This window comes from Cervus elaphus, chromosome 23 (genome assembly GCF_910594005.1).
Source record: "Cervus elaphus chromosome 23, mCerEla1.1, whole genome shotgun sequence".
Taxonomy (NCBI): domain Eukaryota; kingdom Metazoa; phylum Chordata; class Mammalia; order Artiodactyla; family Cervidae; genus Cervus; species Cervus elaphus.
Genome location: NC_057837.1, coordinates 54,281,725 through 54,349,410, shown reverse-complemented (window position 1 = coordinate 54,349,410; position 67,686 = coordinate 54,281,725). Strand labels below are relative to the sequence as shown.

The 67,686-nt window shown below is 54.0% G+C and overlaps 4 protein-coding genes across 13 annotated transcripts; 3 read left to right on the top strand and 1 right to left on the bottom strand.

The window, feature by feature from the left end:
* The first annotated feature begins 10,917 nt into the window (after positions 1-10,917).
* Positions 10,918-15,895, top strand: LOC122681976 (MRG domain binding protein). Of its 3 annotated transcripts, none has more exons than XM_043884612.1 (5): positions 10,918-11,603; positions 12,093-12,328; positions 13,917-13,998; positions 14,254-14,328; positions 14,714-14,853. In XM_043884612.1, exons 1-5 carry the CDS (start codon positions 11,456-11,458, stop codon positions 14,719-14,721), a joined length of 549 nt encoding a protein of 182 aa, XP_043740547.1. In that variant the 5' UTR covers positions 10,918-11,455; the 3' UTR covers positions 14,722-14,853. The 3 variants fall into 3 exon arrangements, with proteins under 3 accessions (XP_043740547.1, XP_043740545.1, XP_043740546.1); XM_043884610.1 differs by having other exon boundaries at positions 10,924-11,603; positions 14,735-15,895; XM_043884611.1 differs by having other exon boundaries at positions 10,928-11,603; positions 12,093-12,214; positions 14,735-15,895.
* Positions 15,896-18,118: 2,223 nt separating this feature from the next.
* On the top strand, positions 18,119-25,529 carry OGFR (opioid growth factor receptor). 2 transcript variants are annotated; one of them, XM_043884462.1, is made up of 7 exons: positions 18,119-18,423; positions 20,235-20,303; positions 20,863-20,941; positions 21,846-21,924; positions 22,651-22,717; positions 23,324-23,472; positions 24,190-25,529. In XM_043884462.1, exons 1-7 carry the CDS (start codon positions 18,169-18,171, stop codon positions 25,205-25,207), a joined length of 1,716 nt encoding a protein of 571 aa, XP_043740397.1. In that variant the 5' UTR covers positions 18,119-18,168; the 3' UTR covers positions 25,208-25,529. The 2 variants fall into 2 exon arrangements, with proteins under 2 accessions (XP_043740397.1, XP_043740398.1); XM_043884463.1 differs by having other exon boundaries at positions 18,120-18,315.
* Positions 25,530-28,259: 2,730 nt separating this feature from the next.
* COL9A3 (collagen type IX alpha 3 chain) lies at positions 28,260-47,107 on the top strand. The gene is made up of 32 exons (XM_043883479.1): positions 28,260-28,484; positions 29,067-29,135; positions 30,313-30,348; positions 30,961-31,032; positions 31,701-31,754; positions 32,889-32,924; positions 33,136-33,159; positions 33,401-33,454; positions 33,759-33,812; positions 34,222-34,263; positions 35,346-35,402; positions 35,784-35,837; positions 36,454-36,507; positions 36,716-36,769; positions 37,164-37,217; positions 37,590-37,643; positions 38,240-38,293; positions 38,871-38,924; positions 39,016-39,069; positions 39,215-39,259; positions 39,385-39,438; positions 39,517-39,570; positions 40,026-40,079; positions 40,186-40,257; positions 40,575-40,610; positions 41,076-41,120; positions 42,393-42,425; positions 42,591-42,737; positions 42,899-42,953; positions 43,380-43,562; positions 45,588-45,665; positions 46,453-47,107. The coding sequence occupies exons 1-32, from the start codon at positions 28,275-28,277 to the stop codon at positions 46,641-46,643; spliced, it is 2,187 nt and encodes a 728-aa protein (XP_043739414.1). The 5' UTR covers positions 28,260-28,274; the 3' UTR covers positions 46,644-47,107.
* A 157-nt stretch (positions 47,108-47,264) lies between these two features.
* Positions 47,265-63,567, bottom strand: TCFL5 (transcription factor like 5). Of its 7 annotated transcripts, none has more exons than XM_043883480.1 (6): positions 62,850-63,567; positions 61,725-61,911; positions 61,284-61,446; positions 59,306-59,552; positions 57,259-57,400; positions 47,265-48,052 (listed from the first exon to the last, which is right to left on the bottom strand). In XM_043883480.1, the coding sequence occupies exons 1-6, from the start codon at positions 63,506-63,508 to the stop codon at positions 47,930-47,932; spliced, it is 1,521 nt and encodes a 506-aa protein (XP_043739415.1). In that variant the 5' UTR covers positions 63,509-63,567; the 3' UTR covers positions 47,265-47,929. The 7 variants fall into 7 exon arrangements, with proteins under 7 accessions (XP_043739415.1, XP_043739416.1, XP_043739418.1 ...); XM_043883481.1 differs by having other exon boundaries at positions 59,306-59,549; XM_043883483.1 differs by lacking the exon at positions 47,265-48,052 and adding an exon at positions 53,235-53,676.
* Between the last annotated feature and the right edge of the window lie 4,119 nt (positions 63,568-67,686).

The following is a 67,686-nucleotide window of genomic DNA, read 5'->3' as shown; positions in this document are numbered from 1 at the left end:
GGCTAAGACCCCCACCCTCCCACAATGGAAGCGAGACTACATTATTTCCCATTGGGGGGGGCGGTACAACTAGAGAAAAGAACCCACTCCACGGAAGGCTATGTGTAGCTAGCCTCCTTGGGTGACGGGCAAAGGAGGACACTGACGCCGGTGTCATTCCCATCCCTACTCGATCACTCTTTCCTGGGCCCCCCTCTTCCGCACCCACTCCCCGGCAGCTCTCATTCATCCCGAGGCGAGCGTGCAGCTGGTCCAGAGCAGGGCAAAGGGAGTTCTCCAACTCGAGACAGGAGGAAAGGCCAGGAACCACAAAAAACATACCTAGTTGTGTGTATAAAAAGGAAGCCCCCTCTAAAGCGGCTCCAGGGCGCTCCCGACACTGCCGGGTCACCTTTGAACTTTCAAGAGCACAGTGGAGCCTGGAGACCTTCTGCCCACCCCTGCCACTAGTCACCACATCCCGTCACATATTTGATCCAGGATTTTTGCCTTCTGCTCCATGACACAGTCAAGACTTCCTCTTTGGTCAACAGAGATTCTAACCAGGTAATGCTGATCCACAGCACCTAAAGGTTATGATGATGGAGACATTATTTTCCGAGAAGCCTGGTGTTGTGTTGGGCCTGGGACAGGGATGCAAGTCCATTGCTACCCCCCACCAAGCACCTGCGCCTGCTCTCACCTCAGGGGTCACATCTGGCTTGTGCACCCCACATGGCCTCCTTCCAGAAGCTGTTGTGCCCAGGGAGGCCCTGAGCTGGCAGCACCTGGTCCCCAAGCTTGAAGAACACACAGGCTGGCTGGCTCCAGTTTAGCATCAGTATCCTTGTGAACATCAATGGTCAGAGGTGGCCATCACTCTGGCTCTGAGTCTCTAGGGGCCTATGCCTCTTCTTAAACTCCTATCTTTTGTCCTTGTCCCTGGGTCCCAAGATGTCACCAGGAGAGGCCTTTTGCATCAGTCCTGCCGGGTATCCATGAACCCAGTGGTCACCTCTTTGTTGCCCTGCACTGTGTCCATATTTGAGCTGCAGTTCATACCCACCCAGGGCCCATGCTCATGACCTGACCCTCAAAGTCCATGTCCTCCCTTCTCAAAGTGGACAGAAACCAGGCTGAGACCCAGATGTTGTGGAACCCAGGTCCATAAAAAGTGTGGAGCAGAAGGGATCTTAATGCAGAGTGACTTCTTGCTGTTGAAGAATCACTCCTTTACAAAGACAACATTAGCCATTCTCCACGTTGACTCAAAGAATCACTTTCTTCTGTTTGTGCACAAGGAAGCAGAGCTGGCCTCTGGAAACTGAATTAATGGGGAAAGATGCCATCTTTCTAAATATATTCTGGCCTGGCCAGTGCCACTGAAACTGACTTGAGAGCCGAAATGACTGATCACCCCAGCGCAGCCTCCACAGCATCTTGCGATCATCACATCACCATCCCGCGGTGAGTCTGAAGTCATAATTGTACCTGGGCTCCAGCAGATCCAAGCAGATGAGAAAAACTGTGGAAAATGATGCTTGACTCACCATCAGCCATGGGAAACCCTCATTTAAAAGAACAGAACAGAGTGTGAGGGGATTGGGAGGGCCTCTGGGGGGGTAGACGCAGTGCTGAAGTGGCTCTGAGTCATCTTGGGGACAGGGGTCTTCATAGCTGACTTCAGTGAAATGCCAGCCTCTAGAGATCAAGGAGGTCTGCTCCTTGCCCACCCTCCCGGGGTAGGACTACATAACAGGAAAAGCTAAGAATGAAGCCTGTTGTCAGCAGTCACACCCAGCTGTTTTCCCTTCTGCACCTGGCAGGCCCCCTCCCCGCACCTCGAACCCCGCAACCCTCAGCCATGATCCCCTCCCCAGAAGACACTCCTGCAAAGGGGTCCCTGGGACCACAGGAGGAAGGGGGAGGGGAAGGGAAAATGAGTGCTGTCCCAGGGGCTGCACCCTTAGAGAGGTAAGAGGTGGGGGTGGGTGCTCTCCTGTCACAGAAATAGAGCACACCGCCTGGCCCCTTACCTGGAATACCCAGCCCGTCTCGTTTCCCCATAGCAAAGGGATGGGGACAGCCACTGCCCGGGAAACCCTCCCTCCACTTCCTGTCTGCTTAGTCCCTGCTGTCATAGGTGAGGCGACCAGTTCTCACAGCCGTGACACATCCGCTGGACAAAGACCATTCCAGCAGGGCCGGGCTCTGATGACAGCCGGCTGTGACCCCGGGCTGTGACGGGCACACATCCCACAACAGGCAGGAGGTGTGCGGTCGCTTCTCCCAAGAGACCAGAAAACAGAGATGGTAAGAAGCAGCTCAGTTCATTCTCCACTTCGCTGGAAGGAGCGATGGAGGCAGTCAGGTGGCATCTCCCACCAAGGTCCCCTCCGAGACCTCTGGAGGGGGAGCTGTGTGTACGTGCATGTGTGTGCGTGCGCACGTGTGTGCACACGTGTGTGCATGCATATGCACGTGGAGGCAGAGCCTGCACTGCTGACAAGTCCCAGGTGAGGCCAAGGCTGCTGGCGAGAGGCCGATTGAGCAGCCCAGGTCCATCAGAACTTGCACACCCTCCCACAGGCCCAGGGACTCGAGGAGCACATGTGGACAGGCTTCCAGGTGACTTTTCCTGGCACAAACAAGCTGAGAATCCATCCCTCGAGAAGGATGGCTTGCACTCTTCCTGGGGCCCTGGGCCCCTACAGTAAAAGGGCCCGGCAGCCAGGGCCTGGCTCCCCGTGGCTTTCCTTAGTCCCTTTACACATCCTAATGAGCCCCCCATGGTGCCAGGGCCACCCTGTCCCTCACTCTACAGTCACTTCAGTGGGAGGCCAATGGAGCACCATGGACCTGGCAGCTGCAGACTGGAAGATGACTCAGTCAAAGGCAGCCGGATCATCAGATAAAATATGGGATGCCTGGTTAAGCTTGAACTTTACACAAACAGTGGATAATTTGGGGTATAAGTCTATCCTGTGCAATGTTTGGGGCATTTGTATACTGCAAAGTTATCCATTGTTTATCTGAAATTCAGATTTGACTGAGCATCCTCTGTTCTTACAAGTTGAATCTGGCAACGCCCCCAAATGAAGCCAACCTCCCAGTCAGGAGTGACCAGCAACTGAGCCTTGGGCCCCGTGGGTGGCCTGGTGGGGACTGTACGAGGGAAGGGTGCTGACCATGGAAGCTGGCCCAGAGGGCAGGACAGCCATCCCCAGGGTCATCACAGTGATTCCTTGTGTCCCCGGTCTGAGGAATTGGACTTCCTTTTCAAAGCACCCTAACTGGCACCCGTGGGTGGGCCAGTTCCCAGAGAACAGGAAACACCTTCATTGGGTCCCTGCCTGCAGGAGCCCAGGTTTGGGTCTAAACAGTGGGTGGGAAGCACCCCCTAGAGGCATAATGTGGGGATGCAGGAGCCTGCCCTTGCAGGCTCCTCAGCCCAGGGACCAGGGTGACAACTGTCCTCCAGGTCCAGATTTCAGGATGAGGCCGGAGGACTGCTGTGGTTGAGCAGATTGATGTGGGCAAGCAGGAACCCCAGCAACCCCCCAGATCCTCCTCCCAAGTCTTGGCCTGGGGACCAGAGGGAGGCCCCTGGGGTGGCAACCTGGGACCTGAGAGTTGAAGTCCGGGCAGGAGACAGACAGGCAAAGGTGGGGGGCATTTGTGGCCCCTGGGGCTGAAGGGGAGGGGAGGGCACAGGAGGAGCAGAACAGGCCTGCCTGGTGAGCTAGGAGGAAGGGGTCACAGGAGGGTGGCTTCTGGAGCTCAGATCCTATCCTTGACTAGGGAACTGTGGCAAGGTTGCTGATGATGGATAGATGGAAAGGTAGGTAGATTGTAGCTTTATTTCTCTTCAAAGTTTGCTTTTAATACAAAGTGCCTTTTGCTCTTTATCCATTCTCTGTGGGTTCTATTCCTTTTTCTTGGGGCTTATTTCCACAAGGCCTCCTCCTCACCACACACTCACTCACAACCCCACCACCCACTTCGTGTCAGCTTCCCCTCTCCCCACAAGCCTCTCCCAGAGCTTCCTCCCTCAGCCCATCTGCAGCCCCCAAGGGTGTGCCCACATACCTCCCACCTTACACAGGAAGGCAGGGAAGCCACATAGCTCCTCACACACACAGGGTGCAACGACTTTGTCACATCTGTCACATGACTCTACTTGCTCTCTCACTGTCAAATGGGGAGGAAGCTCAACGTCATTTTCCTTTAATTAATTTTTACTGAAGTATAGTTGATGTACAATATTATATGTTATAGGTGTACAATATGTGTTTAATCACTCAGTCATGTCTGACTCTTTGTGACCCCATGAACAGTTGCCCACCAGGCTCCTCTGTTCATGGAATTCTCCAGGCAAGAATACTGGAGTGGTTTGCCATTTCCTTCTTCAAGGTGTACAATATAGTTGTTTATAATTTTTTAAGTTTATGCTCCATTTATAGTTTTTATAAAATATTGGCTATATTCCCTGTGTTGAATAATATGTTTGTGTAACTTATTTTATACTTAGTGGTTGGTCCCTCTGCCCCTGTAGTGCCTCTCCCCACTTCCTTCTCCCCATTGGTAACTGCTAGTTTATTCTCTATATCTGGATCTGCTTCTTTTTTGTTACATTCACTAGTTTGTTTCATTTTTTAGATTCCACATATAAGTGATAACATACAGTGTATCCTTCTCTGTCAGACTTAGTTTCTTTCACTTGGCGTAATATCCTCCAGGTCCATCCATGTGGCTGCAAATGGCAAAATTTCATTATTTTTTATGGCTAAGTAGTATACCATTATATATATATATATACAAGTGCAGTCTGTTCAGTTCAGTCACTCAGTCATGTCTGACTCTTTGCGACCCCACGGACTGCAGCACGCCAGGCTTCCCTGTCCATCACCAACTCCCAAAGCTTGCTCAAACTCATGTCCATCAAGTTGCTGATGCCATCCAACCACCTTATCCTTTTATCTTATCCCCTTCTTCTCCTGCCTCCAATCTTTCCCAGGATCGGGGTCTTTTCCAATGAGTCAGTTTTTTGCATCAGGCGGCCAAAGTATGGGAGTTTCAGCTTCAGCATCAGTCCTTCCAATGAATATTCAGGATTTCCTTTAGGATGGACCGGCTGGATCTCCTTGCAGTTCAAGGGACTCTCAAGAGTCTTCTCCAACACCACAGTTCAAAAGCATCAATTCTTTGGTGCTCAGCTTTCTTTATAGTCCAACTCTCACATCCATACATGACTACCGGAAAAACCATAGCTTTGACTAGATGAACCTTTGTTGGCAAAGTAATGTTTCTGCTTTTTAATATGCTGTCTAGGTTGGTCATAACTTTTCTTCCAAGGAGCAAGTGCTTTTTAATTTCATGGATGCAGTCACCATCTGCAGTGATTTTGGAGCCCCCTACAAATAAAGTCTGTCACCGTTTCCATTGTTTCCCCATCTATATGCCATGAAGTGATGGGACCAGATGCCATGATCTTAGTTTTCTGAATGTTGAGTTTTAAGCCAAATTTTTCATTCTCTTATTTCACTTTCATCAAGAAGCTCTTTAGTTCTTCTTCACTTTCTGCCATAAGGGTGGTGTCATCTGCATATCTGAGGTTATTGATATTTCTCCCGGCAATCTTGATTCCAGTTTGTGCTTCATCCAGCCCAGCGTTTCTCATGATGTACTCTGCATATAAGTTAAATAAGCAGGGTGACAATATACAGCCTTAACATATTCCTTTCCCTATTTGGAGCCAGTCTGTTGTTCCATGTCCAGTTCTAACTGTTGCTTCCTGACCTGCATACAAATTTCTCAAGAGGCAAGTCAGGTGGTCTGGTATTCCCATCTCTTTCAGAATTTTCCAGTTTGCTGTGATTCACACAGTCAAAAACTTTGGAGTAGCCAATAAAGCAGAAGTAGATGTTTTTCTGGAACTCTCTTGCTTTTTCGATGATCCAGTGGATGTTGGCAATTTGATCTCTGGTTTTTCTGCCATCTGGAAGTTCATGGTTCACATACTGTTGAAGCCTTGCTTGAAGAATTTTGAGCATTACTTTGCTAGCGTGTGAGATGGGTGCAATTGTGTGGTAATTTGAGCATTTTTTGGCATTGCCTTTCTTTGAGATTGGAATGAAAACTGACCTTTTCCTGTCCTGTGGACACTGCTGAGTTTTCCAAATTTGCTGGCATATTGAGTGCAGCACTTTCACAGCATCATCTTTTAGGATTTGAAATAGCTCAGCTGGCATTCCATCACCTCCACTAGCTCTGTTCGTAGTGATGCTTTCTAAGGCCCACTTGACTTCACATTCCAGGATGTCTGGCTCTAGGTGAGTGATCACACCATCGTGATTATCTGGGTCATGAAGATCTTTTTTCTATAGTTCTGCTGTGTATTCTTGCCACCTCTTCTTAATATCTTCTGCTTCTGTTAGGTCCATACCATTTCTGTCCTTTACTGTTGCCCATCTTTGCATGAAATGTTCCCTTGGTATCTCTAATTTTCTTGAAGAGATCTCTAGTCTTTCCCATTCTATTGTTTTCCTGTTTCTTTGCATTGTTCACTGAGGAAGGCTTTCTTATCTCTTCTTGCTATTCTTTGGAACTCTGCATTCAAATGGGTATATTTTTCCTTTTCTCCTTTGCCTTTTGCTTCTCTTCTTTTCACAGCTATTTGTAAGGCCTCCTCAGACAACTACTTTGCCTTTTTGTATTTCTTTTCTTGGGGACGGTCTTGATTCCTGCCTCCTATACAATGTCATGAACCTCTGTCCATAGATCCTCAGGCATTCTATCAGATCTAATCCCTTGAATCTATTTCTCACTTACACTGTATAATCATATGGAATTTGATTTAGGTCATACCTGAATGGTCTAGTGGTTTTCCCTATTTTCTTCAATTTAAGTCTGAATTTGGCATAAGGAGTTCATGACCTGAGCCACAGTCAGCTCAGTCTTGTTTTTGCTGGCTGTATAGAGTTTCTCCATCTTTGGCTGCAAAGACTGTAATCAATCTGATTTTGTTATTGACCATTTGGTGATATCCATGTGTAGAGTCTTGTGTTGTTGGAAGAGGGTATTTGCTATGACCAGTGCGTTCTCTTGGCAAAACTCTATTAGCCTTTGCCTTGCTTCATTCTGTACTCCAAGGCCAAATTTGCCTGTTACTCCAGGTATTTCTTAACTTCCTACTTTTGCATTCCAGTCCCCTATAAGGAAAAGGATATCTTTTGGGGGTGTTAGTTCTAGAAGGTCTTGTAGGGCTTTATAGAACCATTCCGCTTCATCAGCATTACTGGTCAGGGCATAGACTTCGATTACTGTGATACTGAATGGTTTGCCTTGGAAATGAACAGAGATCATTCTGTTGTTATTTGTGTTTTTTTCAATGACAGCCATTCTGACAGGTGTGGGTAATATCATGTTTTGACTTGCATTTCCCTGATGGTCGGCAAACGTGAGCATCTTTCCATGTGTCTGTTGGCTATCTGCATTTTTTCTTTAGAAAAATGTCTATTCAGTTTTTCTTGCCTTTTTAAAATCAGGTTGTTTGTTTCTGATGCTAAATTGTGTGAGCTGTTTTTGTATGTTGGATATTAACTCCTTATCAGTCATGTCATTTACAAATACTTTCTCCCATTCAGTAGATTGTCTTTTTGTTTGGTCAATGGTTCCCTTTGCTGTGCAAAAGCTGTTAAGTTTAATTAAGTCTGACTTGTTTATTTTTGCCTTTATTTCCTTTTCTTTAGGAGACTGATTCCCCCCTCCCCCCCAAAAAATCACTATGATTTATGCCAAATAGACTTCTTCTTATGTTTTCCTCTAGGATTTTTATGATTTCTGGTCTTATATTTAGGTCTTCAACCCATTTTGAGTTTATTTTTTTATGTGGTGTGAGAAAATTTTATAAACACATTCTATTTACCCATAGCTGTCCATTTTCATAGCACCACTTATTGAAGAGACCTATCTTTTCTCCATTGTATATTCTTGCCTCTATTGTTATAAATTGATCATAATTGTGCGGGTTTATGTCTTCACCTTCTAGCCAGTTCTGTTGATCCATGTGTCTGTTTTGTGGCAATAACCTATTGCTTTGATGACTGTAGCTTCATAGTATAGTCTAATGTCAGGACACATGATTCCTCCAGATCCATTCTTCTTTCTCAAGATTATTTTGGCTATTCGGGGTCTTCATGTTTCAGTACAAATTTTTAAATTATTCTAGTTCTGTGAAAAGTAACAGTTGGTATTTTGATCCAATGTCTTCTTTACTGGGGGAAGAGCTGCCCATCTTCCACCCCTCCCAGGGCTCTGGAGGTCTAGGTGCCCAGAACTTTTGGTGCAAGCCCTTGGTCTTAGCTGATCCCTGCAGTACATGTCCAGAGTGGGTCCAAGAGTGGTATCTGAGCCATGTCAGGATCAGGGACCTTTGTGCACTGAGATCAGGAGTGAGGGGCTCACAGTCAGGCTCCCATTGCACCTGTGGCCTCTTTCTGAAGTCCTGCCACCCAGGGCTGTCCTCATCCCCAGAGAAGCTCCCTTCTCTTCCTCTCCTTCACATAACATCTTACATCTTCTTCAGTGTGATCCTCCAACTGTGGGCTCCCAGCAGACAGGGCCCCCACCCAGGCCCTCCCCACACCCCTGTGCCAAGCACTCAGGAGGCAGTTATTGATCAGTGATCACCTGGTGACCGCCTCCTTCCCCAAAAGCTGTTTCATCCCTAACAACACCTGCCCCTTGCCTTTGTAACCAGGTGGGAAGAAACTGACCATAACAGAGTTTTCACAGCAGCTCTCTACTCACAGATTAAAGGGGCTTCCTTCAGCTCAGATTCTCATGATCATCCCAGAAGGATACACAGGGGGCCCACACACATCTCTCTACCCAGTTGCACTTCACTTTTGAACACTTTTTCTTCTGTATGTTATTTTGAGGAGGCTTACCCTAAATAGGGCTTCCCAGGTGGCACTAGTGGTAAATAACCCACCTGTCAATGCAGGAGACATAAGAGACACAGGCTCAATCCCTGGGTTGGGCAGATCCCCTGGAGGAGGGCATGGCAACCCACTCCAGTATTTTTGCCTAGAGAATTCCTTGGACGAGGAACCTGGTGGGCTAAAGTCCATGGGTTGCAAAGAGTCAGGCACGATGGAAGCAACTAAGCATGCACCCACATCCTAAATATGGGGAAGGCAACGGCAACCCACCCCAGTACTCTTGCCTGGAAAATCCCATGGACAGAGGAGCCTGGTAGGCTGCAGTCCATGGGGTTGCTAATGGTCGGACACAACTGAGAGACTTCGCTTTCACTTTTCACTTTCATGCATTTGAGGAGGAAATGGCAACCCACTCCAGTGTTCTTGCCTGGAGAATCCCAGGAAAGGGGGAGCTTGGTGGGCTGCCGTCTATGGGGTTGCACAGAGTCAGACATGACTAAAGCAATTTAGCAGCAACAGCACATCCTAAATAAGTCCCAGGTGGCCCAGTGGCCCACACTGGATCACCAATGCAGTGATCTGAAGCCCGACTTCTGATTCACCACAATGCAGAGGCTGAAGGTGCAGGCACAATGTTCAGATTCCTGAATCCTGCCTCAGTCTGGCTCCAGTTGTGCTCACGTCTGTGGGACACAAAGAAATGAGCCAAATCACTGGGATTAAGCAAAGTCCTGGCAGCTGAGTGTGGCATTTAGCTCCACCCTGACACTGGGCACAGAGGTAGGCTCGATACTCATGGGTAGAGACGGTCCCACACAAACCTGGTGAAGCAGACAAATGGGTAGTACCCAGGAGGCTTCATGTAAGAAGGATGTGGAGAAGGCAGTTTCCTTTCGCCCAAATCATCCAACCTGTCTTTCTGCATCGAGTCTGATTGCAGATACACATTCCAGGATCTGCCTGGAATGAAAGGAACCAGGTGTCTGTGGACCACAGCCACTGGTTGAGCACAGCTCAGCTATTGCGGCCACCAGAGAGGACCAAAACACAGCCCAGCACCCAGGTGACCCCAGGCAGGAGGAAGAGATTGCATGAGAGGCACAGATAGGCTGAGGCTGTCTTGTGGGCATCGGGGGTAGCTTCCTAGAGGAGGAAGCTCTCCAGATTGAAGAAGGCAGGAATTGGGTGGGGATAGAATGAGCAGAGGGTGGACCTGGTGGAGGAGCAGGGACCCCGAAGTGTCCGGCAAGTGCAGGGAGATTAATGATGAGGGCCACTGTCTGTTAGCACTTTCTGTGTGACAGAGCCCGTGTGAAGTGGCTTTGGGCTGTGCTTCATTCCACCTCACAGCAAACTCTGAGGGGAGCCCCACTTGTGGGTCAGAGAGAGGAAAGGAGGAAAGGAAAGAGGAAAGGAGTCACAATGTCCCTCCACATCGTGGCTCCAGGACAGCCGGTGGCACTGGGTCACTGTGAAATCCCCTCTGGGCCACGTGTCCCCACGCTGTTGGGGACTGGCATCACCAGCAGCGCTCTTCACATGAGGGAGGCCAAGACTCTGAGTCCCCGCTGTTCCGAGAGTGAGGCTGGCCAGAGCAGTTCCGAATGCCCGCTAAGAAGCGCGAGCGTGTGCCCAGGGCACGCCGGGATAAGGCGCCGTCGTTAGTTGCACTTCACTGAGGACACTGAGGCCTGGAGAGGCTCAGCGTCTTGCCTGGCTCACACGGCTGGCAAGCCGCAGAGCCGGAAAGGGACCCGGAAGGCCGACCCGGCGTCTACACCCGGGGGAGAGACGAAGAGCAAGAGCGCTCCCCGACTTGGGTATTCTCCCCGGGCACCGCGTGGGCGCGGCCTGACGGAGAAGGGGCGGGGAGAAGCCCTCGGGGGCGCGGGTGGGGCGGGGCGGGGCGGAGCCGGCGGTCTTGATTGGGCGCAGCTTTGAGCTTGTCACCTGACTGCCCAGGCGGGCCGCCCCAATTGGCCCCGCCCCTCCCGGCCAGGGTTAACCCGCAAGGCCCAATGCTGGTCACCCTGGAGGCCTGGGGCGGGAAGGCTGTACCCTGACGTCCCTGCCCCGGTGTGCAGGAGCCTCTCTGTGCAGCGCTCAGGCCAAGGGTCAGCTAGAGGCAGTGGAAGCCCTTGGAGCCCCCACTCGCAGGAACTGTAGGTTGCCTGTTCTTTTTCTTCTTTGCTTCTTACTGAGGTGCAGCTTGCAATCCCGCCATCGTAAGCGCAGAGTTCAGCGGGGTTTACCCCGAGCTGTGCAGCCACCGGCACAATCTAATTTAGGGCATTTCCCTCTGTCTACGCAAACCCACTCCTTCGCCTGATCCGCCGGCTCTGCCCGCGCTGCGCCGCGGGACCGGGCCGCCTGGGGGCGCGGCGACCCAGCGCTCAGCTGCGCCTGCGCCTGCGCCGCGCGAGAGCCCGAGAGCGAGCCCGTCGAGCGCGCGCCCACGCCGCGAGTGCGCCTGCGCGGAGCTCGTGGCCGCGCCCGCTCCCGCCCGGGGCTCCTCGCTGGCCGGCGGGGCCATGGGGGAGGCCGAGGTGGGCGGCGGCGGTGCGGCTGGCGACAAGGGGCCGGGGGAGGCTGCCACCAGCCCGGCCGAGGAGACGGTGGTGTGGAGCCCCGAGGTGGAGGTGTGCCTCTTCCACGCCATGCTGGGCCACAAGCCCGTCGGTGAGCAAAGCGCCGCGCCGGGGCGGCCCACCCGCGTGGGGGCGGGGCGGCCGGCAACGGTCGGGGACGCGCGCTGGGCGCGCGGGGCGGGGCCTCCTGCGCCTGCACCCCCGCCGACCCTGCCCCCACCTGCGCACCCTACCCATGCTTCCTCCAGCAGTCCCCCACTCCTGCCCTCGCTGTCCCCTTCTATACCCTACCCCCACCCGACTCCCCTCTTCCTGTGCCCAGCCACCCATCCCGGCTGACTTCAGCCCTCACGTGCACCCCCACCCCTGTCCCCTCGTTACACCTCCGCTGCAGACCCCTGCTTTTTCCTCTCCCACCTCTCCCCCCCCCCCCGCACCTCCTACCTCCTGCACCCTCCACCTTTGCCTCCCTACACCCTTGCAATCACTGCCCGCTCTCTCCCCCTTGCCCCCTACCTCTCTTCTCCACCCTACCAGCTGGCCTACCCCTCCCCCACAAGCCGACCCCTTCCTTCTGCAGGTGTGAATCGGCACTTCCACATGATCTGCATCCGAGACAAGTTCAGCCAAAACATCGGTCGGCAGGTCCCATCCAAGGTCATCTGGGACCACCTGAGCACCATGTATGACATGCAAGCACTGGTGAGCTGGACCCCCGCAGCCAGAGCCACTGGCAGAGAGCCCCCTCCACACCGCCTCCCCCCGCCCCCACCAGGTCCTGGCCTCAGGGACCTTGACATCCAGGATGTCCCACAGGTGACCAGTTGTTAAACGAGATAGCTCTGGGTAGTTTTATGAAAACACAAGCCTGGTGACAGTAGCTAGTTATTGCACTGAACCTACCTTAGATTTGGGGGGGGAGAGGAGGTCCAGTTAAGATCTTTCCAGGAGATAACTAGGGAGCTGAGGCCTGTGTGGGAGGGGGCTCTTAGGTTGTCAGTCCTGTGGAAAACTCCCGAGTGCTATAGGTAGGAAGGTGACTAGGTCTGAGTCACATTGAGATGAACATGGTGGCTTCTGTGAGAACCAGGGCGACCAGAAGGCCTCCCTCAGGGAACCCCCAGATGCCAGGTCTGAGGGAGAGCAGGTCAACTCAGTAACCAGGACAGCAGAAAAGACAGGTGGGTGTTCCCTGCAGAGGAACAGCAGGAGTCAGGGCCCTGTGGCAGCAGGCAGCAGGACTCGGGGCTGTACCGCCACCGAACCCTCCTCCCACTGAGACCTGTTGCTTGTCATGAGGCAGACAGTGAAGCTCAGACCCGCTTGTGTCCCTAACCCTCACCGCCACAAGTTCCCTGTTGGGCTTGCGCAAGTCGTTTGCACCTCCTTGTCACAAGGCAGAGACGGGAGAGAAATGACAGCACCTCTCTGACCCCCAGCCCTCACTTAGCACCCGGAAACTCGCGGTCAAGCTGCTGAACTGAAGCAGGCCCCCCAAAGGGCTGTGCCCACCAGTTGGGGCCCCACTTCCCCAGAATTCCCGGGTCCTGTGAGGACCCCCATGCTTGTCATGTTGGGGTGTCACCTGGCCCCCAGACACTTCCTGCATCTCCACTCCAGACTGGGGCCCAGAGCTGGACACAGAGACAAGTACGGCAGGGCCCGTGTTCTGGGGGGCCTTTGGTGCGGTAGACAGGACAGATGGCTCTCAAGTGCAGATGCTGGCTCAGAGGGTGCTGAGGCCATGATGCCCAGCACAGGGTCCCCGTGATACTCAGCTGTGGGGGCCTCCAAGGGGGCTCTCAGTCCAGGACAGGTGGCCCTTCCTTCCTCAGTTCCTTGGACCCCAGTACCGCTATGGAGCTGATGCCATGGTCACCTGGGACCTTGTAAATATGGGTCTGTGGATCCCACCCCACGGGATGACCATGGGCCCGGGAGCTCTCAGGGTTTGTGAAGCTCCCAGCTGGCGGTTGGCACACTTACTCGCTGACCACCTAGCTTGTCAGCTCAGCTCCCAAGTTGGGGACTAGAAGCCCTGTCTCCTGAATCCCCTCCCAACCCAGAGACCCTTCCCGCCAGCTCACCTTTCCCTTTGTCTGGTGGTGGTGTTTCTGGCTCTCTGTCCCTCTGGGCCTATGTGATCTGGGGAACAAGTGGAGCCTGATGAGCATTCCTGGTGCCTCCTCCATTTTGCTTTGTTTGCCTGGTTTCCACGAGAGAGAACAAAGGCCTCAGGCCCCATGCCTGCCCACTGCAGCCCCCTAGGACAGTCATCTGTGCTCATTGGTCACTCCTGAGTTGGCTCTTACATCTCTGGTCACCTTTTCTTTAAAATGTGATAATTTAAAATCATATTTTTTTCTTTGCTTCTAAAAAAAAAAAAACCCTTATTTGTCATTAGCACGAGTCTGAGATTCTTCCGTTCCCAAATCCAGAGAGGAATTTTGTCCTTCCAGAAGAAATCATTCAAGAAGTCCGAGAAGGTATGACTTGGGCAAGGGCAGATTTGGGAATGGGAAAAGGTGGCGATGTCAGGGTGAAGGTCACGAGCCTCAGAGAGTGAGGGTCACTGTCTGGGTGGTATTCACCCTCCAGGATGGGGCGGTCTGGGGGCCTCCAGAACAGGGGAAGACACCTCCCAAGTCGGGAGCAGCCCCTGGCCTGAGCCACCGTGGTCAGGCGGGGCCACGGCGCTCACCACTGCAGGCTCCAGGTCATCATCGGCCATCTCCCCACAGGAAAAGTGATCATCGAGGAGGAAATGAAAGAGGAAATGAAGGAAGATGTGGACCCCCACAACGGGGCTGATGATGGTAAGTGTGGAGCTTGCCCTCCCACCCTAGGGCCCCAGGGGCATGGACCCCAGCCTGACAAGGCCTCCCCATCATGGGCAGTGGAGTCATTCATCTGTCTGAGCAGCTAAGGCAGCTTCTGTCTGCTCGGGGAGAGCCTCCCACACAGGGGAGTCACTCTCGGGGCCAACCTAGGGGGGTGGGGGTGCCAGAGGGTGCCCGACTGAAGTAAAATGGGTGGCGGCCTTCTCAGTGCAGGGTGAACCCCGAGAAGCAAAGATGGGCACAGCCATGCAGGCACCCCCAGCTAGGGAGGAGCCTTTTGGGGTCGATGTCCTGTACATAGGTATAGATTTTTGTAACTGAACAGGAAGATGAAATAAAATTTTGGATATTCTGTTTTCAGCCAAATGATTTTGTCTCCCAGTTTTTTCATCTTCAGGAAGCTTGGGGAAAGCAACAGAAAAGTCCAGCAAAGACAAAGAAAAGAACAACTCGGACTTGGGGTCCAAAGAGGGGTCAGACAAGCGGAAGCGCAGCCGGGTCACTGACAAAGTCCTGACCGCCAACAGCAACCCCTCCAGCCCCAGTGCAGCCAAGCGGCGCCGGACGTAGACACTTGCAGCAGGCGGGTGCTGTGGTCTCCAGGCAGTCGGCGGGTCAAATGCCACCAGCCCTGCTGCCTGCCCTCGGGTGCCAGAGGCTCCTGAGGTGTCACTCAGACCATCTGGGCTCGGATGGCCCCCAACGCCCAGGACGGGTCCCGCTCAGATGCTGAGACCCAGGATGTGTGAGCCCAGGCCGCGTCCTCTCTGGACACTCGTGGGTCCCATCGCATTGGCTCAGCTGCACCTGGGGCCAAGCGTTGGCATGGGCCTGAGGACCAGGCTGCGTGGGCAGAGAGCGGGCACAGCAAGCAATAAAACATGGACTGCCTCTCTGCTCTGAGGGGCTCGGGTCTTCCCGTTTGTCCGTCTGTCCACCAGTCAAAGGCTCGCTCTCAACTGACTGCAGCCTCAGGGAAGCGTCAGGCCGCAGGCGCCGGCCCTTCCACCACCAGGGAGACTGAGAACTGGGTACTTTGCCTCATTCACCTGTACTGTAATGATGTATATAATTTGGTTGGTATTTCACTATTTAATTTTTAAGAAGCCTATTTTACTAGGGTTTTATATGAAAAAAGTACTGCAGAAGTTGAACCTGTGTTGTATTTTTTCCTGAGATGTTTTGTTTTAAGGTAACAGACTACTGAGATACTTTTCACTCAGTTTTTATATGCCAGATACAAAGAATTTGTAGCGGTTATTTTTGTATTCTCGAGTCACTGCACTGGCAAACAGACCAAATGAATGAGCAGAGGGAGGCAGGCTGAGGGAGGATGCAGCCTGGGCACCAGGCTGACCCAGACACACTTACTTTTGACTGAGGGACATTAAAGCACAAAAAAGCAACTGGAGTTGTGTGATTGTGATACCAAAGTTAACTTTTCTTATAGTAGGAGGTTGTCTTTTTCAAGATTTATAACTGAAGCTAGGCTTTGATGTACTTGGATCACTTGATACAATGAATATACAAACTAGTAACAGGTCTAGAGTGGCTACTTTGTTGCATGTGAGCATCCCTTCAAATAAAAAACGGTCAAGAGAGGCACCCAGTCGGAGTGGTGCCTGGTGGGAGTAGTGCTTACTTCCCACCAGCATGCGAACTGGGGCGGAGCTCAGACCTCCCAAGTGAGAGAGGAGGTGCTCACCCTCATCCTGACAAACCAGGAGGACATTGGTGCCATCCATCCCCCCAATATCAGCCACAGGTGGTTGGAAATCCCTGAGCCCATGGGGCTCCGTGGGCTGAGAGGTGGCCCGGTGGGGGTTGGAGGCCGGCACCTGCTGCCCCAATAGGGCCCACAGTGCCTGGCATGGAGTGTCTCGTGTCAGGTCTACTGACCCTGAGCAGCCCTGGCCTTCTGTCCTGACTGCCCCGTGCAGGAAGCTGAAGCAGAAGCTTACACCCCACAGTCAGACCTGGTGCCTAAGGGCCCCGTGACGTGAGATTCCAGGAGAAGATCACACTTTCAGAGGGGCCTCCTACCACAGGGAAGGGCATCTAGACAGCACCCTGGTGCAGTCGAGTGTGGCTGGCACTTGTAAAGCAGAAGCTGGGCCCCATCTGAGAACAAGTCATGTGTGTGGCAGGAGGCGGTGTGGGAGGCTGTGCTCTGAGTACCGCAGCCTGTAGCTACGGCCCTGTGTCCTCCAGTCCATGCTTATCTGTTTTCTGGTAGAGGTGGGGGAGCCTGCCCACCCACCCAAGTGCTCTCAGAGCGCCCAGCACCCAGCAGTGCCTCATCAGAGGGCCCCATCCCTCCAGAAGTCACAGCCAGGGTCTAGTCACAGCCAACTGCAAGTCAGCTAAGGAGAAGTCCAGGCCTGTGGCTACAGTCTGCAATAGGCCAACTCCGAACAATGCCTGACAGCCTGCCTCTCTGTTGCCTGCTCCTTGGGACACCTACCCTGGCCATCAGTGGCAGAAGCTTTGCAGAAATGCCCAGAACTCCACACTTTTGGGGGAGTCACCACTGTCCTAGAAGGTTGTCCAGGCGAGATGGTACCCAGAGAGGTAATGGAGGTTGGTAAGCCTGCAAGGAGTTGGCACCAGTATGAAGAAGGGTCTTCAGCCGTGCCCATGGCCAAGACTGGCAGGTTCTGTCCAGCTCCGAGCTGTCCCCAGATGCACAGCTCAAGGACTGTCACATCCTTGGGCATACCAACCTGAGGCCTGGCAGCCTGCAGGACTGAGCAGGGCCTCAGTCTCTGTTGACCAGCCCTGAGGGTGACCCTGGGTCATTCCTGCCTCCAGGTGTCTGGGTCTTTACCTGGTGCCTCCAAGTCAGTGATGGCAGCACCTGTGCTGTCTTACAACCATTACCTGCAGCAAAGGGGACAGCAGGTTAGGCCCACGAGGACACTGCACTATGGGACTGTCAGGACTGGAGAGAGACCCTCCTAGTGGCCTTGAAAAGGCAGACCACCTGGGTGTGAACCTTTGGAGGGGACATGGGGATCTCCATTCCTACTGTCCAGCAAGAGGAGTTCTGCTGTTCACCTGAAGCATCCTGAAAGCAAGTCACTCCTCAGAGGACATCTGATGAAAGTGCTGCCCCAGCCCACACCTGGGGGACACCCGGGGGTCTCCTAAGGGAGGCGTCCTGGGGGAACACCTGGGGGACAACTTGGGGGTATTCTCCTAGGGGCACACTTGTGGAGGGACATCTGCTACAGACAAGCTCCAGGGGGGCCACCCTTCAAGGGGACATCCTCCCTTAGGTCATCCTTAGGGGGATCATGGTGGAGAGAGGTGCCCTGCAGGGGAGGGTGTTCGGAGGGGAAGGGACGTTCTAGGGGTGCTCTGGGGGACCTCCTCAGGGGGCGGGCTTCCTGTCTACATTTTTCTGAGGAGAACATGGGGGCGGGGCAGTGGTTCTGGTCCTCCAGGGTGGAGGAGGCCATTCTCCAGGGGAAAGGGGACCTGGAAGGATTCTGAGAGGGTACCCTGGGGAGCACTCCCCAAGGGTCCTCTCCAGGGAGAAATCCATACCTAGGTGGGCATGGAGGGGTGCAACCTCGGGGGTGAGGGGAGCGTCCTCCGGAGAGGCTTTCTCGGTGTGGGGGGGACAGGCCTCCTCCAGAGGGACATCCTTGGAGGGTACATCCTGGAGACGGTCCTCCTCAGGACTGGGCGGGCCGAGACGACAGCCCCGGGCCCGCCTCCGACCCGCCCCCCGGCCCGCCTCCGGCCCGCCCCCGCGCTTCCTCCCTGTTTCATTTTCGCTTCCGCCGGAGCCGGTCCCGCCGCCACCTGAGCATGGAGGACCCGGACTGCGACTCGACCTGGGACGAGGATGAGGAGGAGGACGGCGAGGGCCCGCGGGCGGAGGCCGGCGAGGATGGCGAGACCGGCGCTCCGGGGAACGCGGAGGCCGAGGAGGACGCGCGGCCCAGCGCGCTCCAGGTGCCGCCCCCGCGCCCTGGGAACCCGGCGCCCCTGGGGAGGCCGCGGCGGCAAAGAGGGCAAAGTCCTGCTGCTGGCAAGCCGTTCCCCGCCCCGCCGCGGGGCCAGGTGTGCGGGCACCTCCCAGAGACCCGGCTTGGGGCCCGGCTCCCCATCTCCAGCGGTTGCCCCTTTCCCGCCCTGTCCTGGTCCCCAGGACACGCTGAGGTCCTCCCCAACCCTCTCCCCCGCGCGCTCCCCTACCAGGGCACCTTGCAGGGAATCCAGGGCCACCCTCAGACCCTGGTCCCCAGGGCCAGATCCGAGCGGTGACACTTCCTCCAGAGGATCGCCCCAGCACATCCTTGACTCCCCTGTCACATCGCAGCCTTAGGCCCTTGGCTCTGTCCTCTAGACAGACCCAGTCCTCAGCTCTGGCCTTCTTCACCGCCTCTCCTGGAGCTGCTGCCTCCACCCTTCCCCAGGCCCCAGAGCCCCCAGCCTGCCCCACCCGGTTGACCCTCACTAGGTGCAGCACCTACCCGCTCTGACCGGGGTTCACCTCATGTCGTCTGGAGGTGGCCTTGGAGGCTACATGTGTGTGGCTTGCCTGAGCCAGAGCAGCTGGTGTGCCCACCAGCTCCTCGTTGTCACCACTGGTTACTTGTCATAACCATGGTTATTCAACATTACGGGCAGTTACTTGCTGGTACTCACCGGGTGTCACAATCCCTGAGTGGATGCCATTGCTCCAGCTGGGGTTCCAGGTGAGAGGGAGGGCTCCAAGTGATAGTAGTCACCACGTGTCCCCCTCCCTCTGGGACCAGGGTATCTTGGCACCGTGTCTGGGGAAGCTTGAGTTTCAGGCTTAGTGGTCTCAGTGATGGATTATCAGTACTGCAGATGAGCACTCTGGTGTTCAAGTTTCTCTCTGGGTCTTGGAGTGGTCAGTCAGCAAGAGGAACCCCAAGGGGCTCTTGGGCCTGCCGAGAAGGCCGGCGACCTTGGCACATTTCCAGTGTTTCAGGCGGGCACGAGTTCCTAGGGTAGGTAGTCTGGGCAGTGGTCAGGGTCACAGGGCAGGAATCCACCTCTTCCCCCAAGCAGATGCCCCTAAGCTGGACGTGGTGCAGCTTAGATAGGAAGACGCCATCCTCACTGTAGCTCCGTGGGCCACACTCCTAAAGCAGTGCTTCGGCACGTGGACCTTCCTGTGAGATGCCCATGGTCCTGTGACCTCTTCCCTGTCCCTCTGCTATGGCTTCTCTCCTTCTACAGAGTCCCAATCTCCTCTCCAGTCCCCCATGGGTCCTTCCTGGCCGCCCCACACTGGGTCCCGGTGTGGCTTTTTGGTGCTTCCTCCTGGACGCTCATTTGTGCACCTATGGCACTGGCCCTGCTCTGAGCTGTGCACGTGACCAGCATTGGTCAGGACCTGCCCTCTGGACCAACCCAGGGAGGCTGAGAAATGGATGCTGATGGGGGGCGGGGCAGTTTCTGCTGAGTTTCATTTCCACGCACTGTCCATTGACCTAACTGGCATCTGGCTAAGAAACCCCTTTCAGAAGCATCTGGGGCTCTTGGTGGCAAGGCCATTGCCCTTGGGTATACAGCCCCTTAGGTGTCAGTTTAGAGCACAGGGCAAGGAGGAAGTGTTGGGGGAGTCGGGGTTCCCAGAGGAGGTCCTGGACTGTGATGCCAGCAAACATGGGAGGAGAAAATGATGCTGGAGTCACGGGGCACCCCAAGAATGTACATTGGCCTGGAGTCTGGAGGGCTCACTCCAGCTGCTCTGGCCCCTCTGACATTGCTGGCAGCTAGGCCCAGTCCTTGCTGCCCTCACCAGGGTGGGGCCTCCCTGGAATGGGTCCTGCTTGCTGGCTGCCTTGAGGAATGGGGAGGGTCTCCCCACTGGGATCTGATCCATTCTCTCTCCGCAGCTCAAGGTGACAGGGTCCCGAAACTGGCGAGCTGCACGGGACACACGCCGGTACCGGCACCACTACCCGGTAGGTATCTGTGCACAGACCCGCCCCCCATACCCACCCCTGCAGCCCACCAGGACTGAATCCTTCCTATAATCACGGGGTGAGAGCACCACGCCCTAATTCCCACCACAGCACCCTCACCTTTCACACCGTGACAGCACCAGCTGCCAGCTCATCCACAGGAGGCCCCACCAGCCCATCTCATGGCTTCTGTTGTCCTCAGTCCCTGCCCTCTGCACCTGAGTCTCAGGGAACTGGTGGACTGTCTCTGGGGTGCAGATGAAGGGGACCTCCCAGCCCTGGCCCACGTTGTTGAGAGGGGGATGGTTATCACTGGTGGTCAGAGTGGTCGTCACTGGTGGTGGCTGCTATCTCCTAAGTATGAAGGCTGGTCCTCCCCTGTGGGGTGGGGGACCCAGGCTTGGCACTTGGGGTCTTCACCAACCCTCAGGATGTCTGGAGGTTCATGGGCCAAGAGCCAACACCTCCCTCCCACCCGCCTCAGAAATGCTTCAGTATGAGGGGTCCTTGGAGGCAGCCTGTTTGGATGACATCTTATCACCTTTATCTGACGCCGTAGGATCTGGTAGAAGGAGATGACAATGGCGACATGCTCAACCTGAGTTTCTACAAAAATGAGATTCGGTTCCTGCCTAATGGTGTGTATCTGCCCAGCTGCCGGCAGCTCCATTCTGGGGGTGTTCCTCTCTGCCTGTCTGGTCTGCTGTGACATGGTTTGAACCTGTGGCTTTCAGATATAGCCCCACAGTGCACCCCCACCCCCACCCCAAAGCTGCTGAGGGACTCCCAGGGCCCCAGCCCTTGGCCTGGACACAGTGGCCACCATGGTCCAAAGGGTCAGGTGATGAATGCTGGTGGCTTTGCAGGCCCACAGTCTCTGTCATGACTGCTCGCCTACCTCCATAGTGAGGAAGCTGCATGCATAAACTAATAGGAAGGAATGGTTTTTACCTTTTAAACAGTTGGGAAAGTTTTATGGTACAATAACATTTATGACATGCGAAAATCATATGAGATTCAAATTCCAGTGTCCAGGGTGAGGTTTTATCAGAACCCATCCGCATACTTGTTGTCCATGGCTCCTTTGCTGCACACATCAGGGGCCACACAGCCTCAAATATTTCCCTCCAGGCTCTTTGCAGAAAGTGGCGGTTGCCCTGCAGAGACCAAGCTGCAGCATGGGGCTTGGTGGCAGGCTCTGTGTGAGGGCAGAACTCTAGCTAGCAGCCTGTGGTTTGTGGGGTGCAGCAAGGTCCCCCTTCTGCAAAGACAGGTGCAGGTGTGGGACCACTCGCTCTTCCCCATTGGGGCCTCCTGGGTCCTCTGGCCCACAGTGCCCAGCATGGCCTGCCCGCTCCGGTCTGCCCTCTATCAGCCATAAGGGTTCACCTTCCAGATTGCAGAGTGGTGGTCGGCCTAAATTGGGTTAACATCACAGGCGGTGTGCACAACCTGAAGCTGCCAAGCCCCAAGGTCCTCATGAAAGGGGTGGGGGGAGGGGCTTTCGGCAGTCCCCCTGACTTGTCTCTGTGGGGCTCCCAGGCTGTTTCATTGAGGACATTCTTCAGAACTGGAAGGAAGACTATGAACTCCTGGAGGACAATCACTCCTACATCCAGTGGTGAGTGGGCGGGGCTTCTGAGAAGGGGCTTGAGACCCTGCCCAGACTGGATCCTGGCTCCGCCTCTTCCAGGCTCCGCGCTTACTGAGCAGGCGCACTGCCCTCCGTGCCAGGTGCCTGGCTCTGCAGGCGAGGGCCAGCTAAGGGGAGACCGCGTCTGGGTTCTCCAGCTAGGAACAGCCTCTGCTGCTGGGGTTTGACGCTGGCTTTGGGGAACAACAAGAGCAGTCAACCAGCTGGCTCGCTGGAGGCCCCCTGAGGCTGTCCTGAATCTGTCCGCAGAGCCCCTCTGCCGCAAGGGTGGGTTCTAATGGTGCCTAGGTGCCCCCCGGAGGCTGGCCTGCAAATGCAATGTCCTTTAAGGACGGCTTGCAGGAGACCGACTCAGAGCACAGGATATCCCTGAGAATAATTCTGCAGCATTAATGGTGGGCGGCAAAGAAGAACATGAGAATGAAAGGGAATGGTAGGGAGGGGGGTCGCTGTCTGGCAGGTGCCCTGCTGATGTGCAGGCAGGCGGGACTCCTGTGGCTGGGCTGTCCTGGGCCCTTATCCTGGGCACTCCCCCTGGAGCTCTCCCATCCTCACCCTTTTGACTTTATTGACTGGGGAGAGACCACAGCATGTGTAGCAGGTGAGGTCCAGCCAACCCTGCCGGAGTTGAGCAGAGAGCCCCGGGGGCCATGTATGCCGCTTACCGGGCCTGTGCCATCCCTTCCCTCACAGGCTGTTTCCACTGAGGGAGCCGGGGGTGAACTGGCATGCCAAGCCCCTCACACTCCGGGAGATCGAGGTGAGCTCTGGAGGTCGAGGTATGGGTCACGGCTAGCCGCAGGTGTTCACGGGTCCATTGGGGAACAGGAACTGTAGGACTCCTCTGCCCACAGTTTTATCTTCCCTCATAAGTGGTCCTTGCTTCTGGCCCTCAGTGCTCCTTGCAGGCTTCCAGAGAAATCTGACTGCGAGGGTTGCTCATGTCCAGGGGTCTAGGGAAGGGGCCACGAGCAGTCAGAGTGACCAGGCTTTGCCTTAGTCAGCCCTGGTTTGGGCTGGATCAATGATGCCTGGAGAGTGGGGAGGGGGTTCCAGGAGCCGGGGAGGCCGAGCAGGTGTGCCCAAGAGAGGATGGGCGCTTGCAGTCCCATGTCCAGCCCTGGGGTCCCTGAGGTCTTTCCGCAGGTCAGGGAGTTCCTCTCAAGGCTACAGCACATGCCTCAGGCTGGGGAGATCTGGTGCCAGTTCAGAGTCAAGTGAGCAGCCCTGGGCTCCTGTGCCCTGGCCCTTCACCCTGAGGGTCTGAGCCAAGGCTGCAGGTGAATTTGGGCCTGAGGAAGGTATCCAGCTCTTGGCTGTGTTGCACTGACACTGAGCTCTCTGCCACCCTTGGGGGCTTTTCCAGGCATTTAAGAAGTCCGAGGAGGTCAGGGAGCGGCTGGTCCAGGCCTATGAGCTCATGCTGGGCTTCTTTGGGATCCAGCTAGAGGACCGAGATACCGGCCGGGTGTGCCGAGCACACAACTACCAGAAACGCTTCCAGAACCTCAACTGGTGAGCAGGCCGGGAGCTTAGGGGTCTGCACAGCTGGTCTCTGATTGCAGAGGAACATCTCTGAGGAGGGGGCCTGCAAGGTGGGGCCTGAGACTCCCAGCATCCTCTGAGCTTGTGGAGGTGGGGCAATGGCGGGGTGGGGGCAAGAACAAGGGGTGAGGATGGGACCAGGTGGGGCAGGACTGGGGAGGGAGCAGGGGGAGTGGGGTGAGTGCCACCTGATTCAGCTGTGGGCTTCTTGACTGTGGCCTGCCACCCATGTAGGCATGGGTTGGGTTGCCAGGGGCTCCGTCACTTTCACTACATCCCTGATTACCCCACCTGGGGGGTGTGGGAGACATCCTCCCCTCGCTCCCCTGGGAGGCACTGGGTGGAGGGGAGGGGCAGCTCAGGGCACGTGGGTAACACCCCTGCCTCTAGAGGGTCCCCATCTGGTTCATCTCCAGCTGTGCTGGGGGTGGGTGTTCCATGGGACCAAGGGGACAGTCACCCTTCTAGGGAATGCATCACAGTCCTTCACCAAACATGATCCAGGTCCACAGGCCATCTTCTCAGGGACCTGAGGACAGGGTGGGAATGGGGGCTGACCTGTGGGCCGGAGTGTCTACTGGTGGACACCAGCCTCTTGGGGGAGTGGGGGCGGGGTGGAGAAGGGCAGTCTTTGGCTGAGCACTGCCCACCATGTGCAGCCCCACCAGCACCTCCTGTCCCCACCAGGCACAGCCACAACAACCTCCGCATCACCCGCATCCTCAAGTCTCTGGGGGAGCTGGGGCTGGCGCACTACCAGGCACCCCTGGCCCACTTCTTCCTGGAGGAGACGCTGGTGCGGAGGCAGCTGCCGGGCTTGCGGCACAGTGCCCTGGACTACTTCGTGTTCACTGTGCGCTGCCGGCACCAGCGCCGCGAGCTGCTGCACTTCGCCTGGGAGCACTTCCGGCCCCGCTGCAGGTTCGTCTGGGGGCCCGAGGACAAATTGCAGAAGTTCAAGCCATGCTCGCCACCCTGCTCACCACGGCTGGCCTGCCCCAGAGAGGCGAAGGAGGAGGAGACCCCTGGGGAACCCACCCTTGAAGTCGGCACCCAGAGGCACATCTGTGGGCTTGGGAAGGATGAGGAGGCAGGCCCACTGGCTGAGGGTCCCCAGCTGCCTGGCACAGAGTCTCAGGAGGTCAGAGCCCTGGAGAGGGACCAGGGAGATGAGACCAGTGAGGAGCAGGGACCAGAGTCACCAAACCCCAAGGAGAGCAAGAAGAGGAAGCTGGAGGCAAATCTGCGGGAGCGGGCCCTGGGGGAGCCAGGAGCCAGCGCCTCTGAGGTGGAGAAGATAGCCCTGAACCTGGAGGGCTGCGCCCTCAGCCAGGGCAGCCTCAGGGCAGAGACCCAGGAAGTGGTCAGCCAGGCCCCAGAGGAGGCCAAGCAGCTCTGCCCCCAGCCTCCGGGGGCCAAGGTGGCCGATGAGGTGAGGAAGCGAAGGAAGATGGACCAAGGTGCCAGTGATCACCCAGAGGCAGCAGCCAATGGTGGCACCCTGACACTGGCCACCACTAAGCCCCCTGAGCCATCCGAGCGCTCAGAGGCTGAAGAGGGCACAAATGGGGTCAAAGAGGAAGCAGAAGGCCAGGCAGGGCTGGAGCAGAGTGCCCCTGGGAGCCCAGCCACTGCAGGACCGGAGGTGGAGGAGAGGGCAGAGCCCGCAGAGGAGGGACCTCGTGTCCATCCCGGAGAGCCTTAGGGAAGGGGACACCCGTGGGCCTCCTGGCCCTGCCCTGCCACAGGCCTGGGAGCCACGTTGTCAGCTGTTCTCAGCATCCAGCTCTGTTGGCCTGTCCCTGGTGGTCACTCCAGCTGCGAGGAGGCCAGGCCCGGCCCTCCGGGAGGCTGAGGCTTCACCCGCCTTCCTTCCACCTCACTTCCCACCTCCTCCCTCCTCTGTGCCGCCATCCCCCTCCCCACCTTTGTAACTTGGCCTTTTAGGGTCTGGAGGAGTGGGAGGGGGTGCTCATTTTCTTACTCTGGTGCAGAGGCCTTTTCTGAATAAACTCATTTGACTTTGAGTGTTTCCGGTATGGATGGCAGCTCGTGGATGGCCAGGGCAGGGGAGGGGCTGGTTTCATGAGTAACTCTGGCTGGACTCGTGGTTGCATGTGGCCCAGCTGTGTCACCACTTTGCTGTGGAAGTGCCTGGCGTGCGACCCTGGTGCGGCCCTCCTGAGCATGTGTGCCCCCCAGCATACACCCCCCAAAATGCACCCTGATCGCACGGCCACCCAGAGCCTCTGGGGCTGGGCATTGGGTCCCTAGGCTGCCTTTTGTCACCGATTAAAGGATGTGGAGCAGTGTCGGGTGTGCCCTGACTGGGGTTCTGTGATGCACCTCGGAGCACAAGCTCTGTGGTGGTTCCCTGGCTCTGTCCCCTCTGCCCCTGCCCTAGCAGCCATAGCCGCCTCTCAGCCCATGGGTCCTCCACACAGGGACCCTGGGCCCTCCAACCTGGCATGGGAACAGAGTGCCTCCTTCCTTCAGCAGCCCCCAACCCACAGGGCATGCTGCCCTCAGCCTGGCTTTGTCCCGTGGCCGGGGCTGACCTCTCCCCTCCCGACAGGTGGAAGTGATGGAGCTCACACCTGGGGGTGGGGGCATGGGGAGGGAGCCTAGTTCATTCTGTGGGTTGGGAGCTGGGACCTGCTTCCCGCTAACATGCTCCCCCGACAGCTCCCGTCCTGTGTGTGGGGGCGGGGGGAGATAGACAAACTTAAAGTCACTTGTTGGGGCTAGTGTGGGCCATACAGTGACCCCAGGGGTCAGGGTCCTTATCCAGACCATTATCAGGCTCAGGTTCAGATGGAAAAGCTTGAAGCCTGGAGGGAGAAGACCCCTTTAGAGCAACCCTGGGGGAGGGGAGTATCTGTGCCCAGCAGCGGGACCTGGGGATAGGCTGGCAGGCCGCTCAGACCCACTTGACCTGCAAGCTTCAGGGAGAGTGATGGCCCAAGACAGGTGGGCAGTGACCCCGGACACTGGCTGGTAGGTGTGAAGCCGGCCCCCTGGCCTCTCCCCAGGCCACTGTGGCTATTGGGGCTTCAAGACAGGGGCTGCTCTCCAAGGGAGGGTGTTTCCTGGCAGCAGGTGGGACAGTCTGCATAGGGCTAGGATGGGGGAATGGGATTCCGGGCACTCGGTCTCTCCTTGACTTCACAGCAAGGCTTCCCCAAGTCTGGTCCAGCAGGAGCCCTCTGGCGCCCCTGCCATGTCAGGCATGGAAGTACAGGAGGAAGGGGGGGTTGGGCGAAAGGCCGTGTCAGTGGGGGTGGGATGGAGTGGCTTGCCCCGCCTCCAGCCCCACAGCCCCACCCTGCATCTGTGAGGATGTCCTAGGATGACTCCTGAAAGTGAAGTCGCTCAGTCGTGTCTGACTCTCTGCGACCTCATGGACTGTAACATACCAGACTCTTCTGTCCATAGGATTTTCCAGGCAAGAATACTGGAGTAGGTTGCCATTTCCTTCTCCAGGAGATATTCTCAACCCAGGGATTGAACTTGGGTCTCCCACATTGCAGGCAGATGCTTTATCATCTGAGCCACTCTAGAAGGCAGGAATTTTGTAGATTCTCTTGTCCCTTCCTGATATAATTCTCCCTCCCTTTAGAGGCAAAAAGAGAAGGGGGAGGCAGAGGATGAGATGGTTAGATAGCATCACCAACTCAATGGACATGAATTGGAGCAAACTCCAGGAGATAGTGGAGGACAGAGGAGCCTGGTTGGCTACAGTCCATGGGTCACAAAGGGTTGCACATAACTTAGCGACTGAACAAAGATTGGAGGGTGTGGCCAAGCCTGATGAGCGGCTCACAGCTGAACCCAGTGAGGAAGGGAAGAGAGGTTCTTAACTGCGAGGTCTGCCTCCACGCACCTCCTCCATCGACTCAGAAGCTCTGAGTTGCCTTCTGCAGAAATTCTGAAGCCTCATTTCCTAGGGAATTCTAAAGACTCTGATGCCAGGTGGCGGGGAGCTGGGGATTCTGAGCAATCTGGGCTCTGTAGGTGACCTGGATGTTTGAGTGTCCCCCTGGGGGACATTGAGTGCCCCTGGCCTCAGGTGCTGCCCCTCACCCTTCTGTCCCCATGTGTTTCCAGGTGAAGCACAGCTCGCCCAGCTTGTGAGAAAGGAGCAGCCAGCCCCTGTCCACTGTGTTTCTCTCAAGCCCGGGATCACTGGGGCACTTCCTTTCTCTGTGGGGCCCCCACTTTCCTCTTGGGGTGGCAGTGCTGGGTGACAGTCCGGCCTTTGCCAGTGCTGGTTCAGGTGCATGGACCACTCAGTATAGTTAAAGTTTGGGGTGAGGGCCCCGGTGAGGGGGGGGGGTCCCAGCCTGGCAGGCATGGCCCTGGACTTCTGCTCACGGCAGGGACCGGGGTCCTTGGTGGGCCCTGTCTGGTCCCTGGCACAGATGTGTTCACTCTCTCTGAAGGACTTCCTGGGCCTTGGGCAGCGGGGTCCCTCTCAGGACCCCAGGGAGGAGAATGTGACTTGGTCAGCCCCTTGACAGGACCACGACTGCCCCTTCTTCAAAGGAGCCTTCAGCGTGGGGCTCTCCCTCCACACCCTGGTCCAGGACCAAGTGAGAAAAGAGCCTCTTTCTCTTTTGCTGAAAGGTGTGTGTGTGTAACTCACCGGTCCCAGGATAATTTTAACTCAGAGGCTGGCCCCAAAAATGCCACTGGGTTTCTTTTTTCCCTGGCTGGCTCAGCAGGGAGTGGGGCGATGCAGAAGCCCCCGCCCACCCAGGTGGGCTGGCTGAATGGGGGGCTTGTGCGAGGGCCGGCGGGGCGGGAACTGGCGTCTGGCCGGCCCACCACCAGCCCCGCCCGCCGAGCACAGCTCGAGGCCCCTGCCTCCGCCCGCCAGCTCCTCTCAGAGTGCGAGTGCAGCCATGGCCGGAGCCCCCACCCTGGCCCTGCTGCTGCTGGGGCAGCTGCTGGCCGCCACTGTAACCTTGACCGAGGCACAGGTGAGCGTGGGACCCGGGGCGCGTAGGGCTCACCGTTGAATGCAGCTAGGGTGGGGGTCCGTGGCTCTGCCGTCACCTGTTGAGCAGCGCAGCCAGAGAATAAGCTCCCCACTTGCCCCCTGTAGCCAGTCTCTCTGAGTCAGTGAGGGAGCCAGGAATTCCGGGGCACTTGGGGATGGTGGGCACAGTCTTGTCACTGCAAAGTTTCTGTACCACCTGGGCACAGGCTCGCCCTCGCCCAGCTGAGCCCCCAAGGAAACCCTGGGGATGAGTTCAGGGACTGCCCTGTCCTCACCCAGTGGGGGTGGTGCCAGAGCTGCATCTCCACCAGAGGCACACAATGTGGCCTTTGTTCCTCGTGGGCCTCGGACGTGGTCCCTCTTGGCCCAGTGAGGTGGCAGGGGACGCTGGAGGTCTGAAGGGGAGTGGGGAGGGGGGTGGTGCAGGCCCCTGCACAGGCCCGAGCTCTTCTCTGGACTGAGAGGAGGGTGTACTCTGTCAGGCTAACCCCAGGGCCAACTAGGGGGGCCCGCAGTGGGAGAGCATGGGGTGCTGCCACCTGATGATGTTTCTGCATTTCAGAAAGTGGGACCTCGAGGCCCGCCCGGTCCCCAAGGGCCACCTGGGAAGCCAGGCAAGGATGGCATTGATGTGAGTTTGGGGGGATGATAGGGAAGTCTCTGTGGGGTTCTCATTCTGGCCCCAAACTCCCTGAGCCCCAGGCCTGATGGAGAGAAAACGAAGTCCACCTCCCAGAGCTGGGGTGATGTTGGGGGTGATGAGCACCCCTGTGGGATGTGAAATGGGACAAATGATCCTTGCTCCTTCTGGGAGTGGACCCCTCAGGGATTGTCTCCCAAGAACAGGTGGGGGTGGCTGTGAAGTGCTCTTTGGGTTGGAAGTGTGGGCCCTGAGGCGTGTGTCTCTGGGTCCCTGGAGGGCCCACACTCCTCTTTTCTGTAGGTAAAGGCCCAGGCATGGGGCCTGTCCCCCTAGCAGGGTCTCCGTGGCTACTAGAGGTTGGAGCCAGCCTTGAAGGGGCTGGGGGGCTGTCATCTTCAAGGTGCCCCAGCCTAAGTGTGGCCCTGGCCATGTGGAAGCAGATGAGACCCCACAGCCTGCTCCCAGATCCAGGTGGGGTGAGAGCTCTGGACCCAGAGAGGCCCAGCCAGGCCATGAAAGTTAGGGCCCTCCGGGCTTCTCCTCACCAGTGCTGGTTCCCGGTGGAGCCACCCTTGACCAGTCCTCAGCTCTTTGAGTCCCAGGGGCCTGCCCGGCTCTTGACGGCCCGAGTCTCCCTCCTCCCACCCCCTCTGAAGGGCCATTGCCGAGTGCAGCCATGTTGGGCCCTGGACCCAGGCAGCCTCCCCTCCTGGTGGGGCTGGGCCCCTTGCACCCCAAGGCTCCGCAGCCAATAGAAGCCAGGCCCCATTGTTCCCTCTAGGGACGTTTCCATGTAATACCTGGCCTGGAAGCTTTGGGTGGTCATCAGAGGGGAGGGTGCTGGGGTGCCTTCCTCTGTAAGTGGGGGCTGCCACCTCTGACTAGGTTTCAGGCAGGTGGAGGGGTGGGCTTCATGATACCTCCCATCATTTCTGGGGTGTTCCTGTGCCCTCAAAGTGGGCTCAAAAGCCCCAATCTGTCCAGCTAACCCCTCTCCCCACCACCTGCCCTCTCCCCACCACCCACTGCTGTGCCTGCCCCTGGAAGGGAGAGGCCCACCGGTGTGGACGACAGGATGAGAGGCTCCATCTTGTCTTCTGGAGCCTCCTCTGGCCCAGCTCTGCTCCCTGGGGATGCTTGGTCACATGACATGTCCTCTCTGCAGGGAGAAGTTGGTCCTCCTGGTCTGCCTGGGCCCGCGGTGAGTGTCCTGGCTGCGGTGTGAGCTGTGTGTGTGTGTGTGTGTGGCTGGGGGGGATGGCCTCCTTCTATTCTGGAGGGGAGGGATGGGCCTATAACAGAGGGGTCATTGACATCCCTTCCCATCACCCTGGGCCCTGGGTCACCAAAGGGGAGGCCTGGGAGGAGGGGCAGAGCAGAAAGGGGTGGGAGGGGAGTAGGTGGGACTTGACTCCTCTCAGGGCAGGGTCTGGCTTTTGAAGCTTGTTAAGGCCAGGGGAGGGATCAACACAACCCTGCACATCCAGCTCATCAGAGGTCCCACAAGTGACCCTCCTGGAGCTGTTCAGGCCAGGAATTAAGGGCTCTAGGCTCACAGAGGGTACCCTGGCCCTTCACTGGGAAGGTTGAAGCATCCAGGTGAGTATCATACAAATGTGGTCAAAGAAGGGTAGGGGACTGCTGGAGGAGGCGCCAGCAAAGGTGGGCAGCTGGGCCAGGGTCTGTGGGCAGCACGGAGGTGGGGCTCTGGTGGAGAGACCCTCCTCGGGCCCTACTGGAGGACATCTGTCTTCTTGGTGAAGGCCATTCTCTGGCTCAGCTTCTGTCACGCCTCTGCCCTTTCCCCCCACAGGGACCAAAAGGGGCCCCAGGGAAGCCGGGGAAACCAGGAGAGACTGGGCTGCCTGGACTGCCTGGAGTGGATGTGAGTGTGCCCGCTCCTCCCCTCCCTTCCCTCTCCCCTCCTCTCCTCATGCGAGCCCCCACCCCCTCCTGCCTGGAGGGGCTCCATCCCAGCACCCAGGAGTCAGGTTTAATTGCTGTTCTCCAGCTGGGCCAGCTCAAACAGGAGAGCCTGGCCCAAGAGGATCTCCAGAGGTCCCCCAGCGGGGTCCCTTGGCCTCCGTCCCAGACCCGTCAGTGTCTGGCCCTGTCCGCCAGACGACAGCGCCAGCACACAGGAGGGGCGAAAGTCCCGCCAGCTCTCGCTTCTCTGGGAACAAAGGCCCATTATCCAGGCCCCTCCGAGCCCCTGGCGGCTGCATCAGGGGTCCTCAGGAGCTTAAGGCGGGGCCCCAGGACGGGGGCTTTGTGAGCACTGGAGGGGGTCCAAGTGGGGAACTCTCCTGCTCCCTGGGCTTGTCCACTCCAGCAGGGGCTCCAGCTACTGGCTTCCCACCGGCTGCCCCCTCCCCCCAGCACAGCACACCAGGTGGATGGTGGGTGGGGCCAGTGGGGGGAGGTACCAGTCCAGTCTTTGTGACCTCTCTGGACTGGCTTTAGTCAGAGAAGGGCCCATGGCTGGCTCTTTCCCCCAGAGGGGCACATCCTTCCTGTGCGACCCCTCCAGTCCTCCTTCCATCTGCTCCCCAGGGTCTGAATGGGCAGGATGGACCTCCTGGACCCAAGGGCGCTCCTGGAGAACGGGTAAGGCAGGCACCAGGTCCAGTGGCTTCAGCTTGGGGTTGAGGTCCTGGCCAGGGGCAGTCTGGCTGAGCACCACCTGTCCACAGGGTGGGGGTCCTGAGGGCAGCTGCCGTGACTGGACTGGCTGGGCCCCGCCCCTGATGTGGGGTGGAGGGGGCAGGAGGGCAGGTGGACCCAGGGTGGCACGTTCCCTGTTCCCACCCCATCTGGGCAGAGCTGCCCCAGCCCTCAGACTGGTGGCTGACATGGTGGGGGGCATGGCTGGCCCTCCTCCTCCCGTGGTGAACCAGTGCCTCTCTCTCTGTGCCCACCCGAGGGGCCATGGTCACCCAGCCTGTCCCCTGAGTCTGACCAGTGTCCACCAAAGCCTCTTTCTGGTTGACTAACTTCTCTTGTGGTGCTGAGAGCAAAGCTGAACCCAACACTCCCTCTCCTTCCCCGCTTTAAGGAATGACTGTTTCCCAGCCCTGGAGTATAGAGGACAGGGGGCTGGGTGTGGGGGGACCCAGGGCACAGCACTGCCTTTGGGAACTGGGCTACGGAGCTTTCTGAGTAGCAACAAGGAAGAGAGTGGCTGCCTGCAGGAGGGCAGGTGCTTTGGTGATGCCGAGGAGGGTGTGGGAGATGGAGGAGGGTGGGAGAAAGTGGGTTAGCTCCAGGCTTTTCTGCTGGGAGCCTGGGACACAGGAGGGGAGGGGCCTCCAGTACAAGGACCTCGAAGTTGGGATACAGGCAGGAGGAGGGCCAGGAGGGTGCTGACAGGCAGGTGGCTGCTGGAGCTTTGGGGCTCTCTACTGTGGGCCAAGGTCGGAGGGCTTCCTGGAGGAACTGGCCATGGAGCTCCTCTGTGTGGAGGAGTCACATGGGTCACACCTGGTGGTCCATCCTGCCTGCAGCAGCACTCCCAGGAAGGTGGGACTGGTTCTGGTTTTTCCTCTGCAGGATTGTTGGTAAAGGGCTGGACCCAGACCCCTGGGACATCAGAGGTGCCCCCCACTCACTGCCTGTTGTCAGTTTTCTGTGAAACAGGAACCCCTCCTCAGGGGAGATGAACTTGGGAGGGAGGGGAACGGGTTTGCACACACAGGCATGATGCCTCTGCCAGCCCCTCTGAAACCCCATTTCCTCCTGCAGGGAAGTCTGGGACCCCCAGGGCCACCTGGGCTGGGGGTGAGTACTGGCGTCTCCTCCTGGTGGGAGCTTGAGGGCCCCAAAGCTCCCCAAGTGCAGCCCCTCTGCAGCTTCTCCTGAGATCCTGGGTGCCATCCTGGCTGTATCCTCTCATCCCCAATGACCACCTACCAGCTCAGGGTGATGGGGTGGGTGGTGGGCAACCCCTTCCCATCCCCAGCAAGCCCTGATCGCATTCTTGGCATTGCAGGGCAAAGGCCTCCCTGGACCCCCTGTGAGTATTTACAACCCTCGTGCCTGCTCCCTCGCCCCAAACATGCCCACCACACTCAGAGCCAACATGGTCACCAGGTCCCAAGCCAGGGTGAGGGTGGGGCTTGGTGGGGCGACAGAGTCCCTGTCCCTAAAGAGAGCTGGCCAGCCCTGTGAGGGGATACAGGACAGAGTCTGAACTGCCCTGGGTCCTCAGAGCTCCTTGGGTGCAGAGCCCCCTCTCTCACTTTTTACCTCCCCAGGGAGAGGCAGGGGTGAGCGGCCTACCAGGTGGAATTGGCCTCCGGGGCCCCCCGGTGAGTGGCTGCCAGGACTCCCCAAAGGCAACTATGGGGGTCTTTCCCTCCCTTTTCCCTCCCCTCTTCACCTGCTCCCTGCACCCCTCCTCTCCCTCCCCTCTTCTTTGGTGGGCCTCAGTGGCTGAAGTCCAGAGACAGAGTGGATCTCAGGATGCAGAAGGTGGGGGAGGGACGAGCAGGTGGGCGGCACCATAACTGCATGGTCCTGGGTAGGGGGGCTGCTCCTCTCCAGAGGTGGCTGGCCGCCTCACCCATGGTGGGGGCTGCTCCTGCTCTTTCTAAGTCATAACCCCTCCCACAGGGACCCTCAGGACTCCCAGGCCTCCCTGGCCCCCCGGGACCTCCTGGCCCCCCTGTGAGTACTGGGCAGAGGCTCTCAAGCTCTCGGGCGAGTCTCAGGCATGGGTAACTGCTTGGTGGGTGGGACTCCCTTGTCCCCAGGGTGCCCATCCTCAGGCCCCCGGGCTGCCAGCCCCAGGACCCATGTCTTCAGGGAGAGTCCCGGCCACACCCCAGACAGGGGCTAGGGCCAGGCTGGAGCAGGTGCGTCAGCTGACCTGGACTAGTGGGGCTCAGGTCTGGGGCCACCCCATCCCAAGGGCAGATGGTTTTTGTCATTGTCACACACCCTGCAGAGGGGGCCAGCAGTAACTGGCACTGGCCACTGGGGGATGAAGAGCCCGAGTGCCATGGTGGTCTCGAGTGGTGGGTTGTAGGCAGGGAGGGTGGAGGGCTGTGTCGAAGCTGGCATCTCTGTGTTTCAGGGTCACCCAGGGGTCCTTCCCGAAGGTGCTACTGATCTTCAGGTGGGCACATGCAGCCTTTTCAAAGCCTTTTGTGGGGGTGCCTGTCTTGGTGGGAGGGGGGGCCCATCTGGAGAGCACAGGAAGGCAGGGATGGGGGCTCCCTAGGAACAGGCTCAGTGCAGGCAGCACCAGTTCTGGGTGTAGCATCTCCCCTGCGCTGCCCTCTCCCCACCCCACAGTCTAGCCTTGCACTATCGCATCTCCTTGGCATGCACGGTAGCGCAAACGGAAGTTAATTTAAGCAAAATCACATGTTGACCAATTCCACTCCTCCTTGGCACAGCCAGGCTTTGCGTGTGAAGGCCAGGTTTTAGCCACGCAGGGCAAGCTTGACCACCTTGGCAGGGTAGACAGAAATTTTCAGGCTAGTCTAGTATTTGAGCTTTGCCTCTCATGTAAGAACAGCAACTCTGGAGGCCCGGGGTTCGTGGGCCAACACCCAGCCTCCTGGAAGGATTGGTTGTAAGTTATTATACAGAGGGCCTGGCCTGGCCCAGCTAGCCCACTTGTGCCCCTGCCGGCCCCTCTTGCCCCCACCTGTGTCCTGAGGGCTTGACATTGGTGTCCCTGGGGAGGCTTCAGGGGTCTTCTGGAAAGAGGAGAATGGCTGGGCCCCTGATGCTGAGGGAGCAACTGGAGGGTGACATCACTGGCTCTACCAGATGAGCTGTGGAATGATCCAGAAGCCCCCACACCAGACCCTGGGGATGCCCGAGGGTCACACACGCCTCCCTCTGGCACCTCCGTGCACCATGGGGACCCTGAGCAGGGCTGGCTGCCGAGCTGTGTGATGAAGGCCCCTTTGTGAAGCCAGCAGCCACCGTGCTGAATAGCTACTTTGAACCTGTGCTGGGCTGAGACATCGGAGCCGGGTGTGTGGAGGCGGCCTCGAGGGGCTGGTGGCTGCGGCCTGGCTCTACAATGCCTCACTGCACCCCGCGGCGGCCCTGAATAAGGCCCTGTCTCAGCCCCCGTGTGGTCCAAGGTCCCCTTCACCTGTGCCAAATGGCCCATCTCAGGGCCTCCATGTTCTGACCTCAGCGCCTGCTCCTATTCTGTCTGACCACTCTGTTTCCCCACAGTGCCCAGCCATTTGCCCACCAGGCCCCCCAGGGCCCCCAGGAATGCCAGGGTTCAAGGTGAGCAGCCACTGAGGGTTGACACAGACCCCAACCCACCTCTACACTCCCTAGGAGGTGACGGGGCCCCCACATGGGCCAAGGTCAGGGGGTGGTGGGGTCACAGGGCTGTTGCAGGAAGCAAGGGGGGCTGGGGTCCCACCCTGCCAGGATTCCTTGCTGTGTCCCTGTCCCCTCAACACTGGTGACCCGCCGGGATGGGGGGCATCGAGAGACAGTGCGGGGAAAGCTGGTCTCAGACCCCCACCCCCATCCTGGTCCAGCACTGCTCCTCCCACCAGGGCCTTGGTTTCCCCAGCTGGCTGGTGGGCTGGGCAGGCCTAATTATTTAGGGCTGCTTAGGGGTGGGGCCGTGACTGTCTGCCCACCTCTGTCTTTCAGGGACCCACCGGCTACAAAGGGGAGCCCGGAGAAGTCGGCAAGGATGGCGAAAAGGTGGAGGCTGGCCAAGGGGTGGAACCCGGCAGGGGGTGGGGAGGAACAGGTGCTGGGATGGGGTTGCGGTGAGGGGTTGGGGTGAGTGAGGAAGTGCTGGCTGCTTCTCAGGCAGGCAGATGGGGGCACCCTGACTGAGCGACTTCTGTGAATCCCCCATCCCCCCATTCTGGGCTTGCCTGCCAGCGCCCAGTGGTTTGGGGCAGGGTCTCTGCACAGACCCCCACCACCTGGCCTCACAAAAAGGTTCCCTGAGCCTGGGCAGGCCCGCTGCCCCGCCCCACTCCCTCATGGCCACTGCCCTGGAGGACGTGTGTCTGTCCTTACCCGCAGACTAGGGCTCCTCTAGCGTGATGGGAGTGGCCAGACTGCCACGTGAGCAGCTGACCCCCACTGGGAGGAGGTGTCTGGGGAGGGCTGGGTGCTTGCTAGGAGGGAGGACAGCGTGCAACCTCTCTGGAAGACAGCCAGCGCCCCCTTGGCCTTGGAGGCACAGCTGTGAGGTCAGGGCAATGTCCCCCACTACTAGGGCTTGAGCAGTGGGTAGAGGGTAGAGGGCAAGGAGGAGAGCTGGGGCTGACCCCACCCACCACCACTTTCTGCGCCTCTCTTGCAGGGTGACCCCGGCCCCCCTGGACCCCCTGGTATCCCGGGCACCGTGGGGTTGCAGGTGAGCAGGGAGAGGGGTTGGATGGGTGAGGATGTGGGGTGAACAGCTCAGGGATGCAAGTGGTCCACCAACCCCCAGGACGGGACTGGGTGGGGGTCCTGAGACCAGGGGCTTCTAGGGGAGACCAGGGTCTCCGTGGCTCCTGGGGGGTGTGCACTCCTAGGGGACTTCTGGCCCGGGCCCTACAGCTCCAGCTCTCTCCCTGCAGGGTCCACGGGGCCTACGAGGACTTCCAGGGCCACTCGGACCCCCCGGGGACCGGGTAAGTCTACAAGCCTCCCCGCCTCCCTGGCCCTTGAGGGGCTGTGGGCCAGCCTGAGGTCAAGAGGCATTGGGGGCCACCTCCAGAGGTCAGGTGGGCCCTGTGAGTGTGGGTCCTCACCCGTAGCCATGGCAGGGCTGTCTCTGGACTCCACTCACTGGATGGTTCCCCAAACCAGAGCCTGTGAAGGCTTTTGTGGGTCTAGAGGGATGGCAGGCATCGGGTGAGGAGGCCTTGGCAAATGTGGGGAGGGGGAGAGGCCTGGGGACCCTAATGGGGTGCTGATGTGGGCATTGCTGGGGAGCTCCTGGGAGGGCCTCTCCAGATGGACTTGGGTGCCTTGGGGATGCCCCCAGGCCTCTGATGAGAGGCTCAGGGTCTTTCTCCTCCACAGGGTCCCATCGGGTTCCGAGGGCCCCCCGGGATCCCAGGAGCCCCTGGGAAAGCGGTATGTGTGTGTCTGAGGGGGGGTGGGGCGGGCCCTGCAGGCCCGGCTCCGTTCTCGCCTCTCTTCCTCACTGTCGCCTTCCCCAGGCCCACTGGGCTGCCCCAGCCCTTCCCGGGGCTTCACTGTCCCATGGGCTCCCCTGGGGGACACGTGTCACACCTGGGCGCATGCCTGAGAGGAATGACCGGGAACACTGGGCGCAGGGGTGTTTCCCAGAGTCAGCCCGGCCCTCATGGGAGATCTGCACCCTGCTTTCCAGACATGAAGTGAGGTGGAGGTGTGGTTGGGGTCCCTCTGGCCTCTGCGACCCTCGGCAGGGTCACCCGTCCCCCCACCTTGTTAACTCTTTCCTGTCCCCCCTTGTCACTGCAGGGCGACAGAGGAGAGAGGGGCCCAGAGGGGTTCCGCGGCCCCAAGGGCGACCTTGTAAGTGAGAGAACCTGGGTTCTCTGGGTCCTTCCTGGGCAGAACCTGGTCCATGGGGGTGGGAGAGGCACACAGACAGCAAGTCCAGGGGCCTGGGGCTGCTGCCCTCTCCTCGGGGTAGGGGGAGCCCCTGGCCTTGTTCCCCCTGTGGCTCCTTGAAGCTACTGTCACCTAACAAGCTCCTCTCGGGAGTGGCCGGGCAGGGGCCAGAGGACCACTGACGTCCATCAAGAGGCCCTGGGCTGTGAGGCCTGACCTTGTGCCAGGACTGCCCAGCTAAGATGGAGCAACAGAAAACACGACTCTTGGGTTAAGTGACCCTGAGATAATCAGGCATCTCCCAAAACGAACTGAAGTGACCGTCTCCAAACCCATCTCGTCTTCCCCCGGCTTGAAAGGCACCCCCAAGACCCTAAGATACTCCTACTTGATAGGCCTTTTTCCCTAGGGGTTGGGCCTGGCCCCCACAGCTGTCCCCCAGCCAATCCTGAGTCTAGCAAGTGGTGGGCAAGGCCCCTGTCCCCCTCCCAGGACCCAGTGACACATCTGGGAGAGCAGTCCCCAAGGCCTGACTGTGGTCCCTCCGTGTCCCCTAGGGCAGGCCTGGTCCTAAAGGCGTCCCCGGCATGTCTGGGCCTGGTGGAGAGCCGGTGAGTGTCTGCGGCTGCCAGTGCATGGTGGGGGGGCGGGGTGGGTGACCTGTGTGGCTCTCCTGGCCCTGTGCCCACGTTCAGCCCAGACCCGCACTTCCTCCTGGCCCCTTGGCTCCTTCCCCACCCGAGCCTGAGAGGACAGGGCAGCACAGCTGGTGGTGGGGAGGCAGAGCTAAAGGAGGTGGGGGGAGGGACAGACCCTGGCTGTCCTCCTGCCGCCCTCCCAGTACATGACTGTGTTTGTGATCCCCAAATTGGTCGAGCCTGTGGAACTAGGCAGGTCAGATCCTGGCTCCCAGGCCTCAGTCTCCTGGTCTGTAAAGTGGGCACAGCAGACTTTCCCTGGAGTGTTGTGAAGAGTCTTGGTGCATTAGGGGCAGAGTGTGGTCTGGGTGCATCCTCCCTGCCTTCACCTCACGATCAGAGGGCAGCACAGGTCACCACCTGCCTGAGTCCAGGAGGGTAGACCCACGGCACGGCAGTGGGGAAGGGCAGGGCCTGGAGGGCGTGCCTGGGAGGGCGTGGCCTGGAGGGGGCCCACGGCTCACGCGGCCTAACACCATCCTGTCCCCAGGGCATGCCAGGCAAGGATGGCAGGGATGGCCTGCCAGGACTCGATGGCGAAAAGGTTGGTCCTGGCTGGGGGTCTGCAGAGAGGAGGAGGGTGTGCGGGGCATTCAGCCTGAAGGACCTCAGCACATGTCCCTCAAACTCCACAGGGAGAAGCTGGTCGCCATGGCGCCCCTGGAGAGAAGGGGCCCAACGGGCTGCCGGTGAGTGCATGCGGCTACTGGGTGGTCATCTACCCCAAGCAGGGGTGCGTGTGGGGTCTCTGCATCAAGGCCAGGGAGGCTGTGGGAGGCCCTCACTTTCAGGGTGTTCTGCCTCTCACCTTGTGTGCTGACCTCTGACCTACAGGGTCTCCCCGGACGAGCAGGGTCCAAGGGTGAGAAAGGAGAACTGGTACGTGGTTGCTTTCTCCTGGGGAGAGGGGGAGGGGAAGGCGCAGCCACAGTCTGGGTCCTGGGGGCAGAGGACTCCCCCCACCCCCCACAGGCAGGCACTCAGGGTTCACCCCTCCCCTGCAGGGTAGACCTGGAGAGCTGGGCGAGGCCGGCCCCTCAGGAGAGCCTGGTGTCCCTGTGAGTATCTGCAGCCCTTGCCCCCTACTCATGTGTACATGGAGCCCGCTGACACCCTCTGTCCCTTCCCGAGTATAGGGAGATGTTGGCATGCCCGGCGAGCGTGGAGAGGCTGGACACAGGGGCTCAGCGGTGAGTTGGGGAAATGAAGTCTCAGGGGGCAATGGGCTTGGGACCCATTTCTCTGCGGGCTGGGGTGGCATCTTAGAGGTATGAAAGGGCTGAATCTGTGAAAGTTGGGACATGGTGGTGGCTGGGCCCCAGCTGTCCTGTCCTTCAGACTCTGTGCTGAGGGCACAGAAGCCCGGCACCCGGCACCTGGCCAAGGGAGCAGCCCCGCCTCGGGCCCCTCCACGGACCCAGCAGTGACACCACCAGCCTCAGTGCCCAGGGCAGCAGGGGAATCGGTGCCTGGTGCCAAGTCCAGCTAATGCACAGGGTCCCAGGGCCTAACCTCTGCCACCCCAGCTGCCCCCAGGATGCCCTCCCCCCAGCAACTGGGCCAGATGGCTTGGGGTCCAGTCCTTTGCCTGCTCAGCCCCCAAGGGGAGGTGGAGCTGGACTAACGCTCTCCCTCTGTCTTTCAGGGGGCTCTGGGCCCACAAGGCCCCCCTGGGGCCCCTGGCGTCCGTGGCTTCCAGGTAGGTGAGGTTTGGGGCCAGAGAGCCCAGGTGGGCCAGTTAGGCTTGGGGAGAGGTCAACACTGGGCTCCTCTGTGGGGCTGACGAGCTGGGCACTTGTCTGTAGGGCCGGAAGGGCAGCATAGGAGACCCTGGCCTGCCGGGCCCCCAAGGCCTCCGAGGTGGCGTCGGCGACCGGGTAAGTGCTGTCCCAGCGGGAATCCCTGCACCCCCAGGTCCCTCATCCCACCTCCCACAGTTCATAGCACACACACAGGCAGTGTCGGTGTCTAGTAGTCAGCACTGGGGGGCCCCGTTGTCCCTGATACTCGGGGGCTGGGGGCATCAGGGAGGAGGCTGGGGGCTAGGCTCCCATCACGCTCAGAGGCCAGGATGCCAAGTGTCCGGGAGGGGCCCTTGTGTGCTGAGCTGGTCCTGGCGCCACAGTGGAGGAAGGGCACTGGCCCCCTCCCTCGCCCCGCTGCGATCCTCTAACGCTCACCCCTTTCTGACCAGGGCCCGGGAGGAGCTGCCGGCCCCAAGGGTGACCAGGTGAGACATCGGTGGTCAGGTCAGCTGGGGGGCTGCCACTGTCTTCAGGGCTGGGGGCACCTCCTTCTCTCCCTCCCTCATTCCAGCTTTGTCGCTGCCCCCCACTCCTGGCTTCCCAGGCTGACGACTCAGAGCAACCATCCAGACCAGGGTCAGTTGGCTCCTGGGTACAACAGAGGCTGCCTGTGGCCTGGGGGGCTTCTCAGGGACCTTCAGAGTAGGCATGCTCCCCGCTGACTGTCTGGGTCCCAGGAGCAGCACCTTTTCTCTGGAGGGCCCAGGGTGGGAGAGGGGCCCACAGCTCTGCTGCTGACTGCCCCCCCACCCCCGGAGCACCAGGAGGACCTAAAACAGCCCAAACCCACCTGAGGCTCTGCTCGCTGTCAGCCTGGCACCCAGGCCCGGGTCTCGGGCACGGCTCCCACCAAGAATGGGGGTCGGCAGCTCAGCACTGTGTCGTTTCAGGGCATCGCGGGTGCTGACGGCCTTCCTGGGGATAAAGGAGAACTGGTGAGTGTGACAGGCGGCCTCTCGCCACGTTTGTGGTCGGGGGGAGGGTGCGGGGAGGGCAGCATCTGCAGGTCTGTGGGGTGGGGCTGGGGCCAAGTCGAGGCCCGAGGCAGAGGGTGGGACCTGTGCTGTCCCCTGTGGTGGGCGGCCCCAGGCCCGGTGGTGGGGTCTTCTGTCCCCCACCCCCTCTCCACACTCCCTCTGTGACTTTTCAGTATGAATTAGCCAGAGCTGAGACTGAGCTACAGAAAACGCTGTTTCCACCGAGCTGATAGAACAAAAGGCTGATAGAACTGACAGACAGTCACACTTCAGAAGGTGACTGATAGGGAACAGTCAGGGTGTCTGGAGACAGGGACCTTCGTGGCCCCATGTGGCAAAGGTCTCTGGCTCTGTGACCAAGCCTTTCTTTAAGTCTGGAAACGGCTCAGTCCAGGACCCTCGTCTCCAGCAGAACCTTGTAGCCCAGAGCCAACCTTTCCGGCTGGGGTGCTGGGCACCGTCTGTGGCTGGAGCGGAGCTGGCGTCGGGCTCTCACCAGACAGCGGCCCAGGTGGAGGAGGGGTCCTGGGCCATCTGGCTGCTGGCTGGTGCCCCCCAGTCCCTGTCCACATCCTGCCAGGCAGATTCCCGGGTTCACAACTGGAGAAGGGGGGGCCTCAGCCACGGAGACCCTCAGCTCCACCTTGTGTGTAACAGTAAAATGAGTGAGAACAAAATAAACATGGGTGAGAAGAAGTACACTGCTGCTAATAACACTGCTGAGGGAAAATGAGGTGGCTTCCCTGCCTATGGCTCAGACGGTAAAGCGTCTAGCTGCAATGCAGGAGACCCAGGTTCGATCCCTGGGTCGGGAAGATCCCCCAGAGAAGGAAATGGCAACTCACTCCAGTATTCTGGCCTGGAAAATCCCATGGATGGAGGAGCCTGGTAGATTACAGCTCATGGGCTCGCAAAGAGTTGGACACGACTGAGCAACTTCACTTCAGGGAAAATAAGTTTAAAAACATCAGTAGCTACAATACAATCTCAGCAATATAAAAATATAAAAAGAATATACAATATTTATGAACATAAAAGAAACATACCTAGAGTAAGAAGGAGTAACCCCTGTGGATGCTGTCGTGTAATCAGACAGCAGCTTCACGGGTGACTTGCTTTCTCTTCATCCCCATCTAATAACGGGCAAGGCTGGCTCCTGGGGAACTAGTTCCCACAGCCAACAACACGCAAGTAACTGAAGTGCACAACTTCCCTTCTGCTCTTTTCCAGGGTCCCAGCGGCCCTGTTGGCCCCAAAGGAGAGGTGAGTGCCTGGCAGACACTGGCTCCCCAGCCCCCTTGGGGCCCCAGGCTGGCTCTGGGGCACTGATGGCCGTGTGGGTCAGAAGTGCGAAGCTGCCAGCTCCGAGGGAGAAGCCCCTGTAGGTGGCTCGGCCATGACCCCTGCCCTGCTTCTGTTTCCCTCCAGTCCGGCAGTCGCGGGGAGCTGGGCCCTAAGGGCATCCAGGGCCCCAATGGCACCAGCGGCGTAGATGGCGTCCCTGGCCCCCCTGGCCCCGTGGGCCTCCAGGGCGTGCGAGGCGTGCCCGGCATCACTGGAAAACCTGGGGTCCCGGTACGTTTCCCCCGGGAGCCAGTGCTCCTGCATGTTGGGCTCTTCCTGGACCCAGATGAAGTCCTTTCCAGACAATCAGGGTTCCTGGTGTTAGTGGGGGTGCCCCAAAGAAATGCAAGTGGGCCCCCCAATATGATGATGGATTTGGGGGTGAATTTCAGGGGAAAGAAGCCAGCGAGCAACACATCAGGGAGCTGTGTGGGTGGCTGGTCAGCGGTGAGTGTCCTCCATCCCGCCCCACCCTGCCTGGTCCACGGTGCCTGCAGCCTCACCCACCCCCAGACCAGGTCCCATCTTCACCCCCAGCCTCACTCTCACTCCATCCCCACCCCACCCCCCACCACCACCCCCAGCCTCACCCCCACCCCACCCTCATCCCCACCCTCCATCACCTTCCAGCCAAGCCCACTGCAGTGTCCCTGGGGTCTGCACTGGGTGGGTGCCTTCCCCTCAGCGTTCCTTAGGGCTGTGATTTGCTCTTCAGTATTTCTCACGGACAGCATACTGACACCATTTCTCACGGACCTAAAGCAATTACAGCCCTTTGCAGTCAATGAACAAGCTTTATTTGAAGGGCACTATGTTCACACTTCACGTAACACACTTCTGATGAATACACGTCTGATCTTTGTTTTCCAAAAGAGCAAATCGCGCAGCTAGCCGCACACCTGAGGAAGCCCCTAGCACCGGGCTCCATCGGGCGACCAGGTCCTGCTGGTCCCCCAGGCCCCCCGGGCCCCCCAGGCTCCATTGGTCACCCCGGGGCTCGAGGGCCCCCTGGATACCGAGGTCCCACAGGAGAACTTGGAGACCCTGGACCCAGAGGTGAGTGCAGCCCACCCCACCATGCAGCCACACACTAGAGCCCCCCACCGGTGTCTCCACGCAGAGTCTCCACACGGAGATGCTCCCTTATGGGGACAGGGTGGGGAAGAGGCCCAGAGGGGAAACTGACATGAGGCCTCGGGGGCCCCACCTTTCCCCTCTGCTCTCCTCCCATCCCCTGCCCACGGGCTCCTCTAGAAAAGCCCCAGAGGTTAATTGATTACTAGAGATGTCTGGGGTACAGCCCTTCATGCTCTGGGGCCCAGCTCCTTATTAAACCCAAGGGTATGACAACATTTTCCAAAATGTGATGTTCTTCTCAAGTTTCATTAGAACAACATTTGGGGGAGGACTGAGAAGAATGTGAGGAATGAACCAACAGGAGCCCCATTTATACGTAAGAACAGTTCCTGTAATGAAAACTGGCATGTGTGAACATTTCTGTGGCAAAAGGCAAAAGTTATGAAATTGAGAAATGCATCTTAAGAACTAGGAGAGGTAATTTAGAAACGAGGCGGAAACCTTGACCCCCTGCCATGGTGCCATCGAGGGAAGCTCAGTGCCCACACAGTAACACGGCTGTGGGAGCTGCTGGCCATTAACCTCTTCTAAAAAAGGCCTTGAACACTTGGTTCATTATACATCGTCTGCCACCACAGTCTGACTGTCTCAGGTCAGCCAGCCTCCCAGCCCAAATTTAGGATTTAGAGCTCCTCATTGCTGCTAGTTCTTTCCAAACTTATTAAAAAAATAATTTTCTATTTCTGAGAAACAGCTTAAGAAAAACAAAACTTACTTCTGTGAGTTCCTTTCTTCATCTGTGACGTTAAGTTTAAATACTTCAGTAGATGAAACTGCTTCTGTAATTGGTGGTATCGTTTCGTTACTGTAAAGACATTGAGAATATTTTCAGCACTAGAGGGCAAACGCTGTCAGATGCCCTTCTCTTCCCTGGCCAGCCGAAGTTCACTGTCAGACAGCTTCCTGTTGTCTTGGAGACGTCACTGTCTGCAGCGGGGGGATGGTTCCCCCCAAAGACAGACCAACAAGGTTTTATCCAAATAGGGATCTGAATGCCGTAAAGACTGTTGAAAATAAAATTCAAAAACAGCATTCATTCTCAGAAAAAACAGCGTGGCAGGAGTCAGTGGAGGCAGCCACTCGGCTACAGGGTCATTGTGCTCCCTGGGGTGCCTGCCTCGGGCTGGGGACGCCTGAGGGTTACTGTTTGAGTTAAAAGAGAACATATTCTGTAGGTCCTCAGACAGATGCCACTGTCACTGCTGGACGTCCATCTCCCCAGGACAAAACGGGTCAGGGAGCTGTAGAGGCCGAGGAAAGCCCAGGACCCATGGGAGGCTCTGACTGCCCGGCCCTGGGACTCCTAGTCCTTTGCAGAAGGTGTGCTACCTTCTGTGATGGGAAAAATGACAAACACCAATTGAAAGGAAACTGGTGTCACTGCTTTTAGCATCAGGCAGGACAGATGCCCCCAGCCCAGCTGTCTGCCTCAAGCAGCATCACTATGTGGACAAGAGGCTCAGTTTCCCTGGAACATCCCCAGGTCCTGCAGCCAGCATCACACAGGCACAGGCGGCCAGCGGGCGCTCGCAGCGGGCCTTAGCGCACCTTCCAGACACCAGGGCCACAGAGACCAAAAGCAGCCAGGAGTGAGGGAGCAGAGAACACAGTTCAGGGGGTGTTTGAAAACACCTTAAATAACTGTCAAAACTCATGTTGAACATAGGAATACAGGGCAAACGCTCAGATTGAACAAGCTACTAGTCCAAGAGTGATGCTCTGATACTGGGGAGTCACACAAGTGGGTGACATTGAGCCCGACACTTTGCTGCGTGTCCTTTTCTAAATGTGTTTTTTTTTCTAAATGTGTTTTGATTCAGTAAAAAGCTTAGAAAGCGGGCACCCTGCTTGTAAGAAGGCGGATCACCACTCACCGCAGCCAGTCTGTCTTTGAACTTGAATCAGGGCTGCTAAGCATATGATTATGTCACTTACTCTTGACAGGAAACCAGGGTGACAGAGGAGACAAAGGCTCGGCTGGCGAGGGCCTGGATGGGCCTGATGGAGACCAAGGGCTGCAAGGTACGAGACCACTGTCACTAACGTCACACGGGCACATCTGGGGGACGGGTACACTTAGTCGCCTTCTAATGGAACAACTTCTTTCTCTTGGCAAACCATTCTTAGAGGCGGGGTCAGGAGCTCTTTCAGTAACCACTTTTATATGGAAAAGCTGAATCAATGAACTGATCACCCTGTGTTAAAGTAGATTCAGTTAGATTCTATTCAACTAAAGCCATCAGGCATTTCAGTTCAGTTCTAACAGAATTTTCTCTTAATTGACCCACGTGTACCCTGGGTGTTGGCATTTTTCATGTCAAATATAAATGCTCTGCCAAGAGGGAGGAGGGCAGCCCCAGCCGTGTTCCCTTCTGTGCCTTCTGGTGGGGGGGGGGTACATGCTGAGGCCACCTCAATACACACCCGTCAGCACCCCCAGCTCCTGCTTTCTCCTCTGCTCCCACCTGCAGTCCACCTCCTCAGGTGCCCCCACACAGTCCACCCCTGTGGCTACCACCCTCATCGACAGCACCCCCATCCCTCACCCAAGACCCATTCCTCACTCGGCGCCGATTGACTCAGGTCCACGCTGCCCAGCTTAGGACAGAACCCCAACTCCCGCACCCTGGGCCCGTCCTCCCCTGCGAGGCCTCTGCCCTCGCTGCCCTCCAGCCTGAGCGCACCTCCCCTGGGCCCCTCCTAGAATTAAGAAACGAGCTAGAGAAACACAAGAGTTGGGTTGGCTTAATGGACACTCCACTGATGTCCCCTTTCTGTGTCTCCACTCACCTTTCTGGTGGCTCTCAAGGACCGCAAGGTGTACCCGGCGTCGGCAAAGACGGCCGAGATGGAGCTCACGGCGAGCCTGGGCTCCCCGGTGATCCTGGCCTTCCTGGTGCCGTTGGCGCTCAGGGGCCTCCTGGCATCTGCGATACCTCCGCCTGCCAAGGAGCCGTGATGGCAGCTGTTGGGGAGAAGTCAGGTCCCCGGAGCTCCTAAAACACAACTTCAGGAAAAGTGAGAAAGCGGTGCTGACTGAACAGCGGGCTCTGGAAGGATTGCGGGGACCAGTGGCGTCCTGGTATCAATGGGGAATGCCGCCCAGCAAGCCATCCAGCAAGGCCACCCCTCCTCGTCCTCAGCAGTGACGACTGGACACTTGGTCCCCGAGAGCATGCTTCAGTGAGCTGCTGTCAGAAGTGTTCCGTCTCCACGTGAATTTACAACGGTCCCTTCGGCTATAACGTCATACCTCAGATACAGGCCAACATTTCAGAGGGATTGAGGGTATACACACAGAAGGTTCCGTACAACTCCACGAGAGAAAGAACAGTCAGCAACTTATTTACATGGCATTTGTGTAAAGACTAAGATATCACTTCAATAAAATGACACATGAAATCTTCAGATTAATGACTGGCCACAGTATTACAAAAAAAAAATAAAGAATTTAATGTACGGTATCCCTTCCATACAAAGGTCTTGTCTGATTTACCTGCTTCTTTTGTGCACAAACTTTTAACTATCTCCGTTGACAGTATTTATTTGAAAGTGACTGTATTGCACTAAAGCCTATTGGGATTATCTGTTGTAACAAATAAAGCCACTCATTTGAAAAACTCAGTTCCAAACATTACAGTTTATTACACAGAAAGTAATGACTCTCACTATGAAAATGAGGGCACTGAAGCAATACTACTGTGACAATATTTCATTTATGGACAAAAGTACCTTTAAAAGAGGTCTCTGGAAAGTTTCCAGCAAAAAAGTTTGAAAGAGGACTGCATTTTGCAATACCGTTTGGTGCAGCTGGAAATCATTACAAGGGGAAGTGATAAACAAAAGAAATAAAATTTCCAAACTACTTACAGTTAAGAACAATTTAACTCGTTCTAGTTGCTAACGGGGCATATTTAAAATGTAAATAAAATAAGTAAAAAGCAATGTACCTTTTAAGACTAAAGAAATTACAAAGGATGTTAATTTTTTTAAGTTATCATGTTAAGAAAACATGATGGAATCAGACAGATAATTGAAAAATTACTTACTAATTGTCAAGATGTCTTCATCCCCAAAAGGTCTAAGAGGACATTAATGGGTAAGTATTTTGTTCTAGATAAATATTTCTACAAAATGGGCTTTCAAAGTCCACATTAGAGTCCCACGAGCTGAGACACGTCCCTCTCAAGTTAGACTATCAAAGCGGAAGTCCAGGGTCCGAGGTAATGTTTGCGTGTCACAAAGGAGCGGCCGTCTACTGCCCAGGAACCAGTGTTCACATCCAGTCACTTGATCTCCATAGCTGGGCTGCTCTGTAGACTCTCCTGTGCAGGACACGTCACCAAGGAGTCTGGTCTGGTCAGCTTTAGCCTTCTGCCAGTTTTACCGCAAAATACACTCTCAAATTCCTAAAATCGAGACATGACCATCAATGTACTGTATGCACAGACATGAAAACTGCTATTTTCAAAAACACAAAAGGTTGACATTAAGAACTAAACTACATCAAAACATATAGTTAAGGTGTCACAAACATATGTCACATCTTGTAAGGGGATAAAGATGGGGATTCAAACACTTTCCTCGGTTACCTTTATTTTTATTTCATTTTCCAATAGATTCTCAAAAGGTCAGACCATATTGTAAACCCTTCTGATATTCAAAAATGCATCTGTAATTTTATATTTTCATTGTGGGAACGCAGACATAAACTCTACTGTTTTAACCATTTGTAAGTGTGCAATTCAGTAGCATTAAATATGTTCACACTCTTGTGCAAACCATCACCACTCTCCATTTCCAGAACTTTCCACCACCCCACACAGATCCCGTGTACCATTACGCACCCCTCCCGCCAGGGGCATTTACAGTCCCCACCCCCCCTGTTGCTATGTGCTCAGTACTGGGTATGGCGATGGCCAGACTGAGGTGACTCCCCAGTACACTGGCTGTGGGTCAAGTTAATGCAGCTCTACCTCTAAACGCTTTAGAAAAGGCCTCAGTCTCAAGAAAAGGCTATATCAGTCTCAAGCTCACAAAAGGAGAAGGCAGGTGCAGTCAGACAACTCGAGGCTCATAGGCCTCCAGGAGACAAAAGATACAGGTCTGTGAGGTGCAGAAGGCGGAAAGTCCCGCAGGCCACAGCTTGGGCCCGCTCACCAACATGCAGCTTTGCATGTCGTGAGAACTTAACACTGTGACAACTTCAGCAGAGAATTTTTTCCATATAAAGTTTTTTATGTAATGTACAATACTGAATAATCTTAATTGGTTTAATATTTCTTCCTGAGATGCCTCAGGAGTCTTCTGGAAAACAGTCAGTTAGAGAAGGAAACTTATTACAACCTGTTATCAATAACAGCTCAATATTCCAGGAAAACTTTGCTCCCTTAACAGAGAGAGAAAGCCCACATCGAGTCTTGCACCACCTTACTTTTAATAGCAAACTTCATTTACTTAATTCAATTCAGTCTAATCTGAGCCCATCTTGACCACATGTAAAACACTTTCCTTAAGGTTCCTTTTCCACAAACGTTCCATCACTTTCTGTATCCATGTTAGTTTGTCCTTTATTTTTGCCCATTCAGAAACAACAAGCTCTGGGACAAAACTATTCTCCCTTTACCCCCTGAACAAAGATATTTCCATTCTTTATATCTTCCTCTCACTGAGAGTGAATATCCTACTTTCTTTACATATCAAAATGCTTCCCTTATTACTTTTAGTAGCTTAATTGCATATGTATTACAATTTTAACCCTTAAAAATTTTAATCTCTAGTGAAAACCAAGAAGCAAGTAATTGAACTGTTCTTTACATCAGCATGGTTTGATTGGCAAACTTAAGAACACATTCTGTAACCTCTAAAAGCATATATTTTTCCTATGATACAATTTTTCGATTTAATGTGGTACAGGACATGTGTCTAATAAGCCCAAATAACTTTTTTATTTTTTCTCTCAGGAGACAAAAGGTGAACTTAGACTTGTCTAGCAATCAATGTTCCAGTATTTTGTCTTGATGAAAAATGACTTAGACCTTTAATGAATTTCTGTCACACAACTTAGTTTAGCAAAACTAGTTTCAAGTTATCAAAAATCTGGAAAAACTAATAGATAATTATTCCTAAAGAGTTCATCTGAAAGCTTTTAACCCATTTATCTCTATTTTATTATTTATGATAATATTATACAGACATTATCCATCCAGAGATCACATAGCTTGTCTTTCAATACAAAATTTATCAGTTTATAACTATTATTCCATTTTCTATCTCTATTATAAAACTCCCCTAAGCTGTATAATAGTAGCAAAACTTAGGTATCCATTAGCAAGCCATCTTTTCCCTAAATCTACAGAGAATTATGGCCAGGCCATATTACAAAAGAAAATCATTTTTTGTACATTTTATTGGTTTGTGACTAAAAGCAGTCCAATTCTGGAGAATGTACCCCAAAAGGCTGCATTTGAGAAATGAGCTTGAGTTCCCATGGCTGGTACCCTTACACACAAGACAAATGCAGACACACATACATATAGAACAAGATTCCCGCAGGACAAAAGCAAAAGGTGGAGTCCAAGAATTCCTTAAAGTTCCCAATGGCTTCCTGTTTTAACAACAAACAAAATGCAAATAAAAAGATAGGAAATCGTGACCACCAGTGTCATGGCAACTCACCCAGCAAACATAAAACTTTGTAACAGTTGGGATAAGCTGAATTTACTTGATTTTAAAAAGGCTCTTTCTCTCTTCCCCCTGTGATTTGTAGTTCTACTAATTAACCCACAACTAAAGTCATAGGCAATGTGAGTTGTGTCTGCATTTCAAGAACATGATAAGAGTTATAACTTCAGGGTTTCTCGTAGGAATATTTTGATCTCTGAGGGTCATGATACTGAGAAAATATCTAAGCCAGTTTTCTCTGATAAGCAAAAAAGAACTAGTTTTAGAATTTCAAAAGTTTCATCTTAACCAATTTTCTCTAGATTTTGAATGAAGAATGTTGTAGCCATGTGGTGTTTAAAAAAAAATCACTTTTTATAGAAGCATAGTTGAACACCTACCAGTTTTGTAAAATACACCCTAGACTACAAGATAGAACAGAGCAGTGATCACTCATACTTAATTATTCATGGCCAGTGTTGTCAAATACCAAGCAAACAAACAAGTCAAGGCAAACCTGTCTCTCAAGGTTCAAGTTCCCTAGTCTCAAAAGAGGGCGTTCCTAGCCAGTGGCCATCAGAGACAAAGCCACATGACCAAGCCTTACTTAGTCCAAAAGGGAAAATCCCAATCAATGCTCCACTGCAGCTGAAGTCAACATGACAGGGAAGAATACTCTGGTGTCACCACACATCAGTTCCATTACTTACCAAAGATGTCTCAACCCACCAATGTGAGCACCTTGTTTTCCTCTACCAGGAAAACCAGTGCCATGGGCCAAGGACGCCTGGTCGGTGGCAAGGGCCTGGAGCTGCCCGAGACAAAGGTGCTCAGGCATCTGCTGGATAGGATCCATCTGGGTCACCGAAACTGTCACTGAACCAAATCTGGGTCCACTCGCCTATGCACAGTAAAACCAATTTACTGACACCAGGGTGTGGTGAAGGAAAGTGTGGTGTCTGTTGCAGGTACCAAACAAGGAGTTCAGATCTTCTAAGCATTAACACTGATCACTGGACAAGCCTAAGTTCACCTTCTTTCATCTTCTTTGAGAAAAAAAAACTAAAGATGTTCGGGCTTATTAGACACATGTCCTGTAGCACATTGAATTGAAAAGTTGTAGGAAAATGAATGCTTTTAGAGGTTACAGAATGTGTTTGTATGTTTGCCAATCAAAACATGGTGATGTAAGTGAAGTGCAAGTTGCTCAGTCATGTCCGACTCTTTGTGATCCCCATGGACTATACATACTGTCCGTGGAATTCTCCAGGCCAGAATACTGGAGTGGGTAGCCTTTCCCTTCTCCAGGGGATTTTCCCAACCCAGGGATCAAACCCAGGTCTCCCGCACTGCAGGCAGATTCTTTACCAGCTGAGCCACGAGGGAAGCCCAGGAATCCTGGAGTGGGTAGCCTATCCCTTCTCCAGGGGATCTTCCCAACCCAGGGATCAAACCGGCGTCTCCTGCATTGCAGGCAGATTCTTTACCAACAGAGCTATCAGGGAAGCCCATGCTGATGTAAAGAACAGTTCAATTACTTGCTTCTTGGTTTTCACTAGAGATTAAAGTTTTTAAGGGTTAAAATTGTAATACATATGCAATTAAGCTACTAAAAGTAGTAAGGGAAGGATTTCAATATGTAAAGCAAGTAGGATATACACTGTTGGTGAGAGAAGATATAAAAAATGGAAAAACCTTTGTTCAGGGGGTAAAGGGAGAATAGTTTTGTCCCAGGGCTTGTGGTCTCTGGATGGGAAAAAATAAAGGACAAACTAACATGGATACAGAACGTGATGGAAGGTTTGTGGAAAAGGAATCTTAAGGAAAGAGTTTTGCATGTGGTCAAGATGGGCTCAGATTAGACTGAAACGAATTAAGTAAATGAAGTTTGCTATTAAAAGTAAGCTGGTGCAAGACTTGGTGTGCTCTGTTAAGGGAGCAGTTTTCCTGGAATATTGAGCTGCTTTTGATAACAGGTTGTAAGTTTCCTTCTCTAGCTGACTCTGAGTTTTCCAGAAAACTCCTGAGGCATCTCAGGGAAGAAATATTAAACTAATTGACATTATTTAGTATGTTAAATTACATGAAAAACATTACACGGAAAAAATTCTCTGATGTCACAGAGTATAACTAATCATGACATGTAATACTGCACATATGTGAGCAGACCCAAGTTTGGTTTGTTAACAATTTTTGGTGACCCAGATGGGATTTCCATTGCATCTGGGTGCCAAAATCTGTTACTAAACAGAATTTGGGTCCACTCGCCTGCACACAGTAAAGCCAATCTACTGACACCGGTTGTGGTGAAGGGAAGTGCAGCATTTATTGCAGGCGCCACAACAAGAAATTCAGGTCATTTGAGCATAAGCCACCCAGATGCCTTGTTTGGCACCTGCAATAAACGCTGCACCTTTCTTTCACCACAACCGGTGTCAGTAGATTGGCTTTACTATGTGTGGGCAAGTGGACCCAAATTCCGTTCAGTGACTTTCAACATCATCAACTAAAAAACAGTAAGGAAAATAGGAAAGGGAGCCATTGCATATTAAAAGATATTTAAGAGCTATGAACCAAACACAATGTTTGGATACTGACTCAAATAAGTCAACTGTAAAACAACAGTTGTGAGCCAGAGAAATCTGGACAGGGATTGAGATTAAGGAAGATGATGATGATGCGGTTGTGCTTTTAAGCAGCACTTTCCTTTTTAGAGATACATTTGCGAATGAAGTGATGTGACGTCTGGAAACACTTTAAAATAATTTGGTGAGGTTGGGAGGATGGGGATGAATCTGTGAAACAAAGTTATGCCTGAGGCTGCGCTGAGGGACACAGGAGTTCATTATTTCAGGCTCTCCATTTTTGTGCGTGTATGCATTTCTTTTTTCTTTTTTTTTTTAAGAACAGCATTCTTACACAATTAAGTCTAGGTTTATATACTTTTATTGTGGTAAAATATATATAACATAAAACTTGCCATTTTTACCATTCCAAAGTGTAAATTCAGTGGTTTAAGTACACTCAGAAACTTGTGTAACCATTGTCACTATTTCCAGAACTTTCTCATCTTTCCAAACTGAAACTCTGTCCCCATTAAATACTAACTCCCCATCTACCTCCCCCAGCCTCTGGCACCATTCTACGTTTTGACTCTATGAATCGGATGACTTCATTAAGTGGAATCATACAGTATTTGTATTTTTGTGTCTGTCTTTTCTCACTCAGCATCCTATTTCTGAAGTCCATTCATGTTGTGAGGCATGTGTCAGAACTTCATTCCTTTTCGTGGCTGAATAGTATTCCATCGGCTGTTTTTCCATTCGCCTGTTGACTGGATTATCTCCACCACTCGGATTGTTTCCATCTTCTGGTGATGGTGAATAATGTGGCTATGAACACCGGTATTACAAGTACCTGTTCAAGTCCCTGCTTTTCTACTCTCATGGGTATCTACAATACCCAGAAGTGGTACTGCTGGATTATATGGTAATTCTATGTTTAACTTTTTGAAGAACCACCAGCTGTACCATTTTACATTCTCACCAGCAATCCCAAAGTTTTCTATTTCTCCACATCCTCACAAACACTTGTTATTTTGTTTTGTAATAGCCACACCTAATGGGTGGCAAAGACCCAGATGCTGGGAAAGATTGAAGGCAGGAGGAGAAGGGGACAACAGAGGACAAGATGGTTGGATGGCGTCACCAACTCAATGGACATGAGTTTGAGCAAGCTCCAGGAGATAGTGAAGGACAGGGAAGCCTGGCATGCTGCAGTCAATGGGGTTGCAAAGAGTTGGACACGACTAAGCAACTGAACACCACCACCACCACTTAATGGGTGTGAACTAGTATCTCATATCCATTAAAGTGCTTTTGATCTGCATTTCCCTGATCATTAGTGATGCTGAGCATCTTTTCATCTATTTACTGGCCATTTGCTCATCTTCCTTGGAGAAATGTCTATTCAGGTCCTTTGCCCATTTTTGAATCGTGTCGTCTTTTTGCTGCTGGACTACAGTAGATTTAAACTTAATTCATGACCATGAAGGGAAGTGTAAGCACTGTGTCTGCTGCCACTGCGATACCTTCTAGGTCATCTGGAGCTGCTGGAGTGCCCCACCTGACCAAGTGGTGACCAAGATGGCCAGCCCGACCAAGGCCATCTGCCATCTGCAACCACCACCTACGCTCAGAGGCTATATCTGTACATAAACATACTCTAATTTTCTTCCCAATATTTAAAATATTTTCAGTGGATCTTAATATAAAATGAAACATGGTTTGATTATTTTCTGTATTCTGACACCCCTAGCCCAACTATAAAATATTTGTCTATATTTGAGAAGGTAGAGTTTACCTTTGAGAATAACTAAACCGAAGTCATCATTTCTCAGATGTAAGAAAAGTTCTTCAAGAGATTTTCTAAACAACCTTCACACAATGAGCAGACTACCTCTGGGCAGCCATCTTTATTTTCAATAGTTCTGCCGGAAGTAGAGTTCAGGTGTAGCTCAATCCAGACTCTCACACAGCCCCTGGGACTTGACTCGTGGGGACTTGGAGGGACAGTGAGACAGGGAGACAGGTGGACATCTGCCCTCGAGTGCACCAAAGGTAAACTACCACTCTGGCTGGCTCAGTCAGCATCTATTTCAACAAAGCCTGATTGAAACAACTGAGTTCTAAGGGGTTTTTACAACTCATCAGACTCCTTGAAATGATATCTGGGCAGACTTGATATTCACATTACATTTGTAAGTAGGAGAATGCCAATGATAAAATCTGTTATTTTTAGTAGGAAAAAGAAAGATTGTTACAGTTACACGTCAAGAAATTTTATCAGGAAGTTAGGAAGAGGAAGAAAACTGGTGTCATCCATACAGAGAGAGGAGAGACTTAAAGGCAAAAGGTTAATGAAATCAAGAGGGGTGACAAACCCCAGGGCCCAGGTGGGAGGGGGTGCCCCAACACTCAGCTGCATGAGAGCCCCAAAGAGACAGGACAGGTGCATCACAGTGGGAAATGCCACGCAGGCTCTCGGAACAACAGGTATGACAGACAAGAGAGGACAAAAAAGGCCTGAACCATATTTTGTAACCTTGACCTAATACACATACAGAATTCACCAAACAGAGAATGCTTGTATTTTCCAAATAAACACAGAATTTTAAAAAAATTTTACTACATATGCGGTCACAATGGAAGTCTCAGCAAGCTGTTAAAAACTGCCATCTTTACAGATCAGAATGTGAGAAATAGGAGCAATAGATAAAATACTCTTCTTAAAAAGCAGAGTCTTGGACTTCCCTGGTGATCCAGAAAGGACTGTGGGATGAGATGTATACTGAAATAATCGTGGCAAATTACTTAAGACTTTTATGTATTTTACCTTTAGGAACAAAAATGTTCATGTAAGTGGGAGGAGGGATGTCACTAAGGAAACAGTAACAACACAAAGGTTTAGGATTTTCCAGTCTAATTCTCCCCAAAATTGCTACTGGTATCACTTCAGCCTGTTTTTTGATGGTTCCTGTAATCCCACCCAGAAACAATTTACAAACTCAATGTAACTAAATTTCAGAAATATTCAGGAAAAAAAAGAAATATTCAGGAAACCTAATACACACAAAAATTAATACGTTTTAATCTATTTAATCTTTGAGTATAGAGACAGTTAAGTTCTTTTAATTGTTGTAAACACCATCATCATATTTGAATCCATCATATGAATAATAATTCACCACTTACAAGGTACACAGAGCCAACCATTAAGTTCATTTTTTAAATATAAAAGCTTTATTTTATTACAATAAACCAAGTATATTGCTAAAAAATAATGTTAAAAAATAACCAGAATAACCACATTATAAATAACCATAAATGATCCAATTAGCACAAATCTAACAAAGGTATGGCTTTAAAAGGCAATTAAAAATATACAATGAAAATAAGGAACTTGATGAAATTACAAAACTCCCAAGATGGAAACGCACATGGAAAAGAAATGGAGAAACGCACAGGAAAGGAACTGTAGAAGACAAACTCTCAGCACTCAGCCTGAGAGGCTGGCTGTGGGGGGGTCATGCTCAGGCCCCCAGGATCTAGACACAGGAGGCTCTTTCTAAAATGGTTCTAAAATGGCTCCCTGCTTATTACACCAATGCCAGTTCAGTTCTCTAATTAGACTTATGCTCGGTCAACAGCAGGACAACAGCTGGGACCAGGAGCAAAACCAGGGCACTCTCCACTAACTACGTGCCCCCACCTCAAGTTCTGAGGGTACCTGGACCCAAGGCCCCCAAGGCAGAGCACAGGAGCCACTGCCGGGCACATTCTCTCATCTGAAACCCCAAGGAAGGGGGTCCCACCGGGAGCCCTCAGGGTTATCAGTGGCTCCTCAGCCCAGACAGACAGGGTCAAAGTTGAGGTACTTGCTCTACCAAGAAACTGAGATGCTTGCCGCAGGCCCCCACATAGTCCTCCATCACCCAGGCCGAAGGGTCTCTCTGCTCTGCCTTCTCAACACGTTTGATAACCAGATTGTTTGATTATTTTTGACACTGAATTGCCTCTTTTTGTTTCTATTTGTGCTTTATCCCTTTCACAACAATTTCTGAGGGCAAAAATTCACACCCTACAGGCCAGTCTTTGAAACCCCACTGAGCCCCCAAACAATTCACTGTACAGAGCAGGTGTCTCCCTACTAGCTGACCACTGACAATGCAGGCTTACGCTCTGAGGTTAGTGGACAAACCCAGGCTGTGCTTTGTACTTTGATAAAAGATGATGCCATCATTAACAAGCAGGGCGCATTACTCACACTGGACTCAGTATCTGATATTAAAGTCCAGGAAACAAAGGACAGTTTGGGACATCTTCGACGAAAAGGATAAATAGCAATACTGATCCATTTACGGGATTGAAAGTCTCCCGGCCTAGATACTAACCTTTTTAAGAGAATCTCCGTGCCTCTCCTGAATGTATTTCAGGAATGCTGTGGTCCACTGCAGAGTCGTGGCCTTATCAGTCTCGGCGTTGCAAAATGGGACTAAAAGGTTCAACTCGTCACAGCAAATGCGGATTCTGCGCCTATGGTCAAAACACAAATTAATCACATTGAAAAGCTGATGCAGAACAAGGGAATAAAGTGTGTGCCTGTGTTCCTCAAGGAATTAGCTCCCAGCTTGGCCGTTGAGAACTAAGAGCAGCTTCTCCCCAACCAGGCTCCCCTCTGCAGCACCAGGTCCCCTTGGGGTCCAACTCAGCCTTGTCGTTCTCCCTGGAGAGTCTCCCCTCTTTACTTCTGGGGTACATGCAAGGGCCAGCTCCAAGCCTCTAGAGCAAGGATGGACCCAAAGCCCCAAAACCAGAAGCAAAACTGTGTATGTGCTTCTTCTGGGCAGAATGTTCTTTCACTCAACAGGCATTCACCTGCCTGCTAGGTGCCAAGGAGCTCACACAAGCTAGGATTCACAGCACTCATTCTTCAAGAGGTCCCAGTTCATTTAGGACACAGACTACCAGCCAGTTAATGTCCCCAAACCTGGTCTTTTTAGAGATGATTTACATAACTGGAGCCTTACTCTTAGACCATTTTTAACTTTCATGTATTACATTCAGTGCTACACGAGCTGATGTGGAACACCTTATACAATATGGCCCTTGTTGCTCATCTTCCCGTGTGTACACTCAAAATTTAAGGGAAACTTTGTAAGGTAGTCACAGTGGGAATTCACTAGATGCTCTGTAACCGCAGGCACCAGGCCCAACATCTCAGCTTGTTTGATGCTGGCGTCCTACTTCAAACACCTATTACATACACGAGGAACTTAGGAGGAGGAGACGAGAACAAGAAGAAGGTTGTTAAACTAGGAAATGGCAGAGGAAGAAGTCAAACCTTCACTGTCAACAGGCAGTAGTAAGTAAAAGGCTTTTTGTCAGATGGTAGGTACTCAGTAAATGTTTATTAAATACATGTCAGAGTGGGAACAATGCCCATTATAATTCACAGTGAGTTATGTGTGGACACAAATTTGGGGAAGGTGTCTAGCTGCCTAGCTTTAATATTTCTCTTTAAAAAGAAATAAACTGCCTTAGTCCAACACTGCAGGTTCAGAGATGAATATATGTCTTGCTCAGTGTTCTAGTTCCTGAGCCTAAAACAGAAACTGGTACAGTACTCAACAAATGACTAAGTTATATAACTATATGTGAGGGAATCATCATGTAAAAACCCAGTTGCAATGGAAAATTGCAAAAACCACCTTTGGATCTATGCAGAACAGCACAAATAAAATCAACAGATAAAACAACTCACATAAGCTGTAACCTCCTCCTTCTCCAACATTCTTAGAAGAACCCAGCAAACTGAGTGACTCAGTGACCAGTGACCCTGGCCGGCACCTTGAAACTCAGATTTGGGGGATCCCACCACCACCAGTCACCACTCTGTGACTAAGCCGGGGGTGCAAACAACACGGCTTGTTTGCACCAAGCCGTGGCATGTCAAATACTAGCTTTCCTGCTGGGGGTCTGGGATCTGGCTGTGGCCAATAAGGGAGGCCCCCCACAATCAGCCCCCTACTAGTAGGATCCCAGGGCCCCGAGTCTCTCAATAGCTCTCCTGGCTGGGGACACACTCCCATGGCTGGGGGCTGACAGGCATCCTGAGTGGCTCCACTGGGAGGGGTTCCTGGGAGCTGGTGCCTGGTCCCCCGGCCATCCCCCCACATGCCAGTGCTGGCTCTGCTGGGTTCTTTGTTCAAAATAGACCAGAGCCACGAGTGTTCCCAGTGAATCATCAAGCCTGGGGGTCGTAGTGAGTACTCTCAACTCACAAAACACAGTGGCTGCTGACTCCTGCTGGCTCTCTCTCCCTTTGAATACAGAAATGGCTACACCACCGTTTTCTACAAAAGGCTGCCTGCCACCAGCACTGCCCGCCACCTGCTTGGCATCTCAGAGAACCCTATGCTGCCGATGTTCAGGCCTTACCTTCGGTCTCTTTCCATGCGGTTGTGCCTCTCCCTGCGTTGGGACCGGCCCCCCTGTGGCCCGCTCTGGGTCTGCTCACCGAGGGTGGCCTGGGAAGACTCTGCTGACTGCCAAGCACCCTGTGTCGCCGTGGAGCCTTCGCCCACGTTCTGAATCTCTCCAAGGGCTCTTCGTTCTACGTTTGTGTCCAACTGACGTATCCTACTCCGATTCCTCTTATTTATGGCTTGTTTACATAGCGCTTCTTCTTTGCAAAAGAAGGAAAAAGTGGTACTTTAGTTTTTCAGTTCTTCTTAACTTACCCTCGTAAACGCTGAATATATTTTTCAGTATTTTCAATCCAAGATGTAAACATGAATGGGTAAGGAGCACACAGAACCGAACAGGAAGCCTCAGAAATTCCACAGGGGCAGCTGGCACAGAGCTCCAGGTTTCAAACTATAAAACCGAACATAAACTAAATTAAAACACACTGAATATTATGTGATCAACAGAGCTTGTCAAAGGTCTCTCTTTTAAATCAAGAGGCATTTGTCATCTCTGAATAGAGAAACCAAGAAGCTGTTTGACTTTCCTGATATTCAGGATGGAATCTGGGTTTTTTTTTAAACCCAGAAATATTTTCTCCAAAGGATTTTCTTGATATGCAATTATTCTAAAATGACAACTGATACTATAACTGCAATGCCCAGAAGAGGACAAAACCTAAGTGGTTTAGGGTTAAACATGCCCTCACCTTACAAATGAGATTCCCTCCCCCTACAAAACCAGTAATCACATCATAGCTGTGACTTGTGCTACGGAAACATGTCAATTTCCCATCAAACAGGGGTCTAACTAATACAAGTGGTGATGAGCATTCCCAAGGTGCCATACAAAGCCAAATCTTCTACAGTGACAGAATTGCCGAACACAAATTTCAGAACGGGGATAACTTTTTAAAGACATAGAGGGGAATTCACAAGTATTGGTGATGTTTTGTTTCTTAAGCTGAACAGTCAGTACAGGAATTATTTTAATATTAACCTTTGTACCTTACAAATGTTAACGTATACTTTCACATACAACGTCACAATGACCAGGAAAAATTAATCACTGATGTGGGAGAAAGCAGGAGCACTCCATCACTATCCTGTCTCCATCAGCTCTCAGAAAGCACATTGTGTGAGCTGTATTATTGTTGGATAACTTGAAAAAGAATGTTTCCCAGGAAAAATGGATTGAGAGTTAACATCAGAGGTAAGCAAAATTTGTCTTCAGCAGTTTCTTTATGTCTAAAATTTTCTGAATCACCTTATGGCCTCTTGCTCCCAACTCAATCCTTTGCCCATCTGCAGACTGTCCCCACCAGGGCTTCCCAGGTGGTGCTACTGGTAAAGTATCCGCCTGCAATGCAGGAGACGTGGGTTCGATCCCTGGGTCAGGAAGATCCCCTAGAGAAGGAAATGGCAACCTGCTCCAGTATTCTTGTCTGGGAAATCCCATGGACAAAGGAGCCTGATGGACTACAGTCCATGGAATCGTAAAGAGTCGGACACAACTGAACGACTAAACCACCACCAGACTGTCCCCTAAAATCTCTGAGTGGATTTCAGATTCATGCCTCATTCATGAAGTATGAAATAAAAAAATAAAAACTTTACATCTGTCAGCAACTTGAAGGTAACGAAAAATGTACATAAGTCTATCATTTTTCTGTTTAAAGAGGTTACTGTTAAGAAAAACCAGCCTCTAAACTGAATATTTCCAGGCCAAGTATAAACTCGATATTCAAAACTGGTATGAATGTTCAAAGTGAGGTGACTAAAGCAGAGGGAGGGAAGGCTTCCTAAAATGCAAGCAGACTTCCAAGATTATTTCGTATGTTTATAAACCACCTCCCCTTCTCCTACCCATGGCCAAAAAAACCCACCCAACATCAAGGGCAAAGCTCAGGCAGGTAGAGAAAGCATCTGCCAGCTTCTGCCTTATCACTTACCTCCTACTTTAATCCAAACCTGCTCAGGCAAAGCTTTGTTTCTACTACCCAAAGTCTGCTTAGTGGATTCAATTTCTTGCTGATAGCAGAAAGAAAATGCTCTTGGCAATCCAATATCCTGATGCTTGGCAGTTTCAAGTATAGAACATGAGTTACTAGAACTCTGGAGAAAATGAAGCAATAAGAAGTTTATCAACATGCAACAATCTCCTCTCTACGCACAAATAAAATGCACTTTAACAGAAATAACACCAAAACTATTCATATGAACTTGAAGAACTTTTAAGGATTTTTAAATATCCCCGAACCACATAAACACTCTTGATTTTAAAATGTTATTGTGCTTAATGAAAGGGAAAAAAAAAATCCTTGGGACCTAACTAAAATACAATTTATCCTTTTAATACAAAAGAGCAAAGCTTTACAAATTATTTTCCCTACCTGTGTTTGTGAAATATTAGAATTTCCATTAGTAGAGCAAGCATTTGTAGTAAACAGAGGGTATGTAAATTGCAAAGCAGTAGTTGCAGCAGCAGTTTTATTTTTCACTAATGTTGTACATTTGTTTTGTTGTTGATGAAGAGGAACATTCATTAGTTCGGATGGATGGCGAATAAGAGTTACCAAACTGCCAAGACAAAAGAAACCCAGAAACACGTAAAGTGTGTGTGGCGGGTAAGTTTCCTGAAACACCACAATCACTTACTATCACACTCCCGTGGTTAACATTAGATTTTCTAGATAACAGATCGAATCTGTTACCATGAAAGGCCCTTCATCATGGAAATCTCTATAAAACAATTATCCACTAGTGTTGTAGGGGACAAGTTCAAACTGTCTTCCTCACAATGCAAGGTGAAGCTGTGTGTCATCTTTCGGTTACAACTCCCTTCCCATGCCACTTCTGCCACCAATCTCTGGTGGTGATTATTATTATTATTATTTTTGCCATCCTCCAAAATCTGAAGACTATGGGCAAAATGGGGGGAAAACTACAGGGTGGGGAGAGTCAGAAAACTGAGAAGACACTCCAGCAGATAGGCTATTCCCCTCCAGTAGTCGCTGGGAGAGTGCCTGTGAGCTGGCCGTCTGGCTGCAGGATGAAGCTGCTTTTCACTCAAAGCCTCACAACATGACCTCTCTCCTTCCACAGGCTGTATCTGCACAGCGTGAGGTCAGCCTGAGCCTGAGTCAATGCAAGGGGAAGCGGAAGCCTTTCCTGACATTTAGGTAGGCGATCTGGGGAAAAGCCTTGATCCTCAGGAGCATCAGTGCACTTAACTCATCTCTCTTCCACGTGCAGACGCAGACAGAGTGCACACGGAAAGGAAATGCTGTGGGGCGTGAACGCAACACCTGCTCACTCTGCCTGCACAGCGCACACAATGTCTCAGGTCGGCCCCAGGCCCTCCGAGGCCTGCTCCCCGTTATGCTGCAAGCTGCACGGGGGCCGCTGGCCTCTCACGGGACCCTGTCTACACCCAGACGGAGGCTGATGCTTCTCTGCACCGGACCCTGGTCTACACCCGCACCCGACCGGGCCCGCTCCCTGGGGGATGCACCCACTTGTTGAGCGCCACGCCGGGCTCCGGGGGCTCCGCGCCACGCGGGGCGGGCGGGGTCTCGGCAGGGATGCTGTTGAAGCGGTCCTCCAGGCGGACGCGCACCGCCGACTTGGCCCGCGCCTCGGGCGCGCCCTCCGCGTTCTCCTTGCCGGCGCCGTCGGGCGCCTTGGGCCGGGGTGCGCCCGGGCCCGGGCCGTCGGCGCCCGGAGTCTTCTCGGCGGCGGGAGCCGCGCCCGCCTCGCTCAGCAGCATCATGCGCAGCTCCTGGAAGTCGATGTGGCCCAGGCACTGGTTGGCGCCTGCGAAGCCGCCGTCGGCCAGCGCGGGCGGGCACAGCACCGGGTACACGGGCGGCGCGCCCCCCGCCGCCGCCGCTGCCGCGCCCCCCGCCGCCGCGAAGCTTCCCGCCGTCGCGCCGGGCGCCGCCGCCGCCAGGAAGGCCGAGTTGAGGCGCGTCTCGAGCTCGCCGTCGGCCGCCGCCGCCTCCATGTGCGAGTAGAGAATGTGCTGCAGTTGCGTGTACTCGATCTCCGTCATCTCCACCAGGCTCAGGTCGGTGGTCGTGAAGCTCAGCCCCGCCTCGCCCAGCGTAGCGTCCGCGCCCTCGGGGCCCGCCGGCCCGCCCGCCTGCGGCGGCTCCCGCGGCCCGGGGCCCGACATGCCGGCGCCAACGGCGTGGGGCGCGCGGGCGGGCCGGCGGGGCCAGGCCGGGCGGGCGGGGGCGCGGAAACCGCCGGCCTCAGCGCGCCTGCGCCGCCAGCCCGCAACGGCAGCCCCTCCCGGGCGCGGCCCCGCCCCGGCCCCGCGGACCCGCCCCGCGGCCAGGCCGCGCCAACCGCCCGCCCCGCCCTGCCCCCGCCGCGGCTCCACCCCCCGGGCTGCGCGCGCAGGTAGAGGGCGCGAAGGGGGCGGGGCGGAGCCGCCTGGGTCCAGAGTCCGCGGGGCCGGGCCGCCTGGGTCTGCACCGCCTGGGTCTGCACCGCCTGGGTCCGCGTGTCCGCGAGTCGAGACCACTGTAGTCCAGTGTCGCGGGAGCAGACTGCCCGGGGCCTGGCCGGGTATCGGGGCGCAGGTGCCTCTCGAAGCAACGCACCTCCTTGAGTTCACGGATCCACGGGGTGCTGTGCAGGTAGCCCCTTCTCGGGACACGAGGGTTCCGTGCGTCCGAACAGCAAACACGTGAGACAGCGGCCCAAAGTACAGATGTGACGAGGCAGTCTGTGCCTAGTTGAAAGTTAGGCACACGCGGTGCCCGGTTTCGCCCTAGAACAGGCAGCGCTCCTGTAATCAATGCATGCCGCGAATGCTGGCCAGTGGTGAGTGTGGTGCACATGCCACATAGGTTCATCCTTTTAAAGTGTGCCCTTGGGAGGCAGTGTATTCACATCCCATCACCACCATCCCATCACCACATCCCATCACCACCACCATCACATCCCAACATCACCATGTTCTAGGTTCAGAACATTTTCACCCCAGAGAACCCCATACCCATTAGCACTCCCTACCCACTAACCTCCTTTCTGTCCTTGTGGGTTTGCTAACCCCGGGCCTGTCTTTTAAGGTGTAGGTGCTGTGTCCACCTCTCACCCCCACCTCACTCAGTGGTTGTTTTCTGTAGGGGAACCAGGTAGTTCAAGGACAGGCCTGTGCCTGAGCACAGTTTTCTTCCACCAGGCTGTCAATCTTGTGCTCATTCCATCAGAGCTCAGATGGCTGTCTTTGGAGTGCCATTCATTTCTTCTGTAGTATCTCTTCTTTGGACAATATAAGATCGTCCTATGCATTTGTTGTGATAGTTTGCTTTTTTTTCCCCCACTTAGTATGTCCCCAGTAGGGAAATGGACTCAATAAAAGATATCAGGACATTTGATTAATCATATAGAGAAAAAATTAGAACGCTTTCCCCCACACCGGCATAATAATTAGTTTCAGATCATTGAAATACAAAATTATACAACCAATAAGTATACAGGATGATATCAATAAAATATTTGAGACAATTCTAAGCATGACACCAACACAGACCGTAATGTGCACAGACTTGCCCTGCCGATCTTGTTTAAAAGCAGATTCTAATTCAGCAGGCCTGGGTAGGTCCCAGAATGCCCCCTTTCTAGGGAGCCTCCAGCTGATGTGTGTGCCTCTGATCAGTGGACCCCACTCTGAGTAGCAGAATCACAGAGTACGCTGAAATTTACAGTGTTTAAAAGAGAAAATAAAGATTATATTCAACTTGGCTTTTCATTTACCAGAAATAAAGATCACTGGCACCTACAGTGTTTTTTGTGTTTCTTGATTTGCATGGATTCCTTGAAAATAGCAGTTTCTGAGCCTTCTTTTATTTAGACATGAAACATGAGAATGATCTGGCTTTAGTGAAGCTTATTTTATAAATCAAATGTGAAGAAAATATCAAACATGCTTTCTTCAGACTCTAAATGTGGCTCCCAACAGTTCTGGTCTAGCCCTTCAGGGCAGCCCTCCTTAGCCAGGGAGTCAGGCAGAGCCGGGGGAAGCAGGTCAGGGTAGGACAAAGCCCACCCCCAACACTTGGCTTCCCTGAGCCAAAAGTAGGCCCCTGTCCCAAATATGCCAAAAAAAAAAAAAGTAAACAGCATCATGGAGTGATGCCAAAGGCTGCCTTTTGAGGCCAGGAGGGGCCGCCCTGTGGCCAGGCTATCCTGTGGGGGAGACCTGCGGCAGCCGGCTGGGCTGCGTTTCTAGCAGCCCCTCTCCTGTGTGTTCGAGGTCGGGGGGTCAGCAGAGACAGTTCTGCATAAGATCTGGAGGCCGGAAGAGGAGCTACAGCCTCACAGATTTTTCTACTCAGAGGTCACGCCCTGGGGTCACACATGTGAAGATCCCCCTCTTGGGGACAGCAGCTCCACCCGCTGTTCCACCTCCTATGGGCCCACTCAGCCTCTCTCGAGCCCAGTGTGCCTCTAAGCCTTACAACACAGTGCCCAGCTTCTCAGGCCGGACCATCAAGGCTGGGGGTGCAGAGAAACGTAGGAGAGAGGCCAGTTCTTCCTCAGGGAACCTGACCTGTCCTCACCCCATTCTCCACACCCTTCCCTCAGCCGGTCCTGTCTACCCAGCTCCCACAGCCAAGCTAAGCCTGTAGACCAAGCCCTGATGTGTCTCCCTGTCCCTGTCTCTCTGTCTTTCCCGCTCTGCCTCCCTGTCTCCCCCTGACCCAGATAACGAAGTGACAGTGAAACCCACAGCTCCAAGTCTGCATGTTGTGTGCCGTGCATCTTGTTGCTGTGACTTGTGGGTTTCATTCACTCCTTAAGGAGTAAGATGATCGGAGAAATCTTTGTTAGAGACGTGATTTTAATCAGCTGCTTAGGAGAATTTGCAGAGTCTGACAGGACTGAGCAACTAGTACTGAGTAATATTTGTTGTCACATGACCTGGGCCTGTGATGTGTGTTCCTTGAAGCAACTTGGGAGAAATTGATTAAATATTTTTTTGACTGATTACTAAATATTTGCAAAAATTAATTGTTAAGTATTTAATTTTGTGTTTAAGTGTTTGATACTATCTTTAAATATTTCTAAAAATACTGTTTAATAGATTGATAGGAGTAAGGAATAGGACAATGTAACAAAATACAAGTTTCCCTCTGCTTTCTCAAAGGTTCCTCATCTGTTAAAGTATCAATAAACTACACACACAAGGAAAGACAAACCAAAGGAAAATTTAAAGCCACTAACTTGGACTTCCAAGGAAATGAATGTGTCAGCCTGCCAGGTGAAAAGACCAACAGTTCCATGACAATGGGCAGGTGGCCTGCAGGAGTCAGACCAGCAGAGGCAGTGAGAGGGCTGAGGCTATAGTTAAAAAGTAAAGTGAAGTCACTCAGTCGTGTCTGACTCTGTGACCCCATGGACTGTAGCCTACCAGGCTCCTCTGGCCATGGGATTTTCCAGGCAAGAGCACTGGAGTGGGTTGCCATTTCCTTCTCCAGGGGATCTTCCCAACCCAGGGATCGAACCCAGGTCTCCTGCATTGCAGGCAGACGCTTTACCATCTGAGCCACCAGGGAAGTCAAGAGGCAAGCCACCAGGGAGGCTATAGTTAAAAACTGCAAAATCACAACACATTAAAAGCAGCCCGAGGTGGATCCACGCTGGAGAGCATTGGCCCCAAGTGTCCAGGGCTCGGTGGAGAGATCTCAGGACTGGTCTGGAAAAGGTTCAATGGAGTAGGATACCAGAGCCCTGGCCATGCTGGGGTTTCCTGACCCAGTCGATCACATGGTGAAGAGAAGGAAGCAGCAAAGGGACCCAAGGCTTCTCTCCCTTGCTCCCACCCCCTCCTCCTTCCCCGCTCTGTGTTCTTTAAACAAAAGGAAAGTGTTCCTTTACTACTTACATGATGACAGATGTCTATGGGGAGCCAGTCCATCATCACAGATGAAAGGATGCTCGTGGTCCAGGGGAGAGGTGTGACCTTCTCAGCCGAGCTGCCTTTCAGGCTTGAGCTGCTTTCTTTTTGTTCCTGACATGCAATGTGTGTGTGTGTGTGTGTGTGTGTGTGTGTGTGTGTGTGTCCATGTGCATGTGTGTACAGGCAGGAGCTAGGTCTCACCCAGCAGTGGCCAGCCCAGCACAGTCTTCCTGTGGGTCTGGGTGTCACTCACAGTCAAGGTCATGTGAGCAAACAGCCTCCAGAGCTGCCATGGGACAGGACCCCCTGTCCCCCGAATGCCTCCGCCCCGTTGCCATGCCCACCACCCTGCCGTGTCTGCCTCCTGTCCCCTCCGGCGTGTCCTAAGCAGAGTCCTGCAGCTGATGGCCTTGGCCTGGGGCCATGCTCTCACTGGACGC

Bases quoted from the DNA above. Each gene is read 5' to 3' on its own strand.
- COL9A3 (XM_043883479.1), top strand. From the start codon at position 28,275: ATGGGGGGCTTGTGCGAGGGCCGGCGGGGCGGGAACTGGCGTCTGGCC. The intron at 29,136-30,312 runs GTGAGTTTGGGG...TCCTCTCTGCAG, and splicing joins CAGGCAAGGATGGCATTGAT to GGAGAAGTTGGTCCTCCTGG. The intron at 33,455-33,758 runs GTGAGTGGCTGC...CCCCTCCCACAG, and splicing joins TTGGCCTCCGGGGCCCCCCG to GGACCCTCAGGACTCCCAGG.
- TCFL5 (XM_043883480.1), bottom strand. From the start codon at position 63,508: ATGTCGGGCCCCGGGCCGCGGGAGCCGCCGCAGGCGGGCGGGCCGGCG. The intron at 61,912-62,849 runs GTGGGTGCATCC...TTGTCTTGGCAG, and splicing joins CCCGGCGTGGCGCTCAACAA to TTTGGTAACTCTTATTCGCC. The intron at 57,401-59,305 runs GTAAGGCCTGAA...TTTTGACCATAG, and splicing joins CGCATGGAAAGAGACCGAAG to GCGCAGAATCCGCATTTGCT.
- LOC122681976 (XM_043884610.1), top strand. From the start codon at position 11,456: ATGGGGGAGGCCGAGGTGGGCGGCGGCGGTGCGGCTGGCGACAAGGGG. The intron at 12,329-13,916 runs GTGACCAGTTGT...ATTTGTCATTAG, and splicing joins ACATCCAGGATGTCCCACAG to CACGAGTCTGAGATTCTTCC. The intron at 14,329-14,734 runs GTAAGTGTGGAG...TTTGTCTCCCAG, and splicing joins CCACAACGGGGCTGATGATG to TTTTTTCATCTTCAGGAAGC.
- OGFR (XM_043884462.1), top strand. From the start codon at position 18,169: ATGGAGGACCCGGACTGCGACTCGACCTGGGACGAGGATGAGGAGGAG. The intron at 18,424-20,234 runs GTGTGCGGGCAC...CTCTCTCCGCAG, and splicing joins CCGCCCCGCCGCGGGGCCAG to CTCAAGGTGACAGGGTCCCG. The intron at 22,718-23,323 runs GTGAGCTCTGGA...GGGCTTTTCCAG, and splicing joins TCACACTCCGGGAGATCGAG to GCATTTAAGAAGTCCGAGGA.